We start from the raw sequence: 72,089 nt of genomic DNA, 5'->3' as shown, positions 1-72,089 counted from the left end.
CGATTTCTCGAGAGCTGATTCGTAAGTATCCTGGGACCGTTGTTCACCAAGTGAAAGCATCCAAGCTACGTGTTACCGCACCTAGCTACAAAGCAGAAAATGGAATTGCTCAACACGGAGCGTTTACTGTTGAATACGCGGTCTATGTGCCAGCACGAGAAGTGGAGGTGGAGGGGAAGATCCTCGACGAAACGCTGACATGTGAGGACATCAAGACCGGCTTTGGTCGTTTCGAAAATAGGTCAATCCCCGATGTGGCTATCCTAGACCGTAAACGCTTATCTACGGCTTCCATTGAAGGGAATAAAAAGCTGTACTCGCCTTCACCATTTCTTCGAGTGACTTTTCCAGGCTCCGTCCTCCCGGAATTCGCTGTAATCGATGGTGATTTTTACCCAGTGCGTCTTTTTAGGCCGAAGGTTTTTAATTGTACCAAATTCAAGCAATTTGGTCACAGTGCTAACTTTTGCGACAACAAGCCCCGTTGTGGCAAATGCAACCAGGCTCATTTAGAGGACTCTTGCACACAGGAAGCGGAAAAATGTAGCTACTGTGGCGGAGATCCACATGACTGGCGTGAATGGCCGGCTTACAAAAGACGCATTCAAAATGAGAGTCGCTCTATTGTTAGGCGCTCCAAGCAGACCTATGCGGAAATGGTAAAATCTCGGAACTCGTCCAATACCATGTCTGAATCAGCTGTCCCAGTTGAAAATCCCTATCAGGAGTTGTCTTCCGATGATCAGGACGAAGGCGAAACTGATGGGGGTGGATCTCTTTCGGAGGTACACGCACCTGAAAAAAGGAAGTCAGGATCTTCCTCGGGATTGGCTAAAATATAAACGACTCATAAAAAAGTGATCATTTTCCGTAACAAAATCAGAAATTGCCAATAAAGAAGTAGGGGTGGGAGCAATAATAAACTATAAAATTTCCATAAACAAATCAAAAAGTGCATAAATAAATCAAAATTTCCCATAAATAATTGATTTTCGAGCAATAAAAAACGCCGGAATTTCCACGAATAATTCAATAATTGCAATAAATAACTACATTTTTTCCACCAAAACAGTTAAAATTTTCCATAAATAAATCGGATTTTTCCATAAATAATTTAAAAATTCCCAATTGAAAAACATCAAAAAAGCAATTGAAAATTTAGCAATAAATAGGAACTGATGAGCAAGGTAAAAGTACCGGCTGAGCCATGCGGCGAAGCCGCATAGAGGATTGAGGAACTGAGGCGGCAGAAGGCCGCCGATGTTTCCGAAATCCGATGCGCCGTAACTGCGTCGATTCGGTTCTAGGCAATCCACAGATCCAAGAATTTGCCCGGTATAATGCGAACAGAGATGTTATCCCTTTTTTAAGTCCGACGAGCGTTAGCGAGTTCGGACAGCAAGCGATTGTCTGTTAAATTGCACAATAGTTTCAGTCTTTCTATCATAGTTCTATAATGTAGTATGTTCGAATATTTTTGTTGGAAAAAATATAGTTTTTTATTGCAATTGTTGATTTATTTGTGGAAATTCTTACATTTTTTATTGCTAGAAAATCAATTATTTATGGGAAGTTTCGATTTATTTATGCGCTTTTTGAATTGTTTATGGAACTTTTCTAGTTTATTATTGCTTTCACCCCTAATTATTTATTGGTAATTTTCGAATTATTTATGGAAACTTTTTAATTTATTATGGGACGATTAATTGGCTGCCCTCGGGATTGCGCCGAAAGGTCTTTTTGAAGTTTTCCCTTAAAAGTTTGCCTAATGTCAAAGGAGGCGGGGTAAACTTAAAAACTCCGAAGAATTAGGTTCCTTTAGCTTCAGATCCCTGTTGTAGCAAGAACCTGTCACCCCCGTCTCCGCCTGTTAAATACACTTCAAAGAGAAATAATTGACAAGGTTGCAAGAAAAAAGCTACTAAAGTTCCTCGCAGTTCAAGCAAGCCTCCTGGACTCAAGCGAGGAGTGTTTACTTTTAGGGTTCTTGTGGATTGCTAATATAATGCCCTCGGCCTTCCAGAAACATTTGGAGGCATTATTGACATGTTTATACCTACAGTAGAAGAATATCTTCGGAATCTGACACAATCATGGCCCCTCCTTGCTGCGATCATATCTTTCGATGGATAATAATTCATCAAGTGAGGTACAAGATATGATCACTGTGCTACTGTGGAACTGTCATAGCCTAAAACCTCCGAGCCCGTGGTTGGTAAGGGGTCCCCGCAAGGGTCGAGGTAGGTGAGACCCTGCTGTCTGCAACCTACGGATGCATCTGATAGGGCCTGAAGGGTAGTGATACCCTTCCTTACGGGCAGGTCAGATCGGGTTGCATGTGGGCATCAGTTCTTGATGTCCGCTCAGCAGTAGGGCGTGGGCGGGGTTGACCCTGCCCGCCTTCCGAGGACAAAGGGAGTGGCGAGGACCACTCGGGAAACTGGCTAAGCGCCAGCATGTTACCGTGATGTACTCTCCAAAGCGAGTCATCGATGTTCGTTGCTGCAGGCTACGCAGCTAACCTTGAGGGTGCAATATGCACTAGCCCCTCTCTGAAGCAATACCTTCTTGGTGGTTCCGGTGAGACGTAGGGTTTGGCGACCATAGGAATGTGTTTGGTGGGTCGAGGAGAGAGTAGTCCTGGCTTCTACTATTGTAGTAGAAGACGGCCTCAACCCCACACTATCCTAACCTTCCTGTTAGGGTGTCTGTTTGCAAATTATCCCCCTATGGTTTAGAAGGAAAAAAAAAATAGCCTAAACCTAAATTAGACTTGTTTAAGTTTTTGATTCACAACTCTGACTGTGATATATTTGCCCTTTGTGAAACATGGCTTCCCAGCATCCAGAAGGTGGCCAAAGCCGGAAGGATACGGTGGGCAGGGCATGTTGCAAGAATGCCGGACAACAACCTTGCAAAGCTGGTGTTTGCAACTGATCCGGTTGGCACAAGAAGGCGTGGAGCGCAGAGAGCACGATGGGCGGACCAGGTGGAGCGTGACTTGGCGAGCATCGGGCGCGACCGAGGATGGAGAGCGGCAGCCACGAACCGTGTATTACGGAGAAATATTGTTGATTCAGTTTTATCTTGAATTTGATGTAAAACTAAATAAATGAAATGAATGAAACATGGCTTTCTCCTGAAGATGAACTCAACTTCCACGATTTTAACATTATACGCCAGGAGCGAGATGACCATTATGGGGGAGTTCTTTTGGGGATCAAAAACACTTACTCATTTTATAGAATGCCAATCGCGACTCATCCTGGCGTAGAAATCGTCGCTTGCCAAATAAACGTAAAGGGTAAAGAACTTCGCGTAGCTTCCGTTTACATACCTCCAAGAATTTCAATTACCCGCCGCCATCTTTGGAATGCAGTTTCTTCACTATCACATCCAGTTTTAATTCTGGGTGATATGAACTCACATGGTACTGGGTGGGGCGAACCATATGACGATCACAGGGCGGCCATTTTCTATGATTTATGCGACGATTTCAACTTGAACGCTTTGAATACAGGTGAAGTGACACGTATTGCATTTGACGGCAAAGAAAGTCGTCTTAACCTATCACTGGGATCAAGTTTACTATCATTCGATTGCTCGTGGAAGGTGATGGAAGATCCTGATGATAGTGACCACTTGCCCATTATAACCACCATCAAACATAATAGTGAAAGGTCAGACCAACCAATTCAGGTTCCTTTTGACCTCACTAGGAATATAGCGGTATCCTTTGGAGTTGAATCATTCAATCCACTCCCACCTTTGGATGAGTATCGATTCCTGTCTGAACTGATTTACACGAGTGCAAAATCAAAAGAAGACCAGCCACACTGATGCTTTCAAAGCTTTTCGTAGGCATGATACTTCAGATCTTCATGAAGAGTACGCTAAGCTTGAAAAACAGCTGAAAAACCTACTGAAAGCAAAAAAGCGTAGTTATTGGCGACATTTCATTGAGGGTCTCTCAAGAGAAACTTCGATGACAACGCTTTGGAGAGTGGCTCGCAACATGCGAAACCGCTCTTCCTCTAATGAGAGTGACGAATACTCCAATCGCTGGATATTCAACTTCGCAAAAAAGGTCCCAGCTGAACCGCTCTCTTGCGAAACTTCCTCAGGAGACGGCTCTCTGGACAGTCTATTCTCCATGCTGGAGTTCTCTATAGCTTTTCTTTCATCAAACAATTCGGCTCCGAGACGCGATATGATAAAGTTCAATCTTCTGAAGAATCTCACAGATATCGCAAAAAGACGATCACCGTCGATGGGGGTGACAATGGGTCTGGGGGATGAGATTGGGTCAAAACAGAGAAACATAAAATTTGAAATAGCTCAATAACTATCGATAATGTATATTGAAAACTTTATAATATTTCAAAGGGGAGATGTTCTTACACGTCATGATGCAGAATAAGATGTTTTGCAATAATCGTTTTTTGTTAAATTTGTGGCTAAACTTATACGATGAAACTACTAGTAAAACATTCTGAAAAAAAATCTCCTTCGTAATGTTTCATACAAGTACCTAACCATAAATTTTCCTATAACTGGTTAGCTGTAGGTATTACCTGGTTGATGTAATAAAAAAAACGGGCTGTCATTGCTCTTTTTATTTAAAAACGTAATATTTTCGACCCTATGTCTAAATATTACGAATGGGGGTGAGATTGGGTCAAGCAAGTTATCGAGTGCACATAACCTTAACTAAAAATTCAACTTGTTTTCCAGTCCCCATTTGACGTTAGAGTGGTGCCATGTTTACCGTATTTTCACTAAAGCACGCTTTCTTTCAAAAATATGTCGAGAAGCGTCAAACGAGTGTGTTAATACGTTTAGTGCCTAAAATCATTTATAACAATACACCTATGCGTGTGGACAGCTGCTCTAATCATCAGCTAATTTTTTGTGTACTGCAATATCGGAAGCTCACAAAATAGACTTAACATAATATTTGAACGACCCTCTATCTTGAGATGGAGTGATTTGCTTTAGTAATATAGAGGCCAATGATCATGTACATAAGAGTTTATAACGGAGGGTTTGGTTAAACATTTCTTATGCAGTATACAAAAACTAGCATGTTTTTTTTTTACAATCAACCTTTCATTCTTTCTTCGCCCCTCCCTCATTGTAATTTCTTATCCTCTCATGGAGGTTGAAACTCTTAATGAGGATGATTATGATGGCTAAAAATGATGATACAGTATTCAAACGTTATCTTATCAAATTTCAACCATTTTTTCGGTTGTATTAGCCCTTTTAAGTGGATTAATCATCTTTTAAAATTACCTAAGCTTTTATTCGTCATGATAACATTGTGTTTTAAGTAGGTTTACTATATATGATCAATAAAATTAATTATATTCTTAGATAGGTGACTACGAATACTTTGACCCATTCTCACCCCCTCTAAGGGGTGAGATTGGGTCAATTTTCAATCATTTGTATTTTACTAAGCAATTCATATAACGTGATACTTTCTTGCTAAACTATCATTACCACATAGGAGAGTATACATACCAAATAAAAAGTTACTCCGACTTCAATTGCATTTGTTATTTAACAAACAATCTTTGAGTATCGTTTTTTGACCCATTCTCACCCCCAACGACGGTACTGGACTTGTTCAACTCATTAATGGAGAACAACATTGTTCCGCCAGAATGGAGACAGGTCAAAGTAATAGCTATTCAAAAGCCTGGTAAACCAGCGTCTGATCATAATTCATACCGCCCAATTGCCTTGCTATCATGTTTAAGGAAATTGTTAGAAAAATGATCCTATTGCGACTCGACCATTGGGTTGAATCGAATAGCTTGCTTTCAAATACACAGTTCGGGTTTCGCAAGGGCAAAGGAACATACGATTGTCTAGCGTTGCTTTCAATAGATATTCAACTGGCCTTTGCGGAAAAGGAGCAACTGGCATCAGTTTTCTTGGATATTAAGGGCGCCTTTGACTCAGTTTCCATAGGCATATTGTCAGAAAAACTGCACAATAGTGGACTTCCAGGAATTTTTAATAATTTCTTGTATAATTTGTTGTCAGGAAAACATACGAGCTTCAATCTTGGACAATTGACAACATTCCAGAATTAGCTACATGGGCCTACCCCAAGGCTCATGTTTAAGTCTCTTACTTTTTAATTTCTATGTGAAAGACATTGATAGATGTTTGGAAGGCCAATGCACAGTGGTCCACGAACCAGATTTACCAAGAAAGATTCATTCAACGCCTTCAATTGAGTTTTTAGGCGAATATGGTCTTCTACAAAGTTGTCCCTAATAATAAGGCCCTCTTTCCAATGTGCATGAAAATAAGGGTGGTTTATATTTTCAAAGAAGTTGGTAACCAAACTTTTTTGTTTGCAAGAATAACTGTACACATTCTTCGGGAAAGTTGTGGATCTACCAATTTTGAGCAAGTTTGCTGAAGTAACTGTTTATGTAGCTTTAAAATTGACCGATCTAGAGGTATGTTTCTGAATAAGCTTAGGGTGGTTCAAGAAAAACCGGTTTTCTGGCGTTAACTTTTTTAGTCGCCCAAGAAACACTTGTAGAGCATTTGAAGACGCGTCATTTTGTGCGTTGAGATGGTCGTTATCTCTTCTGGTTCAAAAGTAACAGGCATTTTTTTTTAAATCATATTTTTTTTAAAAAGGTATTATGACGGGTTGGGGCAAACATAAAAATCAGGGCAGCAGGGACGAAAGTCCTGGGGCCTGACGCACCCCCCCACTTGCGAGTCAGCCGCGTAGTCGCCGGCTAAGAATAGGACTACTAACCCCAATTCAAGGTGTCAAGCGACCTGTGCTGAGGAATGAGTGATCGAGGGGGTGAAAAAGATGCTCGATCTTTAACGGAGCCTGTGGGGTTCCTGGGCACCCCCCACAGTAAGCTGTCCCTTACCGCGTTAATGCAGGGCTCTGGCGTGGTGGACCTTATTTCCCGTGCTACTCGTGGGATTTAGTCATGAAGTCAAATAAACAAAATCAATATCTAGGTGGAAATAGTGGTGGGATCAACCCCTTCGCAAGAAGCGGGTTGATGAGATCTCCGACAAAGAGAAGTGAGGAGACAGGCGCTGGGAGTTGCTACGAGTTGAGTCCACTTCCCGGCAAGCCAGCCGGTGGAGGTTATGCACGGAGCGTGGTTGTTGAGGGCCGTCAATCGAGAATCCAAAGAACGGTCCGCAATAGAGGTGGCTGAGCAGCAGCTTGGCAAAATCATCGACTTTGCGTCCACTAAGTCGGACCTGAAAACGGCCTTGCTTTGACTTAGGGCGTCGATCGACGATTCCAAGCAGGAGCACGCGGCACTCGCGTTGCTGACTGCTGCAGCTGCGGAGCCTGCAAATGAGAAAGTGCCGAAGTTTATCCAAACGGAGGCCTTCTCCTTCGCAGGAAGTCCAAATAAGGCGGAGGCGACTGCTCGCGACAAACGGGGCAAGCAATCGCGCAAGCGGGCGAGACAACCGTCAGGCGAGGAGCTGTCTGGTGGTGCCCGCAAGGCCAGACGAATCATTACCCCGAAAGTCGCTAATAATGCCGGAGGGTCGGACCCCAGCCAGGGTTCCCGGAAAGCTGGGAAGGGTGGGCCTGAAAAGGCTGGCCCGTCCCGGAACTATGGGAACAAGGGGTTACGACCGCTGGTGGGCCCTCAACAGCCACAGAGTACGGCGATCCAAGGGGAGGAACCCCCCTGGGACGAAGGTAGAGCGGAAGAGGAAGAAGAAGGCGAATCCGCAGGTTTTAGCGCAGGACGCCATGCCCAGGCGTAGGAGGGAAGGTGCCAAGCGCGAGAATGGCGACGCGATCGTCATCAAGACGGAACAGTCCAAGTACTCGGACGTCTTGAAGATGATGCGAAGCGACGCCAAGCTTGAGGGTCTTGGAGCCGACGTACGCAGTATTATACGTACTCGTACGGGCGAGATGATCCTGGAGCTAAAGCGCCAGAAGGAGCACAAGGATGCCGCCTATAAGAGGCTCGCAGACGTGGTCCTTGGTGAGGGTGTGCAGGTGAGGGCTCTGACACATGAAGCGACTCTGAAGGTCAAGGACATTGATGAGATCACCGAAGTCACGGCACTGCGGCAACAGTGCGATGTACAGGTGGCCGCCGCAGCCGTTAAGCTACGAAAGGGCCAGCAGGGACACAGATAGCTTTGGTTCAGCTACCTGTGGCGGACGTCAAAAAGTCCATTAACCTTCCGTAACTCGCGCGGTTGACTACCTGCGTCAGCACCACGCTAATGCTGAGTACAAAAAGCGAGATTTTTTCAACGTGTTGTACAAAATACAACAGCGCGATCGCTCGAGGGTTAAATGTGGGTTGGTGTGTATGTCACCTGACATTCCACGAGCCACCAGAGGTTTGCTTCAGGTGTCTGAAATCAGGACACAAGTCGTGGGACTGCAAAGGCCCCGACAGGCGCAAACTGTGCAGGCGATGCGGCGCTGAGGGTCATAAGGCCCAAAGCTGCACGAGTCCGCCCATCTACATGATCTGTACCGGGAAATTCTCGAACAACAGACATCCGATAGGTGGTCCAAGGTGCCCGGCCTTCAAGAAAGCCACAGTGAACAACAAATCACAGTGCAGGTAACGCAGCTGAACCTGAACCACTGTGATGCGGCTCAGCAAATGCTTTGTCAGGCGGTTTCTGAGTGGGAGACAGATATCGCCATCATATCGGACCCATACGGCAACGGCAACTGGGCCTCGGATGGGACCAGGAAAATGGCGGCGATATGGACGACGGGTAAATACCCCGTGCATGAGTTGGTGTCTACTACCTACGAGGGCTTCGTGGTCGCCAAAGTAAACGGGGTCTTCTTCTGTAGCTGTTATGCGCCTCCGCGGTGGCCGATCGAGCGGTTCACGCAAATGCTGGACCGCTTAACGACCGTGCTAACAGGGCGAAGGCCGGTGGTAATAGCGGGCGACTTTAATGCCTGGGCCGTGGAATGGGGAAGCCGTTTCACGAACCAGCGGGGTCAGATCCTGCTAGAAACACTGGCCATCTTGGATGTCGACTTGGCTAATGTCGGTACCAAGAGTACCTTTAGTCGAAACGGAGCGGAGTCAATTATTGACGTGACCTTCTGTAGTCCTGGACTAACAAGTAGTTCGAACTGGAGAGTAGATGATGGCTACACTCACAGCGACCACCTGGCGGTTCGCTACAGTATCGACTACAACAGCAGCAGACAGCGGGTAGAAGAAGAGGCGGCTAGGCCAAGGCCAAGCCCTCGCAGGTGGAAGACATCATACTTCGACGAAGAGGTATTTAGGGAAGCGCTCCGCCGTGAGCGAAACTTAATCGGTTTAGACGGCGACGAGCTGGTAGCGGTGCTCTCACGTGGCGCCTAGGCGACCATGCCTAGGCGAGTCCACCCTAGAAATGGGAGGCCACCGGCTTACTGGTGGACCGACGCGATTGCGGACCTGCGCCGCGCCTGCCTACGGGCTAGGCGGCGAATGCAGCGAACACGATCAGAGGAAGAGCGAAACGAACGGCGGGTGGTGTTCGCCGCTGCAAAAGTCGCGCTTAAGACCGAGATAAGAGCAAGCAAAAAAGGCATGCTTTGAGGGTCTCTGTCAGAGTGCCAATACGAACCCGTGGGGTGACGCCTACAGGATCGTTATGGCCAAGACGAGAGGTGTGATGGCTCCTACAGAGCAATCTCCAGAGATGTTGGAGGGGATCATTGGAGGACTTTTTCCGCGTCATGATCCTAATCCTTGGCCTCCTTTCGTAGGACAGCCGGGGACTGGGGCTGGCGATGAGGAGAGGGTCACCGATGTGGAACTTGCGGGGATAGCTAAGTCCCTTAGCGTAGGTAAGGCCCCAGGTCCGGATGGATTTCCGAACCTGGCCTTAAAAGTAGCTATTGCAGAGGCTCCCGAGATGTTCAGGTCTGCTATGCAGAAATGCCTGGACGAGGGAGTTTTCCCAGAAGCTTGGAAGAGGCAGAGCCTGGTACAATTGCCAAAGGCGGGGAAACCACCCGGAGACCCGTCGGCATATAGACCAATATGCTTGATTGACACGGCGGGGAAGGTGCTCGAAAAGATCATCCTCAATAGAATGTTGAGGTTCACCGAGGGCGAAAATGGTCTTTCGAGTAACCAGTACGGCTTCCGAAAGGGGAGGTCCACCGTAGCAAGGTTGCAACCATTCATTTGCAAAGATTTACATTCATTTGCTTTTATCTCAGTTCAGAAGCATGCTATCGAAAAACAATGTATGGATGAATTTAACCTTGTAGTTTTATCTGAAAGATTGTCGAATAACGTTGGGGTCGCACACGCATTTCAAAGTCGTGAGTGAGCTGTGAAGGCAACTTTCCACAGCGTGAATGAAATTTACATTCACCGCGTGGAGAGTTGCCTTCACAGCTCGCTCACGACTTTGGTATACATTTGCGACCCCAATGTTATTCGGCAAACTTTCTGATAAAACTACAAGGTTAAATTCATCCATACATTGTTTTTCGATAGCATGCCTCTGAACTGAGATAATAGCAAATGAATGTAAATCTTTGCAAATGAATGGTCGCAACCTTGCACCGTAGACGCTATCTTGTCGGTTACAAAAACCGCTTCTGCGCGGTAGTGACTCTGGATGTAAGGAATGCGTTTAATAGCGCCAGCTGGTCTGCTATTGCCGATGCGCTCTTGCGTTTGGGGATACCGGAGTACTTGTACAAGATTCTCGGAAGTTACTTTCAGAATCGTGTACTAGTCTACGAGACGGAGGTGGGGCCATATAGCCGAGGCGGTAAACGCACGGGTATTCAGCATGACTGTTGAGGGTTGTCTGACGTCATGGTTGACGATCATAAAAAAATGATATTTGCTGTACCTTGTTCATGGTTGCTGTACCTTCAGTACACATTGGAGCTAATGCAATCTAGTAGGCGATGTGGTAACGTCATTCATTCGTATACATTCCTTTCTCTCTTCCTTCGCAACCAGCAACTAAAGCAGACGTGTTTAGTGTATCAGAATCAAAATCTTACATTTGGTCCTTCGAACCGGATTGGTGATTTATCGTAGAGGTAATTTGTTTCTTAATTTCCCCAGTTCCTAGCTTTCGAAGAGCCTGGTGAAACCTTTGCTATCCAACACCAAAGTTTGATACATGCGATACTTAGGTCAAAAACATATACGCTGATAACTTTCTCCTTGGAGCTATCATTAAAACGACACACGGGTCGTGATGGCAGATCAACACGTGGGTTGATCTACGAATTCAACTCCAGGGTTGAATACAACAATCGACGCAAGGGCCGAATGAAACACAAATCCAAAAGGACACACGGGTCGCAATGGCGGATCAACACGTGGGTTGATCTAAGTATTCAACACTCGGGTTGAGTACAATCGACGCATGGGTCGAATTAATACATTCGGAATATCCCAACGCTTGGGTTGGATGAATTTGAAAACGACACGCGGGTCGTTATGCATTTGGAATATCCCAACACCTGGGTTGGATGAAATTATAAACGACACGTGGGTCGTTATGCTAAATCAACGCATGGGTTGAGGTTGGCTTTTGGATCACCTTTTCTGGATTTCTGCATCCAACGCCTGGGTTGGATGCAATTAGCACGTGGGTCAGTTGAGTTCGGATAATGTTCTTCAGTTTCGGGATTGAATGGTGGAGCGACACGAGGGTTATATTGTTTAGCGAGAGCGATACAATCGTGGCATCTCTAATGATTGTGTTAGATGCAAGTGTTAACGACATATGCATCGTTGTGCCAAATCAACGCATGGGTTGACAATAACATCCTGATCATCTTTTATGGACATTGAACACCCGGGTTGGGTTGATAACCTTGAATCAGAATTGGAAAGGTTTTCGTTGTCCAACATGCGGAGTAAAGACATTTACAGTTTGAAATCCCCGTAAGACCTGACGCATAAGTCAGGCAGCACATATTTGGACGGTTGTCGGAGGCTTCACTGAGAGGCCTACTTTGTTCCATTTTAGCTGTGTGCTCCGCGTAAGAACGGTTTGCTATCAAGTGTGAGGGTCGGCATTAAATTACTTGTAATCTCCTGGTATAGTGTTGGGCAATCTGAGAACAGGGACTTTTTTTCTAATTGACAGAGTTGAGACAGGATGATGACAGAACAAATTTAACACCAATGATTGTGCATGGAGGAGTTGTGTGTGCATAGTGCAATACAAGAGTGGAGTATGTTTTGGCATTGGCGTGAACGTGAATGTCAGGGCCGTTATGATTGGAGGAGTTCATCAGAAGGGCAGACAGTTTTTGACCATTTTGCAAGAAAGGGATATGATCGGAGGCAAAGCTGAAAACATTACAAAACTGATTGAGGGAGGATAGATTGAATTCAGCGAGCGGTTCATCTGAGTTTGGGTATGGCATTGTTTGTTCTCTACTAGGGGTCGTTGCAGGATTGTGTCTGGCATATACAGTGGTACAAATTCGTTTAAACGCACTTGATTTTTGAACGGTAAACTTTACTTGAAGGTTATCAGTGTTTTATTGGTATATATTTCGATAGACACTAACGTAGTATACTATCTGCACGAGTAACGAAAAATTCTTTTCAATTCGTTTTATTTTTATCAGGGAACAACTATCTAAGTTTTGGAGGAAAATTCGTTTAAACGCACTTTTTTCGATTTTTCCGTAATTGTTATTGGTAAATCATTTCACATTTTTGTATATCAATATGCATTTCTACAAGTACTAGTACTAGTGATACTTAGAGCGGTATTATCATAATTTTTAATATGCAGCAACATAAAGAGAATGTTCTGAGAAGCATGTGCGTTTAAACGAATTTGTACCACTGTACCTGGTAGGACCAGAGGTGGGAGCTCTTCGTTATCGCAAATCGTTGAAACATCAGCGTCATCTTACAAAACCAATTACGGATCGGTCAAATGGAAGTCCTGTTAGCATAAATGGATCACTAGAACAACCAAAGCGGTTCAATGCGATAAGGAACAGATAGCACTCCCATAGTCTTGTGTTTGATGTGGTTCCACTGCTGTTACAGTGTTGACGTCCATTTGTGGTGGCACATTTGGGTAGATGCAACGGCTACCAGAGGTACGTGTTTACAGAGGTGTTTCATCGGGCATTGTCGAGGTCGTCAGAGAGGGTGCAATGGTACATATGTGTAAGGGTGGATCAGTCAGTAATTGGCAGCCTATCATCAAATGTGTGAGATATAAGATGTACTGAATAAAGCTGTGATAAAGAGAATGATCACAGCAGGCGATATAGCGCATTTGAATGTGATGCGAACTGTCAAGCAGACAATGTTAGCATCCCTGCTTGCTTAGCAACAACTCCAGGCGTCACCCAACCGCGTTCACTCTTGCCACTTGCGAACCAACGTCAGCCTGGGTAAGTTGTGTGTGCTGCACGTGAGGGGTGATTCCTTCCAGAGAAATCCAAAACTCCACATTGGCGAATTCCTGCCAGTTTTTCGTTCAATTGCAAAAAAAAAATCGAACCAATTTATTATTTTGCTGGGAGGAATCACTCTTCAATTTGCATGCAAAAGAGAGAAAATTACGACAACAACAAAAGTGAAAAATGTGGTGTGATATTCATCGTGGGCTCCGGATGGTGCATGCTTCCGGATGCGCTTGGACAATTGGCTTCTTTAGCGGTGTTGAGATAATTCCATATTCGGAATCTGCATGCGAAACTGAGCCGAAATCCAAATTTTCATGAATTTTGGTGCCCGAGAACCTATTTAAAAATCAATTTGAAGTTTGTATGGGAGCGATTTGTCGAATCACCCCTCGTCGCATTTTGTACTGGGTGGAGCTGTCAAACAGTTTCCCAGCTGTCAAAAGGTGTTTTCAAAAAATCTCTTTGAAATTGATTTTAGGTATCAAAATAAAGTTCTAAAAATCTGAAAAAAATCATAGTGGCTCAGAAAAAGGTGCTCTTTCGTATAAAATCGAAAAATCGATACATTTTTTTTAATTTAAAAACCCAATTATTGAGGAAGAAATAAAACACGAGAAAAATAAACCAGCAGCAGTAACTGGTAAGGAAAAGCTATAGTGATTCTGTTATTTTGTGCTTACAGCGTGTTGTTTGCCGTGGGGGAAAACCTCCGGCAATGTCCGCTGCCGAAAAGCAAGGTTAGAAAGATCCTGTTGTTTTGCATCGTGTAAATGTCGGATCGAATGCTTACAGCGTGTTGTTTGCCGTGGGGGAAAACCTCCGGCAATGTCCGCTGCCGAAAAGCAAGGTTAGAAAGATCCTGTTGTTTTGCATCGTGCAAATGTCGGATCGAATGCTTACAGCGTGTTGTTTGCCGTGGGGGAAAACCTCCGGCAATGTCCGCTGACGAAAAGCTAGGTTAGAAAGATTCTGTTGTTTTGCATCGTGCAAATGTCGGATCGGAAGCTTACAGCGCGTTGCTTGCCGTGGAGGGACAGTCCCGGCAATGTCCGCTGACGAAAAGCTTGGTTAGGAAGATGACGTTGTTTTCTTTCGTGCAAATGTCGGATCTGAAGCTTACATCGTATTGTTTGTCGTGACCGATAAATCTTAGCAATGTATGCAAAAAAATAGAAAAATCCCGTAGTTTTGATTCGTGCCGTTTATCAAAAGGTGTCGTCAATGTCGGCTAGCCAAAAGAAGAATTATGTGGATGCAGTTTGTTTTCTGTGGTTAGTGTTTCAATGAATGACAAAACTATTTTGAGAGCAAGGACAGCTGTGTCGAACGACCCCGAACGAGAGGAAAAGAGAGAGAGAGATAATGATGACGTCGGAAAATATCATTCCTACAATTAAGTACTATAATGATCGATCTTTTTGGAAAACAAAGTAGCGGCAGCATAGTCAGAATGGTACCTCACAATGAAAACTGTATTCGGCAGCCATGGCAGCAGCTGCAACGTGTGTGACGATGTAATATAACAGCACAGAGAACAGACGTCTATCTTCGCTTTCTGCCTTGTGTAAAACTTTGTAACGGTCATATCAGAGTATGTGGTTATGCTCCCGTTGCGCGGCGCTAGCGTCTCATCACTTACATTGTTGTGTTGTCAAATTTGTTTTCAGTGCTCGCCGTTTTTGGCCGTTTGGCGCTCGTGTCGCTTTGTGGGCTAGTGTATTTTAACGATGAACACTGCCATCGTGGGGTCAAACCGACTTTATGTGTGGGGCAGTCCCCGTTGGTGGCGTTGAGGTACACTTAAATCCTTTACACACGATTTCGACGTATTCTTGTTCGAGCTTAAATGTCTGTTCTCTGTGATAACAGTTAATTATGTTGGATGGTTGTAAGTAAATACTCCAAATTGAGATACGGAAATTCAATTTTATGTTAAAAATGTGTAAAACTTCTTTAGAGTAGAAGAAGGATGTGAGATATAAGATGTACTGAATAAAGCTGTGATAAAGAGAATGATCACAGCAGGCGATATAGCGCATTTGAATGTGATGCGAACTGTCAAGCAGACAATGTTAGCATCCCTGCTTGCTTAGCAACAACTCCAGGCGTCACCCAACCGCGTTCACTCTTGCCACTTGCGAACCAACGTCAGCCTGGGTAAGTTGTGTGTGCTGCACGTGAGGGGTGATTCCTTCCAGAGAAATCCAAAACTCCACAAAATGATGGCCGCCCAAGGTCTGTTTTGGTATGCTGCAGTTGTGCGGTGGTTGTTCGTTCACATTGCTATTTGTGTTAGGAGACACTCAGCAGTGGATGGTTGTTGCTGATGTTGAGGTGCGTACTTTGGACACGACGATGTGCCACGAGCTGAGTCAGAGTTTGGAATGTTATCATGAATCACTGAGTGGTCTAAACTCAGCTTGTGTTACACTCGATGAATGTAACAAATCGTGAAGCGATGTGCTCGGGAACGCTTCCCGAAATGCTATTCATTCTCTTGCCCGGTTGAATACGAGAACGCAATTGGCATCTTGATTGTTATGACAACACAACTTGCAACATCATAAATACAATTGAAGCGAATGTGTGTTGAATAATGATAAAATAACGTATTCACAGTTGTTCCAATACAGCGAAGAGAGCATCAGAGGGTGTTACACTTGGCGATGTATGCGCATCGCCGCAGCTTGTCTGTATTGGAGTGTCTTCTTTGTATTCCTTCGTGAACCATGCGACTCGACGATGGTACATGGGCACACTTGGTAATTGAAACAGAACTAACGAAAGAGAAGAGGGACTGCTGAATGGTTCACTTATCAAATCTGAGCTGAGGGATGGGGTGACGGCCGAGTTTTAGACCCCAAGACGAAGACACTTTGAATACAAGTTGAGGTCAATCAAAAGCAGAGGGTGTTATACATTGGTTATACATGATCATCATGCTGATATGATCAGAGTTGCCTCAGTTATTTTTCAAAACAACCACTGGTCATTAAGGAGAGCGACAGGAGGAGGTGCCCAATCACCGGCATTTGCGGGAATATGTGAAATAAACTAACAATCGGGTTGCCTGCAATACAGTCCACTTAATTCAGCTAAGAAGAGATGTTGACATTGATCTGAAATAAAGATGGTAGATTTCAGGGATATTCCATCAATTCACGCCTTGATTAGTCGCATTGTATCACCACATACGCTACATTTGGGCACACACAAGGTATTGTGTACTGCCGGCAATGTGCTCGATCCTTAGATAGCCGTAGGTGTACGACATTAACTGCAATGTATATGAAAGTCCAGTGACAAATAAGGATGGGAATGAACCATGGAATGAACACATTATATCAGTTGTAATATTTGAACAACACTGATGAACGGGTGATTGTTTGTGTATAGGGATTCATTTTAAAGGTTGATCAACAGTACCTTGTTATGCGAGGTATGCACTTCAAACGGAATCGCTCAAATAATTTTTGTTCAGTGCATTATTTTTTCGTGACCGGAATGATCAAGAAATTTAACACAGCAAGCCCCATTTGATTTGACATTTCGTTTCAGCTCCGTTCTAGGATCCGGAATAAAGTAACGCTTTATTAGTTCTTTAGCGTTCCCTTGCCTGAATTTTCCACGCATCGAGATAGGCCAATAAATTTCTTGCCATCTGCGTACTACCCATTAGATGGAATGGTTATCATTTGCCGATAACGAATAAGGGTTCTCAACCGTCAATGGCCTTCGTTGAAATGAGTTATTGGCGGGGGAGTATGTTGAGGGTTGTCTGACGTCATGGTTGACGATCATAAAAAAATGATATTTGCTGTACCTTGTTCATGGTTGCTGTACCTTCAGTAAACATTGGAGCTAATGCAATCTAGTAGGCGATGTGGTAACGTCATTCATTCGTATACATTCCTTTCTCTCTTCCTTCGCAACCAGCAACTAAAGCAGACGTGTTTAGTGTATCAGAATCAAAATCTTACAATGACCATGCTGAGGGTGACGGGTTCGATTCCCGGTCGGTCCAGGATCTTTTCGTAAAGGAAATTTCCTTGACTTCCTTGGGCATAGAGTATCTTCGTGCCTGCCACACGATATACACATGCAAAATGGTCATTGGCAGAGGAAGCTCTCAGTTAATAACTGTGGAAGTGCTCATAGAACACTAAGCTGAGAAGCAGGCTTTGTCCCAGTGAGGACGTTACGCCAAGAAGAGGAGAGGAGTGGGTCGGAAGTGCTTTCACATAACCTCAGAAGTCCCGCAAGGTTCCATCCTGGGTCCGGTGTTATGGAATGTCATGTACGACGAGGTGTTGAGGTTAGAGTACCCAGAGGGAGTGCATATTGTCGGATTTGCCGACGACATTACGCTCGAAGTCTACGGTGAAACGATCGAGGAGGTGAAGTTGACTACCGACCACTCGATCAAGGTTGTGGAGGTGTGGATGCGGTCCAGGAAACTGGAGCTGGCTCACCACAAGACAGAGGTGACGGTTGTTAACAACCGGAAGTCGGAGCAGCAGACGGAGATCAGTGTAGGAGAGTGCACTATCCTGTCAAAGCGCTCCGTCAAACACTTGGGCGTGATGATCGACGATAAGCTTACCTTTGATAGCCACGTCGATTATGCCTATAAAAGAGCCTCCACAGCTATTGCGGCACTGTCCCGGATGATGTCCAATAGCTCTGCGGTGTACGCCAGTAAGCGCAAGCTTCTGGTATGGCGGCATGGCGTGGGGCACCGCGCTAAGTACCAAATGCTACCGACGGAAGCTGGAAAGTACTTACAGGCTTATGTGCCTGAGGGTTGCGAGGAGCTTCACGACGCTCTCTGCGTCATTACTGGTATGATGCCTATCAGCATTCTTATCAGTGAGGACATGGAGTGCTTCGAAATGCGCGGCACAAGAGGCATACGCAGGACTGTCAGGATGGCCTCTATGGTCAAATGGCAGCGCGCGTGGGACAGTTCCACCAAATGAAGGTGGACCCATAGGTTGATACCGAGGGTAGATAGTTGGTTTAATAGGCGCCATGGGGAAGTTACATTCCACCTGACACAGGTCCTTACAGGTCATGGTTGCTTCCGACAGTATCTATACCGTTTCGGGCATGCGGATTCTCCCGAATGCCCAGTGTGCAATGGTTTAGAGGAAACGGCGGAACACATTTTGTTCGTGTGCCCGCGTTTTCGCACAATGCGTGACCGCATGCTTGCCACATGCGGGGAGGACACAAACCCGGACAACTTGGTCCAGAGGATGTGTAGCGATGAGTTTGGCTGGAACGCTGTTTCAACGGCTATCACCCATATCGTCTGGGAGCTACAGAGGAGGTGGCGCGTGGACTCGGAAAATGGCTAGTCCAGATGCAGTACAAGAGGTGGTCCAGGGGTTCGGAGTCGGCTTCGTAGGTCATACCGGTGCCCTGCGGTCGAGATCGACCCTTACAGCGATTAAGTGGCCGCGGAGAGGAAGTCCCGGTAGTGGTGCTGTCGTGGCGTCGGTCTACTGGGTTGGATCCGAGCCCGCGGTTGGAAAGGGGTCGCCGGCAAGGGTCGGGGCAGGTGGGCTGTCAGCAACCTTCTGGTGCAGCTGATAGGGCCTGAAGGGTAGTGATACCCTTCCTTACGGGCAGGTCAGATCGGGTTGCACGTGGGTATCAATTCTTGATGTCTGCAAAGCAGTTGGGCGCGGGCGGGGTTGACCCTGCCCGCCTTCCGAGGACAAAGGGAGTGGCGAGGACCACTCGGGAAACTGGCTAAGCGCCAGCATGTGTTCGTTGCTGCAGGCTACGCAGCTAACCTTGAGCACAGAGAACAGACATTTAAGCTCGAACAAGAATACGTCGAAATCGTGTGTAAAGGATTTAAGTGTACCTCAACGCCACCAACGGGGACTGCCCCACACATAAAGTCGGTTTGACCCCACGATGGCAGTGTTCATCGTTAAAATACACTAGCCCACAAAGCGACACGAGCGCCAAACGGCCAAAAACGGCGAGCACTGAAAACAAATTTGACAACACAACAATGTAAGTGATGAGACGCTAGCGCCGCGCAACGGGAGCATAACCACATACTCTGATATGACCGTTACAAAGTTTTACACAAGGCAGAAAGCGAAGATAGACGTCTGTTCTCTGTGCCTTGAGGGTGCGATGTGCACTTGCCCCTCTCTGAAGCAATGCCTTCTTGGTGGTTCCGGAGAGACAAAGGGTTTGGCGACCATAGGAATGTGTTTTAGTGGGTCGAGGATAGAGTAGTCCTGACTTTTACTTTTGTTGTAGAAGACGGCCTAAACCCAACACTACCCTAACCTACCTGTTAGGGTGTCTGTTGAGCAGATTTTTCCCCCTATGGTTTAGAAGAAAAAAAAAAACATAAAAATATCATTTGCCCGCATTCAAAAGAAGAAATGTTGTTATAAAACATATAACAAAATTAGAGGGGTGTTATTTTTGTAACTCAAGTGAAAAATACTTGAAAAGTGCCTATTTTTTCTAGAAAACCATCAATATATTTTGAACGGATTGACGTAGCAACATTCTCAGCGCACGAAAATGTGCGTTTTTAAAGCTCTAAAATTGGTTCTTAGACAACTTTGATGAGAAATTTGAAACAAAAAAGATGTGGCTTTTTTAAGGGCTACAGTTGAATTATTTATTGCACTTTTGACGTTTTTAATTGCTCAAAAATCAATTATTTATGGAAACTTTTGATTTATTTATGCATTTTTTAATTTGCTTATGGGAATTTTGTTATTTATTACTGCTTACACCCCTGTTTCTTCACTAAGACTTTTGGAATTATTTATGAAGAATGATCACTTTGTTATGAGTCGTTTATATTTTAGCCTCTGGAAAGGGAGGTTTCCATACAAATGCAACAGAAAAACTGAAGATCAGTTTTTTTTTCACCAAAGGTTTACCTTTTGAGTAGCACTTTTATGCATTTCGTGATGGTGGGAGAATTGTCTTTCTTACAATTTTCACTAACAAAGTTTTGATCCAAAATTGTCAAAAAAAAAGCCTACACAACCATGATTCAAATGGACAATACAACGTTAGCCGGGTCAGCTAATATCAATATAATGAGCATCACCCTTTCACTTACCTTCTGGCTGACCACACCAATTGAGAAAATGTAATCATTCTCCACTGACTAGCCATTGCATAACTTGCTTATAGTTTCCGTGTAACCAGCCCAAAGGAAAGCAAACAAAACCCTCATCGGCCATCATCATCAATCTTTTCTGATAACTTAACAAAGTAGTGAAACGTTACAGGTAAAAATTATTGGCCGTTTTCAGCATATTGAGTGTCTACCCTGAACGGGGGTGATGTTGATCCCTTTACACGAAATTTGCTTGGATGACTCTGAACTAGCTCTTCAATGTTGATCACTTCAATGGAAACAATGGAAACGTGGCAAAGCATCGGTAACTATACACTGTACTGTACGACTTGAGAAGTTAATATGTAACTGAAATCTACAATAACCAACCACACTCCAGATGGTAGTACATACTCAGCTACAACCTTACACCAGAACGATGACGACAACCGCATCAACGACGGCCGCCGATGATGATTTTCTTCACGCGTCGTCACACTTCCACCCACCCACAACGCGACGACGATGACGACTGGCCGGGCAAGGTTGAGGAAATCATGCAAATGCACTACATCTGCATCAGAGCAGCAAACAAGACACCACCTGCTGCTGCTGCTGCTGCTGCTGCTGCTGCTTACTGCTCGGTGAAGGGAGTTCTTCCCGCGGACTCGGACCGTATAAATGAAACTCAAAGAATAATTAAATATTTCCCACGCTATTGCACTGCACGCCACCACCTGCCACACCGCTGTTGCCGTAGGTACTTGTTGGTAGGTTGCTCGCGTGAGCGCGTGCGGGGTTTCGGAAATTTATTTGATTGCTATTTGTTCGGTCGGTTCTTGGCGCCCACCATCATCACCGTCACCGTTCACCACCCACCCCACAATAATGCAATGGATGTGGTGATGTCGCGGTGCCAAGCTTTTCCTTATCTGCGTTCGCTCGCCTTCCCGCCCCCGAGGGGGTTTTGTTTTCTTCGTACAAGTACATGTTTAACAAGTAAATATGAAAATGCACACAATTTACAAAGGTTCTCTTCTCGTTTGCTGCTGTTGCTGCTGCTGTCTGATGCTTGCTACCACTTTATAACATTTTCGTTGCAGCAGTCGTTGCTGTTGTTGCTCGATGGGAATGGATTAACAATACATTAATTCTAAACTAATGTGATTGCTTTTTATGCTACTTTTAGGGAGAACAGAATTGCATAGCTGGCGGATCGTTGGGAACGATTGAATTACTTTAGCGATTTTTTTTCTTCGCATATGGATGATGAATTTATTGGGGTATCTTCTTTTAATACTCAAGGTACATTTTGAAAGTTTTTCTGAGAATGACCAGAAAAGCAGCGAGGTGGACCATCAACTTAAGCGAACTTCCTTCAAAAAAGAATTCAAATCAAATTGGCTGGAACACAATAGAGGAATTGCGGTGGGTGAGACTCGGCCGTCATCGAGGTTAAGGTACACCGGGGCAAGTTGAAACGGGTGGGGCAAGATGAAACGCGAAGTTTTGATATAGATTTCAAATGAATTTTAAAATGTATCCTTCGCTAAAAGTTTGCTTGAATCAAAAACTATATTCAATGGCGATCAAACTGTTTATCACCATTAGAAAACATCATGTTAACCCGCTGTTTCATCTTGCCCCACTCGTTTCAACTTGCCCCGGTGTACCTTACTCCAAATGACTCACTGAGTAATCAGCTCTTGGTCCGGGGTCTCCAATCAGCCTAGTTGTTAAGGCTATGAATCGCCAATCCGGAAACGGCGGGTTCGATTCCCGTTCCGGTCGGGACAATTTTCTCGACTCCCTGGGCATATTGTATAATTGTACTTGCCTCACGATATACAACCAAAGGTAACCCTTCAATCAATAACTATGGAAATGCTCTAAGAACACTAAGTTGAAGCGAGGCAGGCCAAGTTCCTGTGGGAACGTATGGCCATAAAGAAGAAGAAGAAGAAGAAGAGGAACTAGCTCCTGAGATAAAACAAAAATGTTACTATCACAGGGCTCAACCCTCTTGCAAATATAAATAATTTTCTAGGGTAAAAATTTACCTCATCATATGCGCTAATTCCCGTCACATCAGATGGAAAAAAGCCAATTTTTACAGTTATACTTACTTACTTTTGCCAAAGCCTCATTAGAAAGAAGCAAGAAGATGTAGACTATTGAAAACTGGCTTATATAGGGTATTGTACCATTTGGGCAGGTGAACCTATTTTGGGCACTTGCCGCTATAACTAAGTCAATTTCAAACCGATTGATTTGAATTTTTGTACAGCGTTAGATACTATACGTGCCTAACTCTGGAAATTTCAAATCAATCGGTTTGAAATTGGCTTAGTTATAGCGGCAAGTGCCCAAAATAGGTACACCTGCCCAAATGATACAAGACCCTAGCACTGGAAATTAACATTCTTTCTCGTTTTGTGTATGACGAAGGAAATCACACCAAAGCAGCAGCTAGCCGAAATGTCCAGATTCCAATTCACCAGATTCACTTAGTGAACTGACATTCAAGTCACGCTCAACAAAAGCTCTGGGAAACTTCAAAGCTGGAGTTTCAACACTGCAGAATGCAGCAAAAGCTGTTCAATGAATACAATCAATTACTAGTTTTTTCTACGTCGATAAAATGTAAACAAACTAGTTTTCTTCGTCCGAGAGAGGATGCAAGTCATTGTGAGCGCGAATTTTATGCAATCGAAACATCGTATGCACTTCGCAACTACTGGGAAAGATTTCTTCGTTGCACTTGTGATGGGGTATTATGATCCGGTGGGCAAAAATAATAACTAAAATATATTGGTTTATTCTTCACAAGCTAGGGTATGTGTGCCCCATCAGTAATCTCACGCTCCCCTGTTCATCCATTTTCGAAAACAAGCGATTACGGCTCCGATTGATTAACTTTCATCCAGCCAACGTACATTTTCCACCTTCGGAAAAGCACAAAAATGGTCATAACTTTTTTTGTTTTTCGATGGATGTTGATGCAATTTTCACAACTTCCCGAAAAACTCTTCTAGTTTGTGATGCCGAGGACATGAGTGCCTGGTCCACATGGTTCCGGAGTTATTCCGGATTGTGTTGGGCTACCAAAATTGGCCACATACTTTGCGCAACGTATATCTCAAGATCCAGATGAGGTAGAAGTATAGTGTCTTTGGCGAATTTGTTCAGCAGGTTAAGAATTAACTGGCAACGGCAACTTTAGTTCGCGATTCGGCCACTAGGCGGCGCCAGTGTCAAAAATGTTCAAACCCTCATATCTCAGAAACCTGATAAGATAGAATGATGCTGTCTTCGACAAAATACTTCAGCAAGCTCAGAACTATCTGATAGTAAAGTCTTTGGTTTGGGTTTTATCCGCTAGGTGGCGCATTTTGTCTGAAAAATTCAAACACGTATATCTCGATACTCTAATGAGGTACAAGCATGCCGTTTTCAGCAAAGTTGTTCAGCAGGCTAAGAACTATCTAGCAATTGCGTCTTTGGTTCGAGAATCATCCGCTAGGTGGCGCCAGGGTCAAACATCTTCAAACTTCTATATCTCAGAATCCTGATAAGATAGAATGATGCCGTCTTCAACAAAGTTCTTCAGCAAGCTAAAAACTGTATGATTGAGTCTTTGATTCGTGATTTATTCGCTAGGTTATTCGCCACACCGTCTTTGACCCCCTGCAGACAAATTTTGTCACCCCACAATATTGCTCCGTTTTTTCTTCCGGGAATTTCTACAGGAACTCTTCCGGGAATTTTTCCAGGAATTTCTCCAAAAATTTCTCTACGAATTCCGTTGGAAATGTCTCCGGGAATTCTTCCGGATTTTTTTTCCAGGATTTCCTCTAGGACCCACATCAGGAACTCCTGCGGAGATTCCTTCAGGAAATCCTTCGGTAATTTCCCCAGGAATTCTTCTGGGAATTTCTCCAGGAGTTCTCCTGGAATTCCTTCGGATTTCCGCAGCGAATTTTGCCAGGAATACCTCCATGAGTTCCTCTGGGAATCACTCCATGAATTGCTCCGGGATTTTCCTCAGGAATTCTTTCAAGAATTTCTCCAGGCTAGATTTCTCCGAGAATTTTTCTTGGAGTTCCTCCAGGAATATCTCCGGGAATGTCTCCGGGAATTCATACGGGAATTTCTTCAGGAAATCCGCCAGAAATTGCTTCGGAAATTTCTTCAAGAAATTGTCCAGGAAATCCTCCAGAAATTGTTCCAGGAATTCCTCCGGGAATTCCTACAGAAATTCCTCCGGAAATTTCTTCAGGAAAACTTCCGGTTTTTTTTTTCAAAAAAATTCACTGAGATTTTTTCCAGGAAGTCTTCCTTCAGGAAGCTTCCGTGATTTTTTTTTTCAGAAAACCCTCTGGGAATTTCTCTGGGAATTTCTCTAGGAATTCCTCCTTTGTTTTCTCCAGGAATTCCGCCGGGAATTTCTCCGGGAATTCCTTTGGGAATGTTTCTGGAAATTCTCCCTGGAATTTTTCCATAAATTCCACTTGAAATTTCTTCAGGGAATCCTTTCAAATTTTTTCCTGGAATTCCACTAGGAATTTCAATACGACTCCTTCCAGGAATTTCTCCGGGAATTCTTCTAAGACTCCCATCAGCAATTTCTCCAGGACTTTTTCCAGGATTATTTCCAGGAATTCTTTCGGGTATTTCTCCCGGAATTCTCCCGGGGATTCCTCCAGGAATTCCCTTCAGGGGATTTCTCCAGAGATTCTTCCTAGGAATTAACTTCAGGGAATCCCCCAGGAAGGAGGATTCCCTGAAGAATTTTCCAGAGGAATTGCTGGAGAAATTACCGGAGGAATGCCTCGAGAAATTTCCTAAGGAATTCTTGGAGGATTCTCAGAGGAATAGTTGGTGAAATTCCCAGAGGATTTCCTGAGAAAATCCCGGAGATATTTCAGAAGAGTGCCCGGAGGAATTCCTGAAAGAATTTCTGGGAGATTTCCAGAAGAAATTTCCAAAGCAATTCCTGGAGGAATTCCTGGAGCAATTCCCGGAGGAATTACAGGATAAATTCCCGGAGGTATTCGTAAAGGAAGTCCCAGAGGAATTCCGGGAGAAATTCTCGAGGGTTTTGTGGAAAAATATCCCGAAAGACTTTCTAAAGATATTCCTAAAGAAATTCTCAGAGATTTTTCTTGAATAAAAAAACGACTGTTTTCTTTAGAAAATTCTCGGATATATTCCTGGAGAAACTCCTGGAAAAATTCCCGGAGAAATTCCTAGAGGAATTCTTGGAGGTATTCCTATACAACATCCCGGAGGAATTCCTGAAGAAATTCCCGGAGGCGCTCATGGACGAATTCATGGGGAAATTCTCAGTGCAACTTCCGAAGAAAATCTTGGAAAAAAGTCCGGATGAATTCCTGGAAAAATTCCCAATAGAATTCCTGCAGAAATTGCCGAAGGAACTCCTGAAGGAGTTCCTGGTTGGAGTCCTAGGGGAAATTTCCGGAGGAAAATCCGGAGGAATCCCTGGAGGATTTCCTAGAAGATTTCCCGGAGGAACTTCTGGAGGATGTCCTAGAAGAATTTCCGGAAGAATTCCTGAAGAAATTACTGGAGGAAGTTCTTGAGGAATTACCAGTGGAATTCTTGGATAAATTCCCGGAAGAGTTCCTGTAGAAATTCCCGGAGACATTCTCGGAAGAAAAAACGAAGCAAAGGAAGCAATAAATTATTGCCTCTTGTACCATGTATTTTCTCCGAAATTCCTACATAGTCTCCCAGACAATTATCCATGGACTCACTCAAAAATGTTGTCAGAAATTCCTTCGAAGAATCTAAGGTTCGGTAGAATTCCTATCAAGATTTCTCCAAGGATTAAACTTTTCAACAATTCCTACAAAGTTCCCTTCAGGATTCCTTCCAGGGATTCCCTAAGAAAAACTCTGAAGATTCTTTCAAAAATTCTTTATGACATTCTTCTATGAATTCTATCCGAAATCGCTCATGGATTCCTTCAGAAATCACTCCAGGAATTCGGTCTTATAATTTACCAAGATTTTTTTTTCAGAAACTCCTCCATCGGTTTCTTCAGAAATGCTTCCATCGGTTCTTTGGGATATTTCCTTAAGGCTTCCTTCAGACATTCCCGCAAAAGTTTTTCCAGAAATTCTTTAAGGTAAATTTCCATGTGCTACTTTAGAATCTCCGTCAGGAATTGCTTTAGAAATTGTTCTAGAAATTCGTAAATAAAATTCTTCGAGAATTTGTTTAGGAATTCCTCCAGAGTTTTCTGCAGGGTTTGCTTCAAAAATTATTTCAGAAATTCTTCCAGTAATTTCGGAAGAAAAATTTCCAAAGATTCCATCTGATTCGTGCAGATATTTCTTAGAAAAGTCCACCAGTGACTTTTCATCCAGAAATACTGCAGGAATTCCTCCAGTGATTCTTACATTACTACATTCGGTGATTCCTGCAGGAACGCTTCGGAATTTCCTTAAGATATTCTTCTATGTTTTTTTTTTTCGGAAATCCCTTCGGCATTTCCTCTAAGAAAAACTTTAAGAATATTCCACGGATTCATTAAGGAAAAAATTCAGAAATATTTTCTAGTGATTTATACAGGCTTCCTTCGGAATTATTTCAAGAGTTTTTTTTTCTAGAGTCTTAAGAAATTCTTATTGGCGTGTATCTAGAAATTTCTACTGAAATATGACCACAGAACGCTCAAAACATATTTTCAGAAAATCCTCCAAGAATATTATCTAAGGATTTTAACAGGAATTTTCTTAACAATTCCTCAGTAAATCTTTCTTGTAGTGCCACCGAGGGTTTTTCGATGAGTTTCCGAGCAAGCAAGCACGGATACTTCTGAAATTTTAACATGGATTCTACTGAAAATTTCTTAAGAAATTCCATCGGGAATTTTTTTTTAGAAACTTCTGCTCGGTTTCCTCATGAGATTCCTTCAAAAACTTCTCCAAATATTTCATCAGAACGGTAAGGATTTCTTCAGGAATTTCAGCAATTGATTTCTGAAAAAGTCCTTTCATGATTATTTTTTCAGAGATTCCTCTAAACAATCGTTAAAAAGTCCTATAGAGATGTTTTCGGAAATTTTTTCATGCGCTTTCTAATAAATTCTTGAGAAATTCCTTGAGGAGTTTCCGCAGAAATTCTAGCAAGAACTATTTTTAGACATTGATACTGCGGTTCCGTCAGAAATTTGTCCCAGGATTCCTTCTGCATTCCGGAGAGTTCTGCAGGAATAGTTTCGGATATAGCTTCAGGGACTTTTCAAGAACTTTTCCCAGAAATTGCTCAAAAAAAAAATAAAAAAATGAAATTTAGAAAACTTTTGAAACAATTTACCAAGGATTTTTTAATGAAATCCCTGGATTGTCTAAAGGAGGCAGTTAAAAACGACTAGTGTTACATTCCTAGAAGGAGATTCCTAGAAGAAATTCTTGAAAACTTTCGGGAGGAATTCCCGGACAAAAACTTCTGATGCAATTTCTGAAGTTTTCTCTGTAGGTGTTCCTGGTTGAATGCCTAGAAGAATACCTATAGGATTTTTTTCAAGTTAACTCGGGATGAATGCCTGATGGAATACCTGTAGAAACATCTCTAGATATCCCCTGAATTGCAAGAAAAAAAAAATAAACATTAAAAGTTTCTGGAAGAACTCTGGAAAAAACATTTCAATGAAAAATTACTTGAAGAATATCTTGAGGGATTCTTGGAGGATATTCCGAAGGAATCCTTGGAAGACCTCCTAGAGATACCTCTGGAAGAATTTCTAGTACATACAACTTCTGAAAGGGATCAGTACACGAAAATCCCTGAAGCACTGGAGAAATTTCCGGAGAAAATCTGGTAGAAGCAGAAATGAAAATCCTTGAAGAATTCTTTAGAAAATCACTGAAGAAATTTCTAAAACAATGTATTTTTGAAATATTCTTTAAAATAATACCTGGTAGGCCTGAAGAACTCTCTGCAGGTATTTAAAAAAAAGTTTTGAAAAATTCCTTGATAATTACTAACGAATACATTCTGGAAAAATTTCAGCAGGAATTGCTGAAATAATATTTGGAGAAATTTCTGAAGCATTACCGGGTAAATTTTCAAGAAAGTGTATTCTAAATAATCTCTGGAGGAGTTTCTCAATTTCTAACTAAAGCAAACCCCAAGAGGAACATTCGAATGAATCACTGATTTTTTTTTCGAATATCCAAGAAAAAAATCTCTAGATTTGTTTTTTTTTTTTTGAGGAAATTTATAGAGGAGTTCCTGGAGCAATTACAAGAAGAATGTCTTGAGAAACTCCCAAAAGAATTTTTCGAGAAATCCCAAAGAAAAATTTAGGGAGTAAAACTGAATGTACTCCTGGAGGAGTTCTTTCAGAAATGCTCGAAAAACAAATCAAGAAGGAATGCACGCAAGAATGTCTATAGCAATCCTTGAAGAAATTTCCTCAAGAGTTCCTGAAGGAATCCCAGGAGAAATTTCTGAATAAATCTCTGCATGAATCCCAAAGCCATACCTGAACAGAAATCTTTGGAGGCATTCTGCTTAAATTGAAAAAGAAATTTCTTCAGGAATTCCTTCAAAAATTTCTCCAAAGATTCCTTTAAAATTCTTTCGAAGGTTCTTGCCAAAATTTTCATTAGTTTTTTTATGAATGAAACTACAGAAACCCCCTCCATATTTTTTTTTATTTTTTTCTAGAAATTTCAATTTTTTCAATAGTGATTTGAGAAAACCATTCTTGGTCTTCTCAGTTGTTCCTCCATGGATTCCTATAAAAAAATCTATGTATTTCTTTCGTTATTCTTCCTTAAGAAGGTCTTCTACTGGAAAATATTCAACAGAATTTATTCAAAAAATTATCCGGCGACTTTTAAAAAATCATACTTTTTGGAATTCCTTCATAAGTTCTTCCAGGAATCCATTTTTGAAATCTTCCTTAGACTTTTTAGGAAACTTCTTGAATTTTTTTTAATTTCTTTGCAAGATTCCTTTACAAAACTCCTAAAATCTTCCAGTGATTTCTTTGCAGTTTCCACCAGGGATTACTGCGGAAACTAATCCAGAAATTCTTCCAGAAATTTCTCCAGGAACACTTTTAGAAAATCTTTCATGGATTGCTTCCGAAATTGCTGCATGAATACTTTTCGAAAATCCTCTAGTTATTACTTTGAGAATATCTACGCCGAATTCCTCCAGAAAATATCCCAGGCATTCTTTATAAAAATTTTACATGGATTGCTTCAGAAATTGCTACAGAGTTATTTTCTGAAATTCCTCTGAAAGTCCTTCTGAGACTCCCATCAAAAATTCTCCAAGCATTCGTTTAGTAAACATTCCGTGAAATTCTACATGCTTTCTTTCTGAAAGACCTCCTGGGGTTCTCCATAGAAATCTTTCACGAAATCCTTTGGAAATTCCACCAGAGATTCCTCACAAAAAATGGAAATTCCATTTTTTTTTTTAGAAATTGGTACATTTTTTTTCCCGCGAAACTATTAGAAAATCTTCAAGTATTGCTTCTAAAATTCCTTTACAAACTACTTCAAAAAAATCTTTGTTCAATGTTTCAATGATTGTTTTAGAGAATCTTCCAGGAATTTCTATAGAATGGCACTCGTCAAGGTAATCTAGGAAGCCATTGATAGTTTCTGACTTCAAAATAAAGCTGGAGATCCCCCAAACTGAAGCTCGTTTGGAAGAAGCACTTCAACAAGCCCTGAGCGAATCCATGGGACTAGGAACTTCCTCACACATTCTCATAAATAGGAATTCTTCCGGAAGTTTCTTCAGAGATAACACCAGAAGTTTTTTTTTTTGTGGGCTCTTTCTGGAGAACATTTAGAAATTCCTCAAGAAGTTCCATCAGGATTGCTCCAGGAGTTCTTTCGGTGATTCTTTCAGGAGTTCCTTTATGGGTATCTTCTGAGTTCATTCAGAGATGATGCCCCTAGGAGTTTCTTCAAATAGAAATTTTTTCAGAGGTACCTCGAAAAATTCCTTCAGAAACTCCTTCAGAAATTCCTTCAGTGATTCCTTGAGGGATCACAAAATCTTCCAGGAATTTAAAGCATTTTCTCCAGGAGACATTCAAGGGTTACTCCAGAGATTCATTCGAGAAAGTCATCAGGAATTCCTGTATAAACTCCTTCAAAGAATAAGGAATTCCTTCAAGAATTCCTCCAGGTGTTTCTTCACGGTTTCTTTCAGGGATCTCTCCAGGTATTTTATCGGAAATTCCTCCAAGGCTCCGTGATTATTCTAGGGGTTCTTTTAGTAAGGAATACCTTCTGGAATACCTAAAGGAATTTGCTCAGAGATTTAGTTCAGTGATTTTTCTTGATATTTCTCACGGGTTTCCTTCAGAAATTTCTTCAAAGGTTCCTTCGTGAATTTCTTCATGGATTCCACCAGATATTTCTCCAAAGATTCCCCCAGATTTTTTTTTTTCAAAATTCCCCCAATAAATCCTCGAGAGATAGAACTCCTCTAAAAACATCCAGAAGTATTTCTCCATAAAGTATTTCTCTATAAATCCAGAAAGGATTCGTCCAGGAATTGCGTCAAGGATTTCTCCAAAAATTTCTTTTAATTTTTTTCAGGAAATAATTGCAGAAATTTCTTCCAAGATTTCTTTACGAATTCCTTCAGGAATTCCCTCAGAAATTTCTCTAAGAGTTCCTTCAAAGCTTGAAGATTCTACCAAGAATTGTTTCAGGAGCTTACCACATAATGCCTCCCGAAATTCCTTTAGAAATGTCTCCAGAAATTCCTGGGATCTCTCCTAGAATTCCCTCAATGATGCCTCCAGAAATTCCTTTAGAAATTCATCCAGGAATTTTTCCAAGGCTCAGTGATTCTATAAGGAGCTCGTTGAGTAAGGAATACATTCTGGAATTTCTCAAGGTATTTATTCGGTAATTTTTTCTAGGATTTCGTTATGGGACACCTCTAGATATTTCTCAAAGGATTCTTCCTGGAATTTCTTTAGAGGTTCCTCCAGGAATTTATTCAAGGTTTCCTTATAAGGATTTCTTCAAGAATTCAACCAGGAATAATTTCAAAGGTTTCTCAAATAAATCCTCGAGGGATTTCTCCAGACATACTGTCAAGGATTCCTCCAGAAATGCTTTCAAAAATTCCTCCAATACATCCTTGAGGGATTGATCCATACATTTCTTAAGAGATACATAAAATTCTTGAAGGATTTCTCCAAGAATTTCTTCTAGAATATCTCGAGAATTTTTTCAATGATTTCTTCAGGAATTCCCTCGGAGATTGCTCTAGGAATTTCTCTAAGAATCATTTCAGGTTTTTTCTGGAATTTATTCAAGAATTCCTGGAGAAATCCTAGAAACATTTCCTCCAGGTTTTCCTTCAGCCATTTCTCCAGAAGTTTCTTAAAGGATTCTTCCAAGAACTTCGTCAGGAACTCATCAAAAAAAGCCTCCTGGAATTCCTTTATAGATTTCTCCAGGAATTCATTCTGGGATTTCTCCAGGAAATCCTCCAGGATTCAATTATTCTTCTAAAAGTTCCTCCAGTAAGGAATACTTTCTGGAATTTCATAAGAAATTTCTTCAGAGATTTCTCAAGGATTTCGTTCAGGGATTTCGTCAGTTGTTTCTCAAGGTATTCCTCCAGAATTAACTTCAAAGGTTCCGATATCTTCAAGGATTCCTCCAGGAATTTCTTCAAGAATTCATCCATCAATGCCAGAGGGATTCTCCTGAAATTCCTTCAAGGATACCTTTGGGAATTTCTTCAAGGATTGCTCCAGAAAATCCTCCATGGATTGCTCCAGCAATTCCTCCCAGGATTTCTCCAGGGATTCCTACAGGAATTCTTCCAAGACTTTCTACATGACATTTTTCAGAGATTCCTGCAGATGCTTCCTTAGGGATTCTTCCCAGATCTTCATCAGGAACTAATCCAACAATACCTCCAGGAATCCCTTAATGAACTTCTTCAGGAATCCTTCCAGGGATCTTTATAGGAATTTCTCCAGGGTTCAATTATTCTTCTAGAAGTACCTCCAGTAAGGAGTACTTCAGAAATTTCACAAGGAATTTCGTTCAGGAATCTTTTCAAAAATTCCTTCATTCCAGTCCTGAAGGAACTTCTTTAAGGATTCCTTGATGAATTCCTTCAAGATCCATTCAAGAATTTCTTCAAGAATTTGTGCAAGAGTTTCCTCAAGTATCTCTATAGGAATTCCTCGGAGGATTTCTTCAGGAATTGCATCAGAAATTCCGCCAGAGATTTCTTTCGAAATTTCTCCAGGAATACCTCAGGGATTCCTCCTGAAATTGCTCCAGGAATTCCTTCAGGATTTCCTCCTAAGTTCCATGCATCTTTTGGGAGTTCTTCCTCCGGAGACTTAGCCAAGAGTCCATTCGTAGATTCCTACCATTGTTCCTTTAGAAATTTCTTCAAGAGTTCCTCCAATAAAGCGTCGAGAGGTTTTTCAATAATTTACTACAAGGATTCCTCCAGAAATTTCTTCACGATATCCTCCATGAATCCTGGAGGGATAACTCCAGGAAATGTCACAAGGATTTATCAAGGAATTTCTTCAAGGGTTCCTCCAGCAGTTTCTCCAAGGATTTCTCCAGGAATTTCTTCAAGGATTACTCCAGGGAATTTCTTCAGGGATTTCTCCAGGGATTCCTTCAAGAACTCTCCTAGGAATTACTCCAAGCATTGCTCCAGTAATTCTAACAAGGATTTCTCCAGGAATATCTTCAAGGATTGCTTCAGGATTTTTTTCAAGGATTCCTCCAGGAATTCCTACAAGGATTTCTCCAGGAATTTCTTTTATGATTGATTCAGGAATTCCTCCAATATTATCTCTAGTAATTTCTTCAAGCATTGCTGCAGGATTTCTTCCAAGAATTTCTCCAGGAGTTCCTCCAAGGATTTCTCCAGAAATATCTCCAAGGATTGCTGCAGGAATTCCTCCAAGAATCTCTCCAGGAATTCCTCCAAGGATTTCTCCAGAAATATCTCCAAGGATTGCTTCAGGAATTCATCCAGAAAGATCTCCGAACGAATTTCCCGAGAGAACTCCAGACGCAGTACCTGCAATAATATCTAACGGAATTCCTAGAGGAACTCCGGACGGAATGACTGGAGGAGCTCCGAACGGAATTCCCGGAGGAATTCCAGACGGAATTTCTGAAGGAACTTTGGGATGAATTACTGATGGAACTCCCGACATAGTACCAACAGTATCTCCCTACGGAATTTCTGAGAAGAATTACTAGTGGAAAATTGGACGGGATTCCTGGAGGAGCTCCGAATGGGTTTGTCGAGAGAACTCCAGACGGAATATACCTGCAATAATTTCTGACGGAATTGCTGGAGGAACTCCGGACGGAAAAGCTGGAGGAACTCCAAGAATTACTACTGGAACTCCGTACAGAGTATAGTATCTCCGGACGGAATTACTAGTAAAAAATCCGGACGGAATTCCTGGATGAACATCGAATGGGTTTGCCGAGAGAACTCCAGACGCGATTCCTGCAATCATTTCTGTAAGAATTCCTGGAGGAACTCCGGGTGGAATAGCTGGAGGAACCCCGGATGGAATTCTTGAAGGAACTCCACGCGGAATTCCTGAAAGAACTTTGGGACGAAATACTAATGGATCTCCGCACAGCATACCCGCAGTAACTCCGAACGGAATCTTGAAGGAATTCCGAACAGATTTCCCGAGAGAACTCCAGACGAAATACTTGCAATAACTTCTGCCGGAATTCCTGGAGGTACTCCAGACGGAATAACTGGAGAAGCTCCAGATGGAATTCCTGGAAGAACTCCAGGTGGAATTCCTGAAGGAACTTTAGAAAGAATTACTAATAGAACTCCGGACAGAATTCCTAAAGGAACTCCGAACGGGTTTCCCGAGAGAACTCCAGACGAAATACCTGCAATAATTTCTGACGGAATTCCTGGAAGAGCTCCGGACGTAATAACTGGAGGAGCTCCGGATGGAATTCCTGGAGGAACTCCAGACGGAATTCCTGAAGGAACTTCAGGAGGAATTACTAATGGAACTTCGGACAGAATTCTTGAGGGAACTCCGAACGGGTTTCCCGAGAGAACTCCTGACGGAATACTTGCAATGATTTCTGAATGAATTCCTGAAGAAACTTCGGACGGAATAACTGGAGGAACTCCGGACGGAATAGCTGGAGGAACCCCGGATGGAATTCCTGTAGGAACTATAGAAAAAATACTAATGGAACTCCGGACAGATTACCAGCAGTAACTCCGGACGGAATTACTGGGAGAAATTAACAATGGAAATCCTGACAGAATTCCTGAAGGAGTTCCGAAGGGATTTTCAGAGAGAACTCCAGACATAATACTTGCAATAATTTCTGATGGAATTCCTGAAGGAACTCCGGACGGAATAGCTGGAAGAACTCCGGATGGAATTCCTGGAGGAACTCCAGACGGAAGTCGTGAAATAACTTTGGAAGGAAATACTAATGAAACTCTGGACACAATACCCGTAGTAATTTCGGACGGAATTTCTGGAGGAACTCCAGACGGAATAGCTGGAAGAACTCCGGATGGAATTCCCGGAGGAACTTCAGGAGGAATTACTAATGGAACTCCGGACAGAATTCCTGAAGGAACACCGAACGGGTTTCCCGATAGAACTTCTGACGAAATACTTGCAATAATTTCTGACGGAATTCTTGGAGGAACTCCGGACTGAATTCCCAGAGGATCTCCAGACGGAATTCCTGAAGGAACTTTGGGAGGAATTACCAATTGAACTCCGGACAGAGTACTCGCAGTATTTCCGGACGGAATTACTGAGAAGAATTACTAGTTGAAATCCGGATGGAATTTTTGGAGGAACTCCGAATGGGTTTCCCGAGAAAACTCCTGACGGAATACCTGCAATAATTTGTGACGGAATTCCTGGAGGAGCTCCGGATGGAATAGCTGGAGGAACCCCGGATGGATTTCCTGAAGGAGCTTTGGGAGAAATTACTAATGGAACTCCGGACAGAATACCTCCAGTAACTCCGGACAGAATTATTGGGAGGAATTACCAATGAAAAACCTGACAAAATTCCTAAAGGAACTCCGAACGGGTTTCCCGAGAGAACTCCAGACGGAATATTTGCAATAATTTCTGACGGAATTCCTGGAGGAACTCCGGACGAAATTACCAGAGAAAATCCAGACGGAATTCCTGAAGGAACTTTGCGAGGAACTACTAATGGAACTCCGGACATAATACCTAATTTCCCGAGAGAACTCCAGACGAAACTCCTGGCGGAACTCTGTTCCGTATACCTGCAGTAACTCCGGATGGAATTCTTGAAGGAACTTTAAGTCATGACTGTGTATATATATTGTTTAACTAGTTGGCTTCGGGTCACTGCATTTTCTAATTCCTCACTGAACGCCATTGTAGCAGACTCATTTCATATTCAAATAGTGGCATCTTGAAGTAGGTTTACTTGAGCTATGATGTCAAATTTGGTTAAATCAAGCCTACCAATAAATTCATCATACATCAACATTTTTCGGTTATACATTTGTACCAACTAGTACTGTATTGTTCAGCAAGCGCAAACCTGTTTGTTTTTTCACTGTCCTATCGTCAAATCATTAACAGAAAATCTTTGGGTTTCACTTTTTCTAATACCTATGAATCTCACTATTCTAAACGAAAAAAAACTTCAAGGAATCGCTCATTCCTTCTTCCTATCTACACGTTCGACACGGAATATTGCAATAAAAAAAACAAAGCATCGAAATACCTTCAAATTATACATACACTGTGCAGTCAGTTCCGCCATCGCATCGGGGGCCCTCGCTACTCCTCTCCCAAAATTTGTACGCTCCGAACCGGTTTTTTGCTGTAGCTCGGCGTGGGTGATGTCGTCTGCGGCCGTGGAACCGAACCGGCCGGAATCAAGTTGGCAGGCAGGAAGCCAGGACCTCCGGCACCGCCTGCACCACCACCGACTCCAGCGTGCGCACCCGCATCCGGCTGGATGGCCAGCATCAGCATCCGGTACAGCAGCTCCTCCCGGACGTTCGGTGGAAGCAGTTCCGGCTGGAAGGTGTCCGCCGTACCGGAAGAACCCTGGTAGTCGGGCTCCGGAAGCCGCGGGATGTACTGCCGCCTTCGTTGACCGTAGGCGGGTTGAGACTCTTGGACGGGTTGTTGGTAGTCGTTGGAGGGTTGATCGCGTGCGCCCGAGTACTGGCGATTGCCGTTCGATGGACTGTAGAGGGGGTTCTGGTAGCGAGGGTCGAAGTAGCCGGCACCCGTAGGGGGAGCGTTGTAGAACGGTGGACGAGGGATTTGTGCTGGGAAGCCACCAGCGCCGGAATATTGACCAGGGATGAAGGGCGGTGCGTAGGAAGGACCACCGAAGTATGGGTTAGAATAGCCACCGAAACGGAATGCTTGCTGGTGCTGAACCTGCTGGTGTCTGTAGATGAGGATTTGAAGAATTCGTTCGAAGTCGCGGGTCGTTAGAGGTCGGTCGGGGAAGTCGTAGTACGGGCTGACGGGGGATTGATACGGATTGCGATACGGGTTGTAGGAATATGGAACTGGGTAAGATTGCTGCGGATAGCTATGACCGTTGGGTACACTGCTGACGGGTGCTTCCTGTTGGGTTTGTGGGTACGGGGCCGGAGGAGGACCTTGGGGCCGTCGCTGTTGACGATACGCAACGTTGTTGATTTCGTCTTCAGCTGGGTAGTTCTCCGGAGCGATTGGAGCTCCTCGACCGGGTATTTGCGTCGGTTCCCGTAGATATTGCTGCTGTTGATCTGGAATCGGGAAGGCTCGAGCTTGCGGTGGTATTCCAAGCGGCACGCGATACCGTTCCGGACGATCTTGAGCCGGAACAAACCGGTATCCTTCTCGAGGTCGGAATTCTATCGGTCTTTGCCGGTATACTCTTCGTTCATCTTCGGCAGCTTCCGCGACTTCGCGGTTCGAATTTGCTGGGATTTGTACGACCGAGACTGGCATATCGGTAACGTAACTGGTTTCCGAAGACGGCTCTGTTGCCGGTTCGTACATTACGGGAGCCGGCTCCTGCTTGCGAGGAGGTTTGGCGTACACCCGTTCCGTCGTGGTGGAAGGTCTTTCACTGGTGATCAAATTCTGGATTTGTGCTGCCCTTTGGCGAGCTGCCAGCACCGCAGCTGGAATTCTGGGAGCTGGTGTGGTCGAGTAAATTGGCCGCAATCCGGGTGGCGTTGCGGAAAATAGATTGGCAATCTCTTCGCCTGCGGACTGACCGTAGACGACTTGCTGTTGGGCTTCGTATTGCTCTTCTGACTCCTGAGGCAGCTGTCTCCTCAGGAAGTTGCCTCTCACAGGCTTCTTCTCCGGTTCCTTCTGCCTTAGCGGTGAAGCCTTAGGGTAGATCTTCGATATGTGTTCACTTTCCAGCTTTTCAGGTCTCGCCAGCTGTTCAATGGTCTTCGCACTAAGTGGCAATGGAGTTGGTCGTATTATCAGCAACGGTTTTGCAGTATGAACCGAAGTGCTCTGGCTGGATGCCGTAGTAGGTTCGTACGAAGTAGTCGTATCCGCTGCTTTCGACGACGGCCTCTCTGTTGTTGAAGTCATGTGCGGTCGCTTCCGTGGAATTGTTTGGATCACACTCGTTCGCTGCGGAGCAGATGTACTCGAATGGTACAAGGCAGGCCTTCTGGTAGTTGGTGCTCCAATATGACTCCGGTTAAACCTCGGTGGAATGTGGACGACATCCTCCGTTACTTGTGGAGGCTCCGCCGATTTAATCCCAGTATTGTTATGAGCATTGTAAGACACCCTCTGAATCTCTCCATTCTCATCAATGTACCCGTAAGTTCCCTTGACATTCCCCAGCACATCCCGACTCTCAATCTTAAACGTTCCGTCTTCCGCTTCGTACCCCACCGTATACGACCCGTCGGTATTGATCTTCCGAATTTGCTTGATAATCTCCAACTTTTTCGGATCCTTTGTTTCCGCTTCGGTCAGATCGGATTTCTCGCTGACAGTCGATTCGTCGTCCAAGCTGCTGCTGGGTATCATGTCCGCCGTGATGGTGGTCTGAGTCGATTCCAGCATGGCGTCCGTCGTTGTGATTGTGATGGCTGTCACTGATCCCGGTTCGAGCCCGGTACCTGCCGCTAGCATCAGGAAGATGATCAACCGGGTTGATATCTGCGGATGAGAGGAATCGGAAAAGGATTACAAGCAGAAGAGTTGCAAAATTTTCACGTAATAGAGTTTGATCTTTAGCAAATTCATACAAACTAAACTTATCGGCAAAAAAACACAAAATTAAAATTTTTAGCGTTGGTAATGTTACGATTTTGAACAACAACAGAACACCAAATTTTTCTGAGGATTCCTTCTCAAGATTTATCTGAAACTTCCTGCTGAAATTTCTTCCTCTTGGGATTCCTCCAGGAGTCCCCTCTGGGGTTTCCACCTAGAATGCCATCAGAAATCCTTTAAGGAGTTTCTCGGAAATCCCTCCAGGAGTTCCACGAGAATCCCACCAGAAATTCTTCGAGGATCTCTCCAGAAGTTCCTCGGCAATTTCTCCAAGAGCTTTGCGGGAATCTCTCCTGGAGTTTCCCGGGAATCTTTCATGGGGTTCCTCAGGAATCGCTCCTGGGGTTCCTAGGGAATATCCCGTAGAACTCCTGGAGAAATTCCCGAGGAAATCCTGAAGGAATTTGCGGACAAGTCCAGGAGGAATTCTCGGGGAGCTCCTGAAGAAATTCCTGGGGAACTCTTGGAGAAATTTTCGGGGAGCTCATGGGAGAATCCCCGGGGATTTTCTGGAGGAATTTCTGATAAAACCCCTGGGGAACTCCTGGAGGTATTCCCGGACAACAGTTGAAGGATATCCCGGGGAACTTGTGGAAGAATTTCCGAAGAACTCCTGCAGAAAATCGCTGAGGACTCCTGTAGGAACAGGAGGAACAGGATAAATTGTAGAAGAACTCTCCGATTAATTCCGGGGATTTCCTGAGGAACTCCTGGAGGGATTCCGGATAACTTTTGGAGGGACTCCCGAAGAACTCCTGAAGGAATTCCTGGGGAACTCCTGAAAGCATTACTTGGCTATAATTGAAGGATTTTGCGGAGAACTTCAGGAGAAATTCCCGAAGAACTTCTGGTGAATTTCCCGGGAAACTATTGTTGGAATTCCCAGGAAACTTCGGAGTTCTCCAGCAGAAGCCCTGGAAAACTATCCGAACAACTATTGCAGGAATTCCTCAAGAGCTTCTGGAGGAATACCTGGGTTAGTCCTGAAGGAATTCCCGGGGAACTCCTGGTGGTCTCCTACAGAATTCTGGAAGGAATTTCTGGGGAAAGGAAAATAGTAAAAACCCCTCTCTTGCCGCCTTTTCTGTGCACGGGCCTGTCTGGAGGAATTTCCCGATGAATCCTTAAAGGATTTAAAAGAAAATCTCAGTTGGAATTTCTTTAAGAAACTTTGAAGGAATTTTCGAAGGAATATTTGAAAGTTTTCATAAAGGAACTTCTGGAAGAATTCCTAAAATAGTTTTTAATAAAGTTTAGGATAGATTTCTGAAGGAGGTGCAGAATTTTCTAAAGGAATCCATTTTGAAATTACAGAGCAAATCTGTGGAAGTTTTTCTAAAGGAATCCTTGAAAACATTTTTTTTATTTGTATAAACGAAATTTTTAGACGTAGGCTAGTTCTTCTCGGGACCCACGCTTATCCTCCCTTCCGAAGAAGAACTCACATGGGATTCGATCCTGGATTCTCGGCATGATAGTCACGTGCTTTAGCCATCACGCCAGATCCACCTTGAGGACGTTTCAGGAGGATATTCTAGAGCAATTTCTGATGAAATCCGTGTCTGAGGCATTACATGGGAGGTTTTTTTTTATAATCCACGGAATAATTCCTGTAGAAGCTCCGTGTTCCTTTTTTTGAATAAGAAATTTTAAAAGATTTTTTCAAAGAGAAACATTTTTTTAAGAAATCCCTGGCAAATTTCTGAAAAAAAGAAGATTTTCTAATAAAATTCTGAAACTTCGGGAGGAATCCTGAGACTTATTTCTGAAGAATTTCCAGGAATGCAGCTTGAAGCCCTCTTTGCGGAAATTTCTTAATAAATCTTTGGATGATTTTTCTAAAGGAGTGAAGAGGGAAATTCCTGAAGAAAATTCTAGAGGAATGTCAGAACCTGAAGACTCTCTAGAATAATTTCTTGAAGAATTACTGCAATAAATAAAAAAAAACCACAGAAGTTTTTTGCAGTGTCTCTGAAGGAAATAGAGGATTTTTTAACGAAACGTCCGAGGAGTTTTTGGCACATTTTGAATCTGAGGAAATTCATGGGGAAGTTTGTTAAGCTACCCATTTCTGAAAAGAATGTCTGCAGGGATTTTCTGAGCGAATCCATGGAAAAAATACAAAGGAAGATGTTCAAAGGGAAACCTTCCGATAAATTTCTAAAGCAATCTCTAATGGAGTTTCTACAGAAAACTCTCGAAGAATTTATGAAGCAATCGATAGCAGAGCTTCCGAAACAAACTCTTAAAAATGTCTGATAAGACTTCTAAAGCAATTTCTCAAGGAATCTCCGGAGCAAATTTTGAAGAAATCCATGAAACCTTTTCCCAATGTATTTTTAAACGATTCTTTGACAGAAGCAGAGGAGGAATTCCAGAAATGCAACAGCAAGATGCATTTCTATAGAAATCCTTTGATCAATCTCTGAGGAAATTCCAGGAAAACTTCCTGAAAACTACTTTTGCAGGAAGTTCTAAACAACAAACAGATAGATATTTCTGAAGGAATCTTAACAAGAACTTCTGATTGAATCCCTGTAGGAAATTCTTGAAGAAATTCGTAAGGAAGCTTCTGAAGCATATTATGCAAGGTTTTCTAAATTAATTCTATGGGAAGTTTCGCGAAGAATCAATAGTGGAATGTCTGAAGGAATCTCAAGAAAGTATTTCTATTTCAATATGTGAAAGGATTACAGGGAGAATTTTGAGATTCTCGAAGAAATTTCGAAATTATTTCTCAAAAGTTTTCTTAAGAGAACCCTGGAGAAATTTCTGGAGAAAAATCAACATTATATAGAGATTTTTTTTCCAGGAAGGAGACATTTTTTTTCAAATGATTAAGAAAAAAAAAACAATTTAATCCAGGATTTCTTTTTCGAAAAATTCCTCAATAGAACTTTCCTAGGAATTTCATCAAGGATTTCCAGATGAGCTTCTCCAGGTATTTTTCAGGATATTTTTCAAAATTTCTTCCTGGAATTCCTTCAAGAATTTCCCTGGGATTTCTTTAGATATTTCTCTAGAGATTCATTCAAGAGTACTTCCGAAGATTTCAACAGGCATTCTACCGGCGATTTCATCAAAAATTCCATGAATTCCTTTAGAATTTTATTTTCTATGATTTTTTATAGAAATTTTCCATGATTGTTTTAGAATCTTTTCAAAATTCCTGGAAGAAATTGTGGAACATTTTTGGAACGATTCCTGGGCATAAAATCCTGAAACAATTTCTGAAGTTATATCTGAAGAAATTCTTGGATGAATGTCTGGAAGAACACTTGAAAAACTCCTGAACCATCCTCGTGCATTTTTTATCTAAACCGTGTACTGCGTCAGAGAGCTATTCCAAACGTTTTGTATTGGGATGGCTAAGATTCTTCCTTAGTTCCTAGAAAAAAATCATGAATAATTTCTGAAGGAATTTTCATGAGAAAGTTTGCTTTAGAAATGTCTGAAGGAATCTCTTAACAGTGTTGTGAAAATAACGGAAGTATTTTTTTGCAGAAATTTCTGAAAGAAATCCCGCCGAAAATTTAAATATAAATTCTAGAGGAATTCTTTAGAGAAGTAATTTCTTGAAAAAATATTTTGTAAGGGATCTTCGAAAGAATACCTGGAAGCACTGTAAAACCCTTTGCAAGTATTTATAGAATAATTTCTTTAAAAATATGTCGAAAATGTCGATCAATAAATTATGTTGTTATTTCTGCATGAATTTCATAGAGATTTGTTGTAAAAATTCCTAAAGCATCACCGGAAAAAATGTCGGAAAGAATCTCTGCAGAAATGCCTGTACTAATCCTTAGCAATCCCTGGAGGTATACTTGGAGGTACTTCCAGAAGAATATCTTAAAAGTTTTCTGGATTTATTTCTGAATAAATACCTCAGAGAATCCCTGAATACGGCACGGTAAAGGCTGGGTATGCTGCGCAATTCAGATCCCATTGTGATCCACTAGCCTCTGCCCAGCAACTCCTATCCCTACCTCCACGCGGTACCGGCCGGAAACTATGAGCAACCTTAGGGAAGATCGGGTAACCAACCCCGGTGGGACCTTTGGTCGTAGGCTGACAGGGAAGGGGGGATTTGCTTCGGCAAACCTGAGCGTCTGTTCTCCAGGAGGAGCGGCTCACAACAGCGTCTGATCCCCATGTTAGGGGCGGCTGATCTACGTCCGAGTGCCGGGGAAGGACTCTAAGCTCAACTGTGCACTATGGTCCTCCGGAAAGTAGGGGGTTGGTGTCAGGCCCTACGAGCCAGCCGTAAAAACCCATTGTAACGGAAAATCAGCAACAGAATAATACGAACCGAGACCAACGGCAACGACCCCAGCGAACAAAAAGGACTTGCGATTGGAAACTCGGTACGTGGAACTGCCGATCTCTCAACTTCATTGGGAGCACCCGCATACTCGCCGATCTACAGAAGGACCGCGGGTTCGGCATCGTAGCGCTGCAGGAGGTGTGTTGGACAGGATCCATGGTGCGAACGTTTAGAGGTAATCATACCATCTACCAGAGCTGCGGCAACACACGCGAGCTGGGAACAGCTTTCATCGTGATGGGTGATATGCAGAGGCGCGTGATCGGTTGGTGGCCGATCGACGAAAGAATGTGCAGGTTGAGGATCAAGGGCCGATTCTTCAACTTCAGCATAATAAACGTGCACAGCCCACACTCCGGAAGTACTGATGATGACAAGGACGCATTTTACGCGCAGCTCGAACGCGAGTACGACCGCTGCCCAAGCCACGACGTCAAGATCATCATAGGAGATTTGAACGCTCAGGTAGGCCAGGAGGAGGAATTCAGACCGACGATTGGTAAGTTTAGCGCCCACCAGCAAACGAACGAAAACGGCCTACGACTCATTGATTTCGCCGCCTCCAAAAATATGGCCATACGTAGCACCTTTTTCCAACACAGCCTTCCTTATCGTTACACCTGGAGATCACCACAGCAGACGGAATCTCAAATCGACCACGTTCTGATTGACGGACGGCACTTCTCCGACATTATCGACGTCAGGACCTATCGTGGCGCCAATATCGACTCCGACCACTATCTGGTGATGGTCAAACTGCGCCCAAAACTCTCCGTCATCAACAGTGTACGGTACCGGCGACCGCCACGGTACAACCTAGAGCGACTGAAGCAACCGGATGTCGCCTCAGCATACGCGCAGAATCTCGAGGCCGCGTTGCCAGACGAGGGCGAGCTCGATGAGGCCCCTCTAGAGGACTGCTGGAGTACAGTGAAAGCAGCCATCAACGACGCAGCTGAGAGCACCATCGGGTACGTGGAACGGAATCGACGGAACGAATGGTTCGACGAAGAGTGCAGAACGGTTTTGGAGGAGAAGAATGCAACGAGGGCGGTAATGCTGCAGCAAGGGACTCGACAGAACGTGGAACGTTATAAGCAGAAGCGGAAACAGCAGACCCGCCTCTTTCGGGACAAAAAGCGCCGCCTGGAAGAAGCGGAGTGTGAAGAAATGGAACTGCTGTGCCGTTCCCAAGAAACACGGAAGTTCTATCAGAAGCTCAACGCATCCCGCAACGGCTTCGTGCCGCGAGCCGAAATATGCAGGGATAAAGACGGAGGCCTCTTGACGGACGGACGTGAGGTGATCGAAAGGTGGAAGCAGCACTTCGATCAGCACCTGAACGGCGTGGAGAACGTAGGCACGGGAGCCCACGGCAACGGAAGGAACGACGACGCCAGTGCAGCGGAGGACGGAAATGAACCAACTCCCACGCTGAGGGAAGTTAAGGATGCCATTCACCAGCTCAAAACCAACAAAGCAGCTGGTAAGGATGGTATCGCAGCTGAACTCATCAAGATGGGCCCAGAAAAGTTGGCCACCTGTCTGCATTGGCTGATAGTCAGGATCTGGGAAACCGAACAGCTACCGGAGGAGTGGAAGGAAGGGGTAATCTGCCCCATTCACAAGAAAGGCGACCATTTGGAATGTGAGAACTTCAGGGCGATCACTATTTTGAATGCTGCCTACAAAGTGCTATCCCAGATCATCTTCCGTCGTCTGTCACCTAAAACAAATGAGTTCGTGGGAAATTATCAAGCCGGCTTCATCGACGGCCGGTCGACAACGGACCAGATCTTTACCGTACGGCAAATCCTCCAGAAATGCCGTGAATACCAGGTCCCAACGCACCACCTGTTCATCGACTTCAAAGCGGCATACGATAGTATCGACCGCGCAGAGCTATGGAGAATCATGGACGAAAACGGCTTTCCTGGGAAGCTGACTAGACTGATTAAAGCAACGATGGACGGTGTGAAAAACTGCGTAAGGGTTTCGGGTGAACTATCCAGTTCATTCGTATCTCGCCGGGGACTGCGACAAGGTGACGGACTCTCATGTCTACTCTTCAACATCGCGCTGGAAGGTGTGATGCGACGAGCCGGGCTCAACAGCCGGGGAACGATTTTCACAAAATCCGGTCAATTTGTGTGCTTTGCGGACGACATGGACATTATCGCTAGAACATTTGGAACGGTGGCAGAACTGTACACCCGCCTGAAACGCGAAGCAGCAAAGGTCGGACTGGTGGTAAATGCCTCAAAAACAAAGTACATGCTGGTAGGCGGAACCGAACACGACCGGATCCGTCTGGGTAGTAATGTTACGATAGACGGGGATACTTTCGAGGTGGTGGAGGAATTCGTCTACCTCGGATCCTTACTGACGGCTGACAACAGCGTGAGCCGTGAAATTCGGAGGCGCATCATCAGCGGAAGTCGGGCCTACTACGGGCTCCAGAAGAAACTGCGGTCGAAAAAGATTCACCCACGCACCAAATGCACCATGTACAAAACGTTAATAAGACCGGTAATCCTCTACGGGCACGAGACATGGACCATGCTCGAGGAGGACCTACAAGCACTCGGAGTTTTCGAGCGACGCGTGCTAAGAACGATCTTCGGCGGTGTGCAGGAGAACGGTGTGTGGCGGAGAAGGATGAACCACGAGCTCGCTGCACTTTACGGCGAACCCAGCATCCAGAAGGTGGCCAAAGCCGGAAGGATACGGTGGGCAGGGCATGTTGCAAGAATGCCGGACAACAACCCTGCAAAGCTGGTGTTTGCAACGGATCCGGTTGGCACAAGAAGGCGTGGAGCGCAGAGAGCACGATGGGCGGACCAGGTGGAGCGTGACCGAGGATGGAGAGCGGCAGCCACAAACCGAGTATTGTGGCGTACTATTGTTGATTATGTCTTGTCTTAATGATGTGGAACAAATAAATGTATGTAATCCCTGAATACATGGAAAAATTCCAACAATATTTTCTGAAAGAGTTCCTGGAAAGAATTTTGAAATTATAAAGGAAAACCTTATAGGAATTTTTGAAAAAATCTCAGAAAGAGTCTCCAAATCTCTGCGAAAAACTTGCACCTTTTGAAGAAATCTTTGGAGGAATTCCTGGAGAGATCCTTGGAAAAAATTGTGGAAGAATTTATTGAGAAATTAAAAAAAATCTTTGAGAAATCCTAAGGAAAAATTCGTGGAAGAATTTCTAATAATGTTCCTGGAGGAATTCCTTCAGAGAATGCTTAAGAATTACATAAGATGGAATATATGTATTCTAAATTAACTTCCGGAGTAGACGTGTGCGCCGATTTGAAATCTGTCGGCGGCGGCGTTTTGCATTTTTTTTAGCCAGCGGCGGCGGCGTGATCGGCGTGACAACGAATAAATTTTCGGCGGCGGCGGCGGCGGCGTGAAACGGCGTTGTCATAATTTTTAAATTTTTGTAAATCCGTTAATCGATATCAGTGTTTTATTTTTTAGTAACTCATCATGTTGAAGATGCAATGACATGTTTACAGCTACGGTTTAGTTTTTTTTTTTATTTACACATGTTTTTGGCTATTCATTGAGCTTATCGTTATGGTGAATCATCAATCAGTTGCCCAAAAAAATATCCAGAATGACATCCTAAAGGAATTTCCGAATAAACTCTCAAAGGAACTCCCGGAGGAACTCGTAGAGGCATTCCCGTAGGTACACCTAGAGGAATTCCAGGATGATCTCCTAAACGAATTTCCAAAAGAACATCTAAAATAATTCCCTGGTGAACTCTTAGAGGAACGTTTGGGGAAACTCCTGGAAGAATTCCGGAAACAAATCTTAGAAGAACTCTTAGAGAAATTTATGGATGAACTTTTAAAGGAATTGCCGGAGGAACTCTCAGTGGAATTCACGGAGAAACACTTAGAAGAATTCTTGGAGGAAACTCCGGACAATCTTTGTGCAACTACCAGAAATACTTTTAAAGCAACTAGTAAAATAATTGCCGGAGAAACTTTCGGAGGAATTTCCGGAGGAACTCCTAGAGAAATTGCCGAATAAATTCGGAAAGGAATTCAAGGAGGAACTCGTAGAGCTAATACCAGAGGTATTCCCAGATGAGTTCCCGGATGAACTCTTAAAAGAATTCCCGGAGGTACTCCCAAAGAAATTCCCGGCTGAACTCCCACATAAATTCCTGAGAGAAGGTCTAGATAAATTTTCGATGGAACTCCTAGAAAAATACACAAGAAATTCGTGAAGAAATTCCCAGAAGAACTCGCAGAGTAATTCCCGGGTGAACTCAGATACTTCTAGAGAAATTCCTGGGAGAACTTTAAGAGGAACGTTCGGGAAAACTCCTGGATGTATTACCGGAACTTTAGAGGAATTTCTGGAAGAACTTCTAGAGGAACCTTCCGGGGAAATTCCTTAAAGAATTCTCGGAGAAAACTCCTGGCATACCCAGTGCAACTTCTAGAAAAAAAAACTTTTTGAGCAAATAGTAGTTAAATTGCCCGGATAACCTATTCCCGGTAAAACTCGTGAAGGTGTTCTCGAAGATATTCAAATTCCCGGTAGTACTCCTAGAGGAATTCCCGGAAGAACTTTTAGAGAAAGTTACGGTGAAACTCTTAGAGTAATTCCCGGAAAAAATTGGAAAGGAATCCCCGAAGGAACTCGTAGAGGAATTCTCAGAGGAATTCTTGGAGGAAATCCTAGAGAAATTTTCTCAGGAACTTCTAGAAGAATGTTCGGAGAAACTTATGGAAGAATTTCCGGAAGAATTTTTAAAAGAAACTCCTGGAAGAATTGCTACAGAAATTGCTGGAGTACTCCCGGCTGAACTCGTTGAAGAACTCGTGGAGGAATACCGGAGGTGCTCCTAGAGGAATTGCCGGACGAGCTCCCAAAGGAATTCCCAGGAAGAACTTCTAGAGTAATTCCCGGAGGATCTCATAAAATAAAACCCGGAGTAACTTCTACACAGATCGAAAAAAGAGTGTAAAATTCTGTGACATATGATGCACATAATTGGAGCGTGGGATATCACAGAAGTTTACATCACATATCATGTAAAATTCAAAAAAATATAATGTAAATTTCCATTATATGTCATGTAAATCAGCATGACTCTGAGAGTTTACATGGCATATAACACAAATTTACATGATATATTATGTAAACCATCATAACACTAAGTTTACATGACTAAAATGAAGTTTACATGACGTGTAAAAATCATTATTTTTATCTGTGTAGGAATTTCTAGAAGACTACTAGGAATTTCTAGAAGAAGTATTTACTACGGAATCCCTAGATTTTTTCTTCAGCCAGCGGTTATCTTTAGGAACTCCCGGTATCATTGTGAACCCAATTTAATTCAAAGGGCTTTCACTTTCAAAACATCGTTGACGCGACATGGAAAGTTTAGAATTTAAAACAACTACCAGTGGAACTGAGCGTAATTTGATCTGTTTTAGCGTTCCAAGGTTTTAAAACTGATATAAATTTGGAACAAAAAAATGGGTAAACGCTGAAAACTGCTATGTATGCAGATGACTCCAATTGCTTGAAATATTGTAAAGAAATAAATTAAAAAATAATATAATTTATCAATGCGTTTTTGAGATCGGCGTTGAAAATTGGAGTTCGGCGGCGGCGGCGTGAACCAAAAATCGGCGGCGGCGCCGGCGCACAGTGGGATCATTCTGAAAAAAGACGATCAAAACCTCTAAGAGCCGATGACATTTTAGCATATAGGTGCCTTTGGAAGATGTGTTCAGAAATATCGTCTCTATTTTTATGCATATTCACTGTATGGTAAAACTGTAGGGTGAACCCGAGCAAAAAAATATTTTTTCAAAATAATTTTTTTGAGGGTAGTCTTCAGCAAAGTTGTAGAACAAGTAATTTCAAGTATCTTTGCTGAAGACACCATATAGTTTGGACTTCATTTTTTGGGAGAAAATATGAAAGTTTAAAAAACAAGCTCAAAATCAGTTTTTTGAACTTTTCCATGATTATATCGTAAAATTTCAAAAAGTGTACAGGCTGCTTTTTTTATCCGGATCATCCGCGTGCGCGTCGTCGTCGTCTATTTGACTGCTCATCTTCGCACGGGCCGATTTAGTGAGTTTTTGGAGGCAAAGTGTACAGGCCGCATTTTCGGAATTCAGTGTGCGGTGGACGCGTCGTGGCTTGAGTCGGTTCCGAATTTTTCGCTTCCCGTCGGCGCTAGTTCCCAATACATTTTTAGTTGATAATAAATATTTTCTTTCACATTTACACAAAAGAATGAAAAATGTTAGTTCGGGCTCGCCGGTCGAGAAAAAATCCGGGCGCCGACAAGTGAGTCGCGTTCAGTGTATTTCTGTGTGGAATAGACTAAAGGTTTCTGCTCCCTAGTGGGGTGGAGACGCGCGATAGGATTTTCTTTTTGGCTAGTTTTTGCGTCGAAAAGTGGTCGGTTGTTAACGGCGGTTTGTGTATATTCATCCATTGTCAAATCATATCACCAACCATAGGTGACTCCCGGACTGACAATGTACCTGACCCTACTAACAAAAAATTCCTTCCTGAGACAAACGTGGAGATGCAGCGATTCGCGGTCTTTATAACAACGTTTGTCTTACTAACATTCCCTCCCATCCTCGATGACCGTAAGGACGTGGCCGGCGCCGTTATTGACCTTATTAAAGTTGAGAGCTCTCGAACTGTGTACATTGAGAATAGTAAGCTAGTCCCAAGCCCTATTCATTGGTTCCTTGTGCAATTTTGATTGCTCTGGTCAATCACGGAGTAGCAACTACGAATTGTGCGGTCATCTATGCTCATTGCTCATGCTCATGCTCATTTTCCATGATTATATCGTAAAATTTCAACGTGATATGTTCTACAAGTTTGTAGATACTACTGGAATACACTATCTTGTCGAAGACACCAACTCTGTAAAATTAAAAATTGCTCCAGTAAACCATTTTTTTGAAAATTTTTCACTATTTTCACAATTTAATATTTTTTGAATAGGCACTTTTTGGCAGCCGTGCTATCAAAATTTCAATGCTTCATCATGCCCAGGATAGACCAAAAGTGACTTAACAATCGGGTCTGATAAGGCACTTTGATTTCTGATGCTATTTTAATAGTCATTTTTCAAAGAAAATATTCACATATTTCATACAAATCAATTAATACAAACTGAAAACTCACGAAAACTTTTCGACAATAATATTTGTAAATCCAAATAGTATTCTTGTTGAAATAGTCTACATTTCTAACACTGTGGTTGACTTTACATTGAAAATACGACAAAAAATATAGCTTTTTAGATTTTTAGATGAGTTTTTAACACCAATTAAAAACTGTGTATTTTATCTATTTTTTTATTGTAATTCCCAATGCATTTGTTTATGTTAAAATACATACATTAATCAATCAACCAAAACAATGATAACATTTTTTTTTTTCATTTGCTATGTTAACTTTATAACTTCGGTTAAAAAACTAAAAAGGCGAAAATATAATGAATGCCTCTACAAGTTTTGTGTTGAAAATAAAATAAAACGAGTGAAACATTGTTACATCACATTGAAATAGCCAATATCTGTTAGAGATATTCTAGGTTGTAAATCTTACGTCATGATGAAAATTCTTTACAGATATTTTATTGAAATTGGTTATGCTGTATGATACTCTTTAAAATTTATTTTATCCAGTTTTCAAGAACTGCGTCCGTTAGGTCGATTCCTGTCCATGATTTTCAAAATTCCTTCGTCGTAGACATATTATCTTGGTTCATCCCTTGACAAATCCGCATCAAGATAACGGCTCGATTATGGATACTTTTCCGGAGGAGCCTTTAGTTTTAAGTTTATATTAAAACGATTTTTTGAAAATATAAAAAGGTTTTGTGCCTTTTTGAGAAAGATTTCGTAGATGAGGAAATCACTCAAAGAAGCTTTTCCCTCTTTCAAAATTTGTAGTTCAAAATAAATGACACTAACAGTTGAAATAGTCTACATTTATTAGGCTTGTTTTTTTTTATTTAGAATTACTACTTGGATCAGCTAAAAATAATATCGAAAGGTTGTATGAGATTTGTGAATATTTTCTTTGAAAATTGCTATTAAAATAGCTTCAGATATCAAAGTGCCTTATCAGACCTGATTGTTAAGTCAATTTTGGTCTATTCTGAACATAATGAACCATAGAAATTTTTACAGCACGGCTGCCAAAAAGTGCCTACGCAAAAAATATTCAATAGTGAGTTTTTAACTCATCTAAAAATTTAAAAAGCGATATTTTTTGTCGGATATTCAATGTAAAGGCAACCACAGTGTCCACAGGGCCCATATAGCCGAGGCGGTAAACGCACGGGTATTCAGCATGACCATGCTGAGGGTGACGGGTTCGATTCCCGGTCGGTCCTGGATCTTTTCGTAAAGGAAATTTCCTTGACTTCCTTGGGCATAGAGTATCTTCGTGCCTGCCACACGATATATACATGCAAAATGGTCATTGGCAGAGGAAGCTCTCAGTTAATAACTGTGGAAGTGCTCATAGAACACTAAGCTGAGAAGCAGGCTTTGTCCCAGTGAGGACGTTACGCCAAGAAGAGAAGAGGAGAGGAGCAACCACAGTGTTAGAAATGTAGACTATTTCAACAAGAATACTATTTTGATTAACAAATATTAATGCCGAAAAGTTTTCGTGAGTTTTCAGTTTGTAATCAATGATTTGTATGAAATTTGTGAATATTTTCTTTGAAAAATGACTATTAAAATAGCATCAGAAATCAAAGTGCCTTATCAGACCCGATTGTTAAGTCACTTTTGGTCTATTCTGGACATGATAAAGCATTGCAATTTTGATAGCACGGCTGCCAAAAAGTGCCTATTCAAAAAATATTCAATAGTGAAAATAGTGAAAAAAATTCAAAAAAAATGGGTTTGCTAGAGCAGTTTTCAATTTTACAGAGTTGGTGTCTTCGGCAAGATAGTGTATTCCAGTAGTACCTACAAACTTGTAGAACATATTACGTTGAAATTTTACGATATAATCATGGAAAAGTTCAAAAAACTGATTTTGAGCTTGTTTTTTAAACTTTCATATTTTCTCCCTAACAATGAAGTCCAAACTATATGATGTCATCAGCAAAGATACTTAAAATTACTTGTTCTACAACTTTGCTGAAGACATCTACCCTATAAAAAATATTTTGAAAAAATATGTTTTTGCTCGGGTTCACCCTACAGTTTTACCATGCAGTGAGTATGCATGAAAACAGAGAAGATTTTTCTGAAGATATCTTCCAAAGACACCTACATGCTAAAATGTCATCTAACAGCTCTTAGAGGTTTTGATCATCTTTTTTTCAGAATGATCCCACTGTGCGGCGTGGCGCGGCGGCGCACACCTCTATTTCGGAGAAACCTTTGGAAGAATCCTTGCTGAAACCATTAAAGCAATGCCTGCAAGAAAGGGACACGATAATTATAGAAAAAAATCGGAACAATATTGGCGCCATTTCTGATTTTACAATGACATCACTGGTTTTCTGACGAATGTGACAGAACCACCGTATGCTTGCATCCAGATTATTGCAGAGACAGGGATTGTGATGTGAATTGCTCGTGCCTTACAAAAGAGCGATTCTCTACTTCCCTGACCTAAAGTCAAAAAGCCTAAATGAACGCATTTCCCACAATAATCCGCGCATGAAATGGACTAGTTTTCCACCAGCCATCATCACCCCGTTTAAAAGGCCCCGCCGGCGCTGAGAGTGAAACGGCACACGCACGACCCACGCAAGCAGATGGGTCTGCACTGTTTTTGTGAGTGGGTGGTTTTTATGAGTTGGCGTGAAAATTTATCGGTTGGACGCCACGCCGTCTGGCGCAACATCAAGCAAGCACCCATCTGCCTCTCGCTCATATGGCTGGCTAATCATGACCGTCGCGTCGCCGCCGTCGGTGAGAGGAAGCGTTCGGGGTGCGCTGCAGAAAACATTTTCGCCATATTTGTTTTAGTAATCGCCCATCCGCGCGGGTAAATCGCGAGTAACGAGGGCGGTAATTTGTGTGCTAATTGATGAAGCTGCTTGGCCGGCGGCTGACTGGTGGCGAGGTCTACCGGGGTGAGATCAGATTTGATGCTAGAGCGGTGATAAGAGGTTGAGGAAAACGAACTAGTGTGTTGGCAGGTGATGGTTTTCTGTGGAGGTGATGAAAAGTGCGGGTGGATTTGTGAGCGTTTCATTACCAGGGCTGTGATTGCGGAATGTGAACTGTTGAAATCGACGCTTTGGTAAGCTTGATGCGGGGGATGTGAAGCGGAAAAATGACTTAATGCGATGACATCGTTTGGCGATGACGGAAAGGTGACATTTCATGCATTGGAGAGTTTTAATTCATTTGAAGGACAAGTTGGGGGTTACCAAGACCTTGTGAGTTGTTGGAAAATGTCGCAACAAGCAGGAATATGGTCAACTATAAAGACTCGTTAAACGATAGCTGTTTATCGTGTATTGTATATTTGACTGGTCTGCAAAACGGTGAGTCGATAAGGAGAGCGTCCAACATACATAGCTCTGGTCCTCACAAGTGTCTATCTCATGCTTCCACGGATCAAGCGATGACAAAGACCGCCAGCTAAGAGTTGTGTGCTTAGCTGGTAGTGCAGCCTGGGCACTATTGTCCTTCTGACTTCAGCTAGATTGAGGAGATACGATCCGAGTGTCTGTTCACCAAGGAGGTACGGCTCAAACAGCGTCTGTTCTGGCATCCAGCGGCTGAGTAAGAAACGCTACACCACGCCCAGCTAAATCCAAGGTGGTAGCCCCATCAGCGTGGTCGTCCCAGTGTTGGTTAGGTCGTTAAACAGAACTGGCACGATGGCCCTCCGGTGAGACAGGAATGTTGGCGTAGGCCCAATAAGCCACCCGTAAAAATCCCCATTGCGAATAACGTAGTAGAAAATACGACTCGATACAATCGGCAAAGACCCACGCGACAAAATAAGGACTATGATTGGAAATTTAGAACATGGAATTGTAATTCACCAGGTTTCGCAGGATTTGATAGGATAATTTACGACGAAATACATCCCTACAACTACATACTTCGACATCGTGGCGTTGCAGGAACTTTGTTGGACTGGACAGAAAGCGTGGAAAAGCGGGCATCGAGCGGCTACCTTCTACCAGAGCTGTGGCACCACCAATGAACTGGGAACAGGATTTATATTGTTGGGCAAGATGCGGCAACGTGTGATCGGGTGGCAGCCGATCAAAGCAAGGATGTGCATGTTAAGAGTTAAGGGCCGTTTCTTCAACTACAGCATCATCAACGTCCACTGCCCACATGAAGAAAGACCTGATGACGAGAAAGAAGCGTTCTACGCGCAGTTAGAACAAACATACGATGGTCGATCGCCGCGTGACGTGAAAATCGTTGTCGGCAACATGAACGCGCAGATAGGAAGGGAAAAAAAAATACAGACCGGAAATCGGGCGTAACAGCCTGCACGCCGTATCAAATGATAACGGCCAGCGATGCGTAAACTCTTCCTTCGCAAAGATATCCACAAAGCTACCTGGAGATCACCCGACCATCAAACAGAAAACCAAATCGACTACGTTCTAATCGACGGTAAATTCTTCTCGGATATAACCAACGTCCGCACATACCGCAGTGCGAAAATAGATTCGGATCACTACTAAGTCGCTGTATGCCTGCGCTCAAAACTTTCGACAGATATCACCACGCGTCGAAGTCGAACGCCGCGGCTAAACATCGAGCAGCTGCGTAACGTAAAAGTGGCTCAAGACTACACGCAGCAGTTAGCAGTGGCCCTACCAATAGAAGAGCAGCTTGGCGCAGCTACACTTGAAGATGGCTGGATCAGCTACAGCACTCCCAAGTAACAATAGTAGCTGAACAGTGAGAGTCAATGCTGAACAATGGTTGGTTAATGGTGCCAATAGCTGAATAAGTCGAAAGCTGAACACCTAGTTGAAAAGTAGCTTGTTGAGTTCACAAAGCATCTTTTGTTCAGCTTATCAAAGTTTGATGAATATGATTCTCAATAGAAGATTATCCAACTTCTCTATATCCATTTATCCAGCCTTTCTACAATATTAAAAGTTATGCGCTAGGACTCTTTTATTCAGCCTTTAATGATAATAACAAACCATCAGTGAGAAATTGTGCGGATCATAATAACTCACAAAAATGGATTGTAAATCAAAAATAACATTCAAAATGAATGATACTTATTACCGCAATTAAAAAAAAAGACGTGAGAAATATAAAAAAGTGTTGAAGACCATACTTTCTGGGTGTGAAGAATTAGCCTAAGTTAAAATTCACAAATAAAAAGAAATTAAAAAATATATATATTTTCTGAAAATAAAGAATAGGATTTTGTCAAGGACTTTGTCGTCTCCAATTCTCCAATTTTGAAAGTACCTGGTTTCGACATGATTAAGGATTTTGGGGTAGCAGATTCCCTTCATTTGCTTGAGTTTGGAATTATGAAACGGTATCTAATTGGATGGCGAGATGGAAGTCTCGGATACGAAGGAAAACTGTGTGCTCGGGACATTGAAAAATTAACAACTTCCCTCATAAATACCCAACTTCCATCAGAAATTCATCGATCTATGAGAGGAATGAAGTGCTTATCATTTCAGAAGGGAGTAGAATGGAGAAATTTTCTTAATAACGTAGGGATTGTTGTCTTGAAAGATATTCTAAATGAGCGTGTTTATAAGCATTTCTTGCTGTTATTTGTTGCAGTAACTATTTGTTCAACTGATGCTCATAAACAACATCGAAAAACTGCTCAACTGATTGTTTTGCTCAACTGATGTTTGAGAAGTATATTGAGGATTTCAAAACTATCTATGGGCAGGCTTGACAGAAACTCCCTCGCGAGAAAATGAGGAAGCGATTTTGGCGATTTTCTGAGGAGTGAACATAAAACTCAGAAATCACAACGCAAATCCTCAACAGCATCGAGCGCGAGCTTGCCGCGCAGCGAGGAGTTCGTCCAACACTCATAATTTCTTGTTGTGTTTCTCACGTCCACTCACACTCAAAAAGCTCTCGCGAGTTCCACTCCCATACAAAGAAAGACTCTCGAGGCGAAAATCGCACTCAAAAACCCGAAATAATCATCGACTCTTTTTTCGTTCCCCTCTTCCTCGCTCAGTTTTTATTGCCTCTCTGTTTGGGGTTCGTTCGCTCCCTCGCGACGAGGCAAAAGCAAAACACCGCTCTAGAGCATGTGGCAAAACTCTTTTGATTTCGAGGAGGATTATCAAGCCTGTCTATGGGGCTGAGTTACAAGTAACAAAACTATCTATGGGGCTGAGTTACAAGATAACAGATACTTGTTATCCACACCGTGGAATATTAATTATGAATATTTACCTGTATTTCTGTTCATTTTCTCTGACTGCAGCGGTGTTTTGCGATAAGCGAAGCGGGGAGCTCTGAACTGTAAACAAAACAATGATGATTTGACAGCTAGTCCATGCATTCGTAACAAAGCACTTTCACCGCTTATTCAACCTCAACACAGCCCTTGTTCAAAATTGTTCAACCTTTATTCAGACATGACGGTATAGGTTGTTCTTTCACAAATCACTAAGCTCGTACCATTTCAGGTAGAGCAGATGCTAAGGTAAGTGACTATGAATCAGTGCACCGAAGATCGATTCTCAATTATAATCAACATTTATATATTTCAATTTCAGCAACTATGAATTACTATTCTACATCTAGACCAAGAGTCCTGGCAATTCTGGCTTAAATTCTGTGGGACTTATTCTGATTTTTTTTTATTTGGTAGTGCTGCATAAATGATGATGAATTGCTGAACTGAAGATGAATAAGCGACTCTAAAGCTTCGACTAATCCTTGTCTGTTCTATAAATAGAATCATAAATCATTCCCATTTGCTGAATGAAGGCTGAAAAGCGTTCTTCGCTCGGATATGAGCGCTTCTTCAACCTTAATCCAGCTTCATGGAGAGCTCAAATCAACCTATGGTTGGATAAAATCACCAAAATTGGGTGTATAAGAGCTGAACAAATGTTTACAGTTCTTTTGCTCAGCTTTTGTTCAAATTAAGGCTGATTAGCATAAGTTAGAGAAGCGCTTAATCAACATCAAATTGTTACCTGGGATAGGCTTCGCGACTCCGAATCACAGAAACGACTGGTACGATGGTGAATGTGAACAATTGAAAAACGAGAAGAATGTAGCATGGGCGAGAATGCTGCAACACCGTACGGGAGCGAATGAGGTACGTTAGAGACAGGCGCGGAACAGGCAGAACTCAGTCTTCCGGATGAAGAAGCGCCAGCAGGAAGAACGAGATCGCGAAGCGATGGAAGAGCTGTACCGCGCTAAGGACACACGAAAGTTCTACGAGAAGCTGAACCGCTCGCGCAGAGGCTTTGTGCCACAAGCCGACATGTGCCGAGATAATCCCGGGAATATTCTCACGAGCGAGCGTGAGGTGGACGAGAGGTGGCGGGAACATTACGATGAGCACCTCAATGTCAACGTTGCAAGTATCGAAGGTGGCGTTGTAACAGATCTTGGAATATGTGCACAGGACGAAAGACTCCCGGCCCCTGACCACCAAGAGATTGAGGAGGAGGTTGGCCGGTTGAAAAACAACAAAGCCGCTGGAGCAGATCAACTACCAAGCGAGCTTCTAAAATACGGTGGAGAAGCACTGGTGAGAGCACTACATTGGGTCATTACCAAGATTTGGGAGAAGGAAGTATTACCGAAAGAATGGATGAAAGGTATCGTGTGTCCCATCTACAAAAAGGGCGACAAGTTGGATTGCGGGAGCTACCGCGCGATCCCACTACTGAGCGCTGCCTACAAGATACTCTCTCAAATTTTATGCCGCCGTCTATCGCCGATTGCAAGAGAGTTCGTGCAGCAATATCAGGCTGGATTTATGGGTGAACGCGCTACAACGGACCAGATGTTCGCCATCCGCCAAGTGTGGCAGAAATGCCACGAATACAACGTGCCCACACATCACTTGTTCATCGATTTCAAATCGACGTATGATACAATCGATCGAGAACAGCTATGGCAGATTATGCACGAATACGGATTCCCGGATAAACTGATACGATTGATCAAGGCGACGATGGATCGAGTGATGTGCGTAGTTCGAGAATCAGGGACACTCTCGAGTCCCTTCGGATCTCGCAGAGGGTTACGGCAAGGTGATGGTCTTTCGTGCTTGCTGTTCAACATTGCGTTAGAGGGTGTAATAAGGGGAGCGGGAATAAACACAAGTGGGACGATTTTCACGAAGTCCGTTCAGCTGCTTGGTTTCGCTGACGATCTTGATATTATTGCTCCTTGCTCGTAAATTTGAGACGATGGCGGAAACGTACATCCGACTAAAGTGAAGCCAGGCGAATCGGATTAGTCATTAATGTGTCGAAGACAAAGGTCATGATGGCAAAGGGCTCCAGGGAAGAATCTCCGCGCCCGCCACCCCGAATTTATATTGACGGTGATGAAATCGAAGCGATTGAAGAATTCGTGTACTTGGGCTCACTGGTGACCGCCGATAACGACACCAGCAGAGAAATTCAGAGGCGCATTGTGGCAGGAAATCGTTCTTACTTTGGACTCCGCAGAACTCTACGATCGAATAAAGTTCGCCGTAACACGAAGTTAACCATCTACAAAACGCTGATTAGACCGTTCGTCTTCTATGGGCACGAAACATGGACCCTACGTGCAGAGGATCAACGCGCCCTTGGAGTTTTCGAACGGAAGGTGTTGCGTACCATTTACGGCGGAGTGCAGATGGAAGACGGGAATTGGAGAAGGCGAATAAACCACGAGCTGCATCAGCTGCTAAGGGAACCAACCATCCTCCACACCGCGAAAATCGGGAGGCTACGATGGGCGGGTCACGTCATCAGGATGTCGGATAGCAACTCGACTAAAATGGTTCTCGAGAGTCATCCGACCGGTACAAGAAGACGTCGAGCGCAGCGAGCTAGGTGGGTCGACCAAGTGGAGGACGATCTGCGGACCCTACGCAGAGTGCGGAACTGGAGACAAATAGCCATGGACCGAGTGGAATGGAGAGGGCTTCTATGTGCAGCAGAGGCCACCCCGGCCTTAGCCTGATCGGTAAGGTAAGTAATGGAACTATACTCCATGGGCTTGTAGGATGTAACACCGTATCAGTAGTGTAACAAAAATCCATTTATTACGCTTGAAGATCTTAAATTCTTTACTTGCAGGAGTTCTTGAAGGGCCTAGAATATCTTTGGAAAGTCGTTTTCTACAGGACCTTGCTCCATGGATCTGAAGGATGTTACACCACATCAGTTTTGTAGCAACAATTAATTGATTACGCTCGTAGATTTTCAGGCCTGCACTAGCGAAAGATCTTGCAGGTCCTAGAATATCGTTGAAAACTACGTTTCTTTAAAACTATGTTCCAAGGACCTGTTGGATATTGCACAGTATCAGTGATGTAACAACAATCCATTTATTGCGCTTGTACTTCTTAAGGCGCTTACCCTACTAACAAAAGTAGCTGTATAAGAGCGTATGTAGCAAACGCATTCGGAAGAAAGCTCTCTTAAGCTTTTATCCAGCAAAAATGTTAGTTGGGTACTTGTACAAGTTCATGGATAACCGAAGTTTTTGCACTCAGTTTTATTTCCGGAGTGCAAATCTCGGTTTTTTGAATTTTAACCCAGGCTCAGCTAACAAGATGATGGGTTGCAACAAGGCGTGTTATACTGATTCTCGGCATTTATAAGCTGAGATCTCATGAAAACATTTAGCTGACAACTCGGCTGTGCAAATTTCGGTAGGTACTCATAAACCGATATTCGGCATTTCAAAATACAAATAACAAATAAAAATGTTTTATGCAATTCAGTATCATAATTTATACTTTATCTAACTCATTTTGGTATCATAATGGCCAATATTTCCGAACTGGTCCATTATGCAACTAAAATGAATTGCATAATGAAAAATAGTTGTATAATGTTCATAATGCAACTCAGTTGAGTTGCATTATGAACATTATGCAACTCAAATGAGTTGCATTATGAAAAGAAGTCATTGCATAAAATTTTGTATGGAACTCGTTGCAAAACTTGTTTTTTCAGCACTCTTCGTATTTATCCAACTCGGCAAGCCTCGTTGGATAAATGTACCACTCGTGCTGAAAAATACAACTTTTTGCAACTCGTTACATAAATAACTATTATAAGGAAATTTTATGTTAATTCGGTTTTCGGTATCTCTCTCTCTCTTCTTGGCGTAACGTCCTCACTGGGACAAAGCCTGCTTCTCAGCTTAGTGTTCTATGAGCACTTCCTCCACAGTTATTAACTGAGAGCTTCCTCTGCCAATGACCATTTTGCATGCGTATATCGTGTGGCAGGCACGAAGATACTCTATGTCCAAGGAAGTCAAGGAAATTTCCTTTACGAAAAGATCCTGGACCGACCGGGAATCGAACCCGTCACCCTCAGCATGGTCATGCTGAATACCCGTGCGTTTACCGCCTCGGCTATATGGGTTTTCGGTATCATAAATATCAAATATTCTCTCTTTTTACTTGTTTACTTTTACTTTTACTTGTTTTTGTTAATTTGTTCATTTTTTGGTTTATTAAATTAGTAATTAAGTAATTAATTTTATTAAATTATAAAACAATATTTTCAAAATCGATTGCTATCTTCATTCATTCATTAAATGTTTATCAGTTTTCCAGAAACTACAGTTTTCAAAATTTTGTTTAGAAATGGTTTTCGTAAAACTGGAAAACATTTTCTATCAAATCCAGAAGATGCCTTAACCCTTCTTTTAACTATGTATGGAAACCGATTCTAAAAACCTACCCGTTGTTTAAAAAATCAATACCCAAAATATGTGAATAGGCATCCAATTTTGCCTTGGCTAAAAGACAGCTTTTATCAAAGGAATCGTACAATAAAAAGGCTTAGGTTTATGAGATTTTTTATTATATGACATCCAACATAAACCCACGATGAATATTTCTTTCAGTGTATTTTTGCCTTTCTCGTACACTAAGTGTACTGAAAAAGCTATATGTTCACTCCAAAAATGACTTTTTGATAGGAGGCCCGGAGATTCGAGTCACATATACCAATCATCTCAGCTCGACGAATTGAGGTGATGTCTCTGTGTGTGTGTATGTGTGTGTGTGTATGTATGTATGTATGTGTGTATGTGTACAAACGAACTCACGTCACTTTTCGGCAGTAAATCTCAACCGATTTTAATGACCGACGGTTCATTCGACGCGGAATCTGGTCCCATTGTTTGCTATTGAAAATTGTTCGGATCGGTCAAGCCGTTCCGGAATTATGGCCATTTAGGCGTTCCGGATCGGTACCCCAGGAAGGGGCTAGATATGAAAATGTAACAAACCCTCGCATGCGACACATCAAACCACGGCATTTTCGATAATATGATGAACGGTAAGCAAGAAAATTGACTAAGACCATATCTGAACCGGTAATGATCCGGAACCGGTTCTGAAGGTCCCACCAGAAGTGGCCAAATATAAAAGTGAACCAAACCCATACATGCGACTCATCAAATCGCAGCTTTTTCAATAACCTGATGAACGGTTAACAGGAAAATAGTCTCAGATCATATCTGAACCGGTAGTGTTCCTGAACCGGTTCCGGGCGTCCCGCCGGAAGTGGACAAATATAAAAATGAAACAAACCCATGCAAGCGACACGTCAAATCGCGCCCTTTGCGATAACCTGATGAACGGTTAGCAAGAAAATGGTCTCAGATCACATATGAAACTACCGCTGTTCCAAAACCGGTTCCGGAGGTCCCGCCTGCAGTGGCCAAATATAACAGTGAAGCAAACCCAGGCATGCGGCTTTTTCAATAACTTGATGAATGATAAGCAAGAAAATAGTCTCAGACAACCTAAGATTCTACCGGTAGTGCTCCGGAACCGGTTCCGTATGTCCCGCCAGATGTGGCCAAATATAAAAGTGAACCGAACCCATGCATGCGACACTTCAAATCGCGGCTCCTTAGGCGACCTGATGAATGGTTAGTAAAAAATAGTTTAAGACCATATTTAACACAACCGGTGGTGCTCCGGAACCGGTTCCGGGCTCCCTCCGGAAGTGGCCTAATTTTTTTTTTTGTCTCAGGTCAAGCTATCAACTGAAAGGTCTGATATTTTTCAGCTCTGCTCAATAAGTTTAAAGTCAATTCAATGATGGCTCTGATAAAATTCTAAGTAAAGTATTGTCATGATTCAGGAACATTTCAGCTCACGTCAACGGAAACGTCATGAGTACATATTCGACGAGAAAGGCACTATCACCACTAGGTGGATCAATCCGGGTTTTTTTTTTCTATAAGCCCTCAAAAACATCAGTTCAATCCAATAAACCATTTTCGTCTTAATTTTTCTGATTAAAAAGGGATTGTTTCAGTTTGCTCAAGCTTGAAAATTATATCCCTTTGATTTTTTTTGAAGTCCTTTCAAAATGGCTTCCTAATAGAATTCGAGTTTTTTAATTCAAATAATCAAACACTGTTTTCTTCAAATTTACCTGATTTTTTTAAGGACAAACGTCTTGAAATCCCGGTTCAACAGTGCATCAAAACTTCAGACGCACAAATCTCAAAAAGCAAGCTTCAAACAACAATGCATTTTATTATTTTGTTCTTGCTCACTCGTAATAAGCTTCAAATAAGAAGCTCAGGTGCGTTGGTTTTGTTAACGAAGAGATTTGTGCCCTCAAAATCGTGAGTAGGTGCCAAAGTCGGCCATTGTGGCGGCCATATTGGAATTCTAACAAGTCTGTCCTTAACTCAATTTTTGAACATGTCTTATATGGGATACAGTTTATTGAGCATTCATTCATAATACCAGGAGCACTAACTGGCGTTTGGAAAAATTGGAAATATTGATTTTGTATCTTGTTACAGCACTGAATAGCTGCTGATGAAAAAAGTGCTGAATTTTTGATAAAGAACACAAACAAGTTCAACCACTTCAAAAGTCTATTGATATAAGTAATACAATTGCTTTCAAAAGTTTATTTGTAAGTTCTTGTGTATATCAGACATCTGCAATGGAGCAAGAGATCAAAATAACACTTTTGGCTTTAAAATTGATATTACATGTCATTAGTACGAAAAATTCTTACAGTTTGAATTCAAAGTGTCTTACAAATCGCTCCCCGCTACTCCCCGCGGGGAGATCCCGTTCAAATGCTCGTTTATGTATGCAGAATCGGTTAAAGAAAAATGCAAGTGCCAAGAGCTGCCAAAACAATAGCGCCATGATGATATGTGTGTAGTAAAATTGTATGAAAAACATCAATTTTCAAATGAAAATGCCTTTAAAATGAAATTGAGCGCTAAATCATGTTCCAATACACGCATATAGGCTAAAACTAGCAGGCTACTATGATTTACCAATTTTTGCCAGGTATTTTCAAATCTGGACCACTGTGCAACATGTGAATGAGAAATAAATCGCCATTACTTACCAAATAATTGAAGATAAATGTATCCTCAAACGAAAGTTTTGGAACAAAAATGATCAAACCTGTTCTATTTGCTGCGTCCACGTATTTGCCACAAAAATCCATTTCCCCAAAGCATCACATGCAAAATATAATCGTTACCAAAATTTCATTCACGTCATTACACCATGGTTGATTTTTGAGCCACTTTATATCAGTTCATTTTGCTTAATTACTGTACCGCTAATTGCTCCATACACTGCAAGTCTTCTTCCACATTGTCTCACAAAGATCTTCCACACCACCACCCCCACAACTCGATTCATGTTCTGCGTTCACTTTATGTTTGTGCGTGTCTTACTAACGATCGTGGAACGCAGTTAATTCACCCCTTGAAACCCATCTTGACACGAGCCACGTGCTTTTGCAACAACACTTCTTCTCTTCTTGTTTCGTCTTCTGTCTATTTGAGCCCATCATATTTTAGTTCACATTTTTCCTCCAACCGTGTCTTCCCACTTTCCAGCTGCCACCGAGTTTTCTGATTTTCCACCCAGCTGACTTTCCTGATCTTGATTAACCGCGGCGGCGCATACCGCACACCAAACAATCACTTGCGCGCGCGCATTGCGCATGGCGCACAATCACAATCACCTGCGATGAGTAGCCCAATTAGGGCCATCTAGTTGGTGAGGGGGTCCGTATCTGGTCCATGGAGTTCGTTTTGTGTGGTAAGTGTTCTCTTTATGGAAAATATTTGAAAATTTTAAAATTTTAAAGTTTTCAAAAATTTCAAAATGCCGAATATTTTCAAACTGAGAAGCACTATGACCACTATTGTTACACTTATCCCTAAACAAACTAATGAAATCACAACCAATTCAACTGCGCTCACCTTATGATGAGATACAGATCCCATCGTTTAGCCGATCTTCTTTTTCTGCACCGATATTTGGAAACTTTTCCCTTCGTTACAGGGTAGGTAGCGACTGGCCCAATCCGCCAATAAAACAAGCACCGCACCGTTTCAAAAAAAAAAAAACAATTCACACGCGTCGGCGTCGGAGAGTCGACCGGGTCCGCGTCCAAGTGGTTAGCGATAGTAGAACTTTGCGTTTCGGGGTCGTAAGATGAAATGAGTTTTCAGGCGTGGGCGGCGGTCCGCTATATAGCATTTGGCAGCCACCACTCCGCAGACTGCGACCGCCGAAAGATGCAGGCCGCCTCTTAGGTAGTTTTAAGATTGAACCATGAAGTCGCACCAACTGGGACCCGATCGCAAAGAGATATCGAAGATATAAATCGTTTATTCGACTTGTTTTTGTGCTATAATATACACTGAGTAATTTGTGCAAAAAAGAGCAATAGTTTTATGGCGTACTATTAATTACTTTTGATGTCAATGTTAAACCGGACGATTTTGTGATCTTGAGGTCCACTGGGAGCTGTCCATAAACCACGTGTCCTCTTTTATCCTGAACTTTGTACCACCCTCCTCCCCCACTATGGTCTTGCTTGGTTTCAGGCTTAAACCTCCAGGAGGCCCCACAGATATTCATCTAGGAATTCCCACTGGGATTTCTCAACGAATTCCTTCCGAGATTTCGCCATGAATTCACCCTGAGAATTATTCAGAATTTCTTCGCGGGATTCCTCCACAAATTCCTTCAGGAATTGCATTGGGAATTCCTATCAGGACTCTTCTAGAGATTCCAACCGGGATTCCTCCAGGAATTCCTTTCGGGGTTCCTCCAGGAATTACTCTCAGGATTCCTTCAGGAATTCCACTCTAGATTTCTCTAGGAATTCCTTCGGAGGTTCCTCCAGGAATTCTTTCATAAATTGTTGCCCGGATTTCTCCCAGGATTCCCCCCAGCAACTCCTCCCGGGATGCCCCCTGAAGTTCCTTTCGGGGTTCTTCCAGGAATTCCTTCTGGAATTTCTGCCAGGAATTATCACGGGATTCCTCCAGGCACTCGTTTTCTTCCAGGAAATACCCCGGGTTTCCAACAGGAATTCTTCCCTAGATTTCTCCAGGAATTCACCCAGGAATTCTTTGCTGGATTCCTACAGGAATCCCTCCAGGAATTTCACCGGAAATTCCACCCAAGTATCACCCGAGCAGGCCCGTGTACAGAAGTGGCGCCAAGGTTTTTCCCGATTTCGGCAAAAGGCGGAGGGGCGCTTAGTGTATGAAGCGTCGGTAATGGGGGGGGGGGTGGTAACAACCAACCCCCCCCCCCTTGTGCACGGGCTTGCACCCGAGAATATCCTTTCGTGATTCCATCAGAAGTTCCTGTCGGGATTCCTCCAGGAATTCGTTCAGGGATTTCTGCCAGGGTTTCTCCCGTGATTCCCCCAGGAATTCCTCAAGTGATTTGTCCAAAAATTCTTCCCGGGATTTCTCAGCGAATTACTCCCGAGATGCCTCCAAGAATCCTTCTAAGGATATCTGCAGGAATTTTTTTTCAGGGTTCCTCCAGCAATCCTCCTGGGATCCCTCCAGCAATTCATCCCGAGATTCCTCCAGCAATTCCTCCAGGGATTCCTCTAAAATTCCTCCCGGAAATCGTCTAGAAATTCCTCCCATGATTCCCCCAGGAATTCCTCAAGGCATTCCTCCAGGGATTCCTCGAAAAATACCTTCCGGAATTCTTCCAGGAATTTCTCTGGGAATTACTCCCGAGATGCCCCCAGGAATTTCTTCAGAGATTCCTCTAAGAATTCCTCTCGGATATCTCCGAAATCCCGAAACCTCCAGGAATTCCTTCCGGGATTTTTCTAGCAATAACTCCAGGGATTCCTCTTAGAATTGTGAGCGAGATTACTTCTGGAATTCCTCCAAAAATTCCTCCCGAGATTCCTACACGAATTTCTCCCGAGATTCCTCCTGGAATTCCTCTGGGAAGTTTCCCCGGAATTCCTCGAGAAATCTCTCCCTGAGATTCCTCCATATGAAACACCCCGAAAGCCTGCAAAGATCTCCTGAGAGCTTGTGAAGCTCTTCAAAACCCCTCTGAAATGCCTCTAAGACTAGCTTTTTCCTTTCAGAGGCCACCTTAAGCACAACTGAGATCCACGCCTTAACACGAATCTACAACCACCCCCCCCCCCCCCCCCCATAAAACGCCTCTGATATCAACAAATTCCTCGGGAATTCCTTTAAGGTTTTCTCGGTAAATCCTCCAAGAGTTCCTCGGAAATTTTCCCAGAAGTTTCTCAGGAATTCCACCAGGAGTTTCTCGGGAATTCATATAGGAATTACTCAGGAATTCCTCCAGGAGTTCCTCGGGGATTCATTCATTCCTCGAGAATTATTTTAGGAATTCCTCGGGAATTCCTCCGGGAGATCCTCGGTAATTCCTTCAGGAGTTTCTCAAAAGTTCTTCCAGGAGTTCCTCGAGAAATCCTACATATATTCCTCAGAAATTGCTCCAGCAGTTCCTCGGGAACCCTTCCAGGAGTTTCCATACAATTCCTTCATGTATTCTCCGGGAATTTCTTCATGGAGTTTTTTTTTAGATTCCTCCAGGAGTTACTCGGGAATTCTTCCAGAGTTCATCGGAAATTTTTCCACGAGTAGTTGCTCGGGAATTCTTTCAAGGAGCGCCTCGGGAATTCTTCTCGAGTTACTTGTGAACTCTTCTGGAAGACCCTCGAGGATTCCCTTCCTCCAAGAGTTCCTCGAAAATTCTCCCAGAAGTTTCTGAGGAATTCCAACAGTGGTTCCTCTGGAATTCCACTTGAAGTTTTTTGGGAATTCATTCTGAAGTTTTAATGGGATTTGTCCAGGAGTTCATCGATAATTACTTCAGAAGTTCTTCGAGAATTCCTTAAGGTGTTCCTTGAGATTTTTTCAAGAGTTCGGGAATTCCTACAGGAGTTCCTCGAAAGTTCTTCCAGGGGTTCCTCGGGAAGTCCTACATAAATACCTCGGAATTTTCTCCAGATGTTCCTCGGGATTTTTCCAGGAGTTTGCCAACAACGTTTTCAGGAGTTCCTCAGGAATTCCTTAAGAATTCCTCTATTAGATCCTCCAGAATTTCCATAGGAATTGCTAAGAAATTCCTTGGAAAGTAGCTCCATGTATTCCTCGGAATTCGACTAGGAGTTCTTCGGGAATTCCTCCTCAATATCATCGGATTTTTTCCAGGATTTTTTTGGGGATTCCTCTAGAAGTTACTCGGGAATTCTTCCAGAGTTCCTCGGGAATTTCTCCTCCAGTTCCTCTGAAATTCTATAAAAGGTTCTCGGGTATGCCTCTAGGAGAATACTTCTAGGAGTTTCGGAAATTCCTTCAGGAGTATCATGATAATTCTCAAAGGAGTTTTTTTTTGTGGAATTTCTCTAGGGGCTCCTTGGAAAATTCCTCCAGAAGTCCTTCAAGAATCCTTCTAGAATTTTCTCGGGAATTCTTCCAGAAGATTCTCGGGAAATGTTTCAGCAGTTTATCAGAAATTCATCTGGATATACCTATGAACACCTCCAGGAAATCGTCGGGAATTTCCAGGAAACTCCAGGAGTGGGTTTCCTATGGACCAAGAGGAATTTCCGAGAAACTGCCGGAAAAGAACCTCGAGAAAATATGGAGAAATTCTCGTGGAATTCTTGGAGGGATTCCCGAGAAACATGTAACTCCTCGGAGGAGCGGACCTGGTGTGGTGGTTAGAACACAAAACTATCACGCCGAGGACCTGGGATCGAATCCCGCTCCCGACATACTCACAAAATGTGGGTTCTTCCTTCGGAAGGGAAGTTAAGCGTGGGTCCCGAGATGAACTAGCCTAGGGTTAAAAATCTCGTTAATACAGACAAAAAAAATGTAACTCCTCGGAAAATTCCTGAGGCATCCCAAGAGAAATTCCCAAGGAACTCCTGGAGGTTTTCCCGAGAAACTGTTTAATTAATTCCTGAAGGAATTCTCGATAAACTTCAGGCGGGATTCCCGAGGAACTCCTGCAAGTATTCCCCAAGAACTCCTGGAAGGAATTTACAGAGGATCTCCTGTAGAGATTCCGGAGGATCTCTTGAAGGAATTCCTGAGGATCCTTGAATGAATTCTGAAGGAACTCCTGAAGAAATTGTTGAAGATCTTTTAAAGAAATTCTCGTCGATTTCCTCCATGGATCTCCTGAGAGAATTTCCGAAAAAAAACTCCTGGAGGATTTTTCGATGATCATCTGAAGAAGTTCTCGAGGATCTCCTGGAGGAATTTTTATGAAACTCCTGGAAAAAATACCGAGGAGCTCCGGGAGGAATTTTTGAGTAACTCCTGGAGTAATTCTGAGCAACTCCTGCAGGAATTTACGAGAATCTCCTGGAGGAACTCCCGAAGTTCTCCAGCAGGAATTCCCGGGAAACTACTGTAGGAATTTATGAGGAATTTCCTGGCGAAATTTCAAGGGAACTTCTGGAAAAAATGCCGAGGAGTTTGGGAAACTTCGGATGCAATTCTTGCCAAACTTATAGAGGAAATCCCGAGATATTTTGGAGGAATTCCCAAGGATCTTAATGAGGAACTCTGAAGGGATTCCCGATGAGATTCTGGAGCAATTCCTGATAAACTTCCGGAAAAAATCCTGAGGAACTCCGACAGAAATTCCCAAGGAACTTTTGTAAGAATTGCCGAGGACTTCCTGGAAGATCTCCAAGGATCTCCTGGATGAATTCTCGAGAAATTCCTAAAGGATGTTCTGGAGGAGTTCCCAAGGATCTTCTTGTGGAATTCCCAAAGAGCTCCTAGAGGAATCTCCGATGAACTCCTAGAGAAGTTCCCGAAAATCTCGTGGAGAAATTTCCTAAGAACTCCTGGAGGAATTCCCGAGGAAGTCCTGGGGGAATTGCCGAAGAATTTTCCGAGGAACACCTGGAGGAACTTGTAGAAGATTTCCTGTGAGAATTATCGGGAAACTCAACTCCTGAAGAAATTCTTGGGAAACTTATGAAAGAATTCCGATAGAGGAGTTCTCGAGGAACTTCTGGCAGAATTCCTGGGGATTTTTTGGAGGAACTGCCGAGGATCTCCAGGAGGATTTCCGAGAAACTCCATGATTAATTCCCAGGGATCTTCTGAAGATATTCGCGAGGACTTCCTGAAGGACTTCGCGAAGGAATTCCTAGAGAAATTCCTGGATTTTTTTTATGGAACTGGTGAAAATAAATCTGAGGAACATGCTTAGGAAATTTTGGGAAAACCCTTTAAAATTGTTATAGAAGTTCTGGAAAGAACCATGCATTATTGCTGGATGACCTTACGGTATATTCCTTCATATAAAGCTAAGTGAGAACATGGCATAAATTTTGACGGACCCCACACGAGCATCAATACTTCATCAATATCGGTACTTTTTGTTGGAATTTTTGTCAAACTCATGGTTTTTCCAATGTATTTTTGAAAAATCTTTCGATTAAGCTGAAGGTTTGATAAAAATTTCGACAAAAAAGTACCGATATTGAAGAAGTATTGATGCTCGTGTGGGGTCTGCTTGAAGCCACAATATGGGGTGTGTGAAGACATTTTAGCTTGCCTTGTGAAGACATTTGAAAATTTCACCTGGCATCCCTGCTCAGAAGGCATCAATATATTGATGGTTTGAAGAAACACATCAACACATTGATGTCGTTTGAAGGCAACATCAATATATTGATACAAATATTGAGGGAAATCAAACTAATTTGATTTCGAGCATCAATATTTTCGTACATTTCTCCTCTCAGTTTGATCGCGGTACCCGCGAGCAGCCGAAACGATGCATGTTGGGCGTGTCATCGGCATTTGTTTAGATCGGCGTCATGAAAAAAAATTCACTTTTGTGTGGAGCGACTCAGTTAGGGTGATCCGGATCATACTAGGTGAACATTTTAATGAGAATTATTGGCAAGAAAAGTATTGACAATGCTTCTGTCGTCTGGGGCCTGCTTATTGATTTACGATAAGCAGTATTCGCCCTGATAGTGTTTGTTGTATTGCCTGAATCCTAGTAAATATACGATATAAATCAGCATCTGTTTTCAGCAACAATCACCACTACGAACGAACACACGAATGGAGCAAAGAGAACCCGAACTTTTTCTCATCGTTTAGTTGGCTCGTGAACGATGATTAAAAATTGTTGCTTCGTTCTGAAAAAAAAAATGCTTCACTTTTCAAGCACTGGTCCCTTGACTACAGACGACACCTATTCGTTTTCAACGGCATCTTATCTGCCCAAATAGGTAAGCTTGCGTGTGTTAAGATAAACGCTGTGTCAGCTCTTTTGCTGGGGTATTAGTCTGAAGAGGAGATATTTATGGAGCAGTCCTAAGGAATTGTGAATAAGAAGGCTGCATAGAAGGTTTGTAGTTTGCGTACAGCTTTGTATGGTCTAAGGCAGGCCTAATCAAGTGTGGAATGTGATGCGGAATTTAAGCAGCCCGACCCGGCCCATACATGTACTAGCACTTGACTGTCGAGGAGGTCAACGAGCAGTTGTTGATGTCCAGATTCCGCATGAAGGATCTCGGAGAAACGGAACAAGTTTTGGTCTTACGAATTGCCCAGCTCGGAGATTCAGTTGTGTTGGACTAACAGCGATGCATCAATGAAGTGTTTCACGCTTCAATATGATCGAGTACAATCCAATAGCGACGCCAATCAATGGGAATCACCGGTTGGCGAATCAGATGTGTCAAAAAGACGAAAACGAAAACCAACGGACGGAACTTTTCGGCGCAGTGCGCCTGACCCTATATCGCATGCGATGTAAACTCCGTCTTGAAGAGGCTTTTGCATCAATCGCGTTAGGGGCTGTTCATAAACCTTGTAGACTTTGGGGGGGGGGGGGGGGGTCTGGCCAAAGTCTACGCTCCATACAAATTGCAATATTTTTGTTTGGACAAAAGTCTACGAGGGCGGAGGGGGTCTGAGATTGCCAACTTTTAGTCTACGTGGTTTATGAACAGCTCCTTACCTGAAAGGAACAAAAATGATGTGTAACAGTTTTCGCCAATAAGGGGTAGAACGCACCTGATAAGTACTGTGGAAAAAGATAGGCCAAGGAACGGTCAAGAAATGATTTCGCTGTTGAAATTTCTTGAGCGGTCCGCAGCTGGAAAGAAATGAAAATTGTGTAACGCTCGTAACGCCTGCTGGGTAAATCAAATGGAGCTGTCACTTTTCCTTGCGGAAAAATATTCCGTTCAATTATTCCTCAAGGAAAAGTGACATTTTTTCCCATACTAATCAGTTGTCAAAATTCCTTTGGTAATTAGAGGGATTTTTTCTGGAGTGCTTTTCTTACCAGGTGCAACGCTTCATAATCTGGTTCACTACAAGCGTTACGTGTCGTAACTCCCCCTGAGTAGAATCTATCCAGCATA

At 42.8% G+C, this 72,089-nt stretch overlaps 1 protein-coding gene across 1 annotated transcript; it reads right to left on the bottom strand.

Annotated features, from left to right (window-relative positions):
* Nucleotides 1-28,757: 28,757 nt before the first annotated feature.
* LOC109432939 (uncharacterized) lies at nucleotides 28,758-64,974 on the bottom strand. The gene is made up of 2 exons (XM_062845162.1): nucleotides 64,627-64,974; nucleotides 28,758-38,742 (listed from the first exon to the last, which is right to left on the bottom strand). Exons 1-2 carry the CDS (start codon nucleotides 64,648-64,650, stop codon nucleotides 36,379-36,381), a joined length of 2,388 nt encoding a protein of 795 aa, XP_062701146.1. The 5' UTR covers nucleotides 64,651-64,974; the 3' UTR covers nucleotides 28,758-36,378.
* Between the last annotated feature and the right edge of the window lie 7,115 nt (nucleotides 64,975-72,089).

This window comes from Aedes albopictus, chromosome 1 (assembly GCF_035046485.1).
Source record: "Aedes albopictus strain Foshan chromosome 1, AalbF5, whole genome shotgun sequence".
In the NCBI taxonomy this organism is placed as follows: Eukaryota; Metazoa; Arthropoda; class Insecta; order Diptera; family Culicidae; genus Aedes; species Aedes albopictus.
Note: the sequence above shows the minus strand (reverse complement) of the source record. Positions and strands in the feature narration are given on the sequence as shown.

Bases quoted from the DNA above. Each gene is read 5' to 3' on its own strand.
- LOC109432939 (XM_062845162.1), bottom strand. From the start codon at position 64,650: ATGGGATCTGTATCTCATCATAAG. The intron at 38,743-64,626 runs GTGAGCGCAGTT...TCTCATCCGCAG, and splicing joins GATCTGTATCTCATCATAAG to ATATCAACCCGGTTGATCAT.